Source organism: Pseudochaenichthys georgianus, chromosome 19 (assembly GCF_902827115.2).
Source record: "Pseudochaenichthys georgianus chromosome 19, fPseGeo1.2, whole genome shotgun sequence".
Lineage (NCBI taxonomy): Eukaryota > Metazoa > Chordata > Actinopteri > Perciformes > Channichthyidae > Pseudochaenichthys > Pseudochaenichthys georgianus.
In genome coordinates this window covers 26,175,932-26,248,020 of record NC_047521.1, presented here as the reverse complement: position 1 = coordinate 26,248,020, position 72,089 = coordinate 26,175,932, and the positions used below count along the sequence as shown (strand labels likewise).

The 72,089-nt window shown below is 43.1% G+C and overlaps 2 protein-coding genes and 1 long non-coding RNA gene across 12 annotated transcripts in view; 1 reads left to right on the top strand and 2 right to left on the bottom strand.

Annotated features, from left to right (window-relative positions):
- Positions 1 to 8,696, bottom strand: part of l3mbtl2 (L3MBTL histone methyl-lysine binding protein 2) — a 33,264-nt gene extending 24,568 nt beyond the window's left edge. The window contains 4 exon segments of the mRNA XM_034106670.2: positions 5,287 to 5,420; positions 5,567 to 5,681; positions 6,968 to 7,316; positions 8,623 to 8,696. Coding sequence (XP_033962561.1) covers positions 5,287 to 5,420; positions 5,567 to 5,681; positions 6,968 to 7,316; positions 8,623 to 8,624 — 600 coding nt within the window. The 5' untranslated portion in view covers positions 8,625 to 8,696.
- On the bottom strand, positions 353 to 1,464 carry LOC117464301 (uncharacterized). The gene is made up of 2 exons (XR_004554068.2): positions 1,176 to 1,464; positions 353 to 930 (listed from the first exon to the last, which is right to left on the bottom strand). It is a non-coding gene; the product is annotated as an uncharacterized lncRNA (long non-coding RNA).
- A 3,785-nt stretch (positions 8,697 to 12,481) lies between the features above and the next one.
- On the top strand, positions 12,482 to 70,007 carry ep300a (E1A binding protein p300 a). 10 transcript variants are annotated; one of them, XM_034106823.1, is made up of 32 exons: positions 12,482 to 12,761; positions 15,860 to 16,506; positions 22,465 to 22,632; positions 24,156 to 24,483; positions 27,459 to 27,572; positions 28,456 to 28,695; positions 29,186 to 29,291; positions 30,773 to 30,898; positions 31,365 to 31,482; positions 32,288 to 32,420; positions 34,273 to 34,347; positions 34,694 to 34,773; positions 35,886 to 36,038; positions 36,504 to 36,935; positions 39,417 to 39,846; positions 43,455 to 43,573; positions 44,328 to 44,391; positions 44,576 to 44,751; positions 47,375 to 47,463; positions 48,174 to 48,224; positions 48,899 to 49,009; positions 52,700 to 52,756; positions 52,861 to 52,938; positions 55,161 to 55,228; positions 57,499 to 57,649; positions 59,163 to 59,309; positions 59,752 to 59,865; positions 60,246 to 60,411; positions 63,241 to 63,414; positions 63,507 to 63,668; positions 64,600 to 64,896; positions 65,090 to 70,007. In XM_034106823.1, the coding sequence occupies exons 1-32, from the start codon at positions 12,680 to 12,682 to the stop codon at positions 68,198 to 68,200; spliced, it is 8,367 nt and encodes a 2,788-aa protein (XP_033962714.1). In that variant the 5' UTR covers positions 12,482 to 12,679; the 3' UTR covers positions 68,201 to 70,007. The 10 variants fall into 10 exon arrangements, with proteins under 10 accessions (XP_033962714.1, XP_033962718.1, XP_033962717.1 ...); XM_034106827.1 differs by having other exon boundaries at positions 27,459 to 27,578; positions 48,929 to 49,009; XM_034106826.1 differs by having other exon boundaries at positions 27,459 to 27,578; positions 63,241 to 63,408; positions 64,600 to 64,881.
- The last annotated feature ends 2,082 nt before the right edge of the window (positions 70,008 to 72,089 follow it).

The window sequence follows — 72,089 nt, the reverse complement described above, 5'->3', positions numbered from 1 at the left end:
GGAAATGAAAAATAACCGAAGTGACACGCAGCCTATAATTAATAGACACTTGGCTCAGGTAACTGCATCACACTCTGCTAGGCTTGGAACTCACCACAGAAGTAGGTCTCCTCCAAAAAATGCAATTATTTCTCAACAATTATTTGTAGGGGTGCACCGAATGGGAAATTCTTGGCCGAAACCGATACCGAAAATAGGAAACAGTTGGCCGAAAACCGAATGCCGAAAGGCCGAAAATGATTAATAGAAATATATATATATAATGTATACATTTTTTACCAATGTTGTTCAGCTACCTGATTATGGAAATAGACATGATTATGGCAAAACATAACTTAAATAATAATCACTATTATGGGTCCATAAAACATTTATTCAGCACTTTTGAACATTTGTACATTTATTTTCTCTGTAGGATAATAACTACAACAAAGTGCATTCAGAACAAAGCCAAGGGGCTTTAAAACAGCATAAACATCTAGGCCAGTAGGCCTACAACAAAATAGTGTCAACAACAACAACAACAACAACAACAAATGCACCTATAAGTGCATGCATACAAATGTGCAAACTGGATAAATCCACATGAATGTAACTATAGTATTTACAAATGAAAGCTTATGATAAGCCTATGATAAGCCAGCCTTGTCTACTTATTAAGGAAACGTGGGAGGTTATTTTTAATGAACAGTAGCTTCTCTGCTTTATCAGCCATGAGTCTGTTCCTCTTCTCATCAAGCACATGAGAGGCAGCGCTGAACAGTCTCTCGCTGTCAGTGCTTGTGCATGGAGCACTCAAATACTTGCGTGCCACCTTGGCCAGGTCAGGAAAGCGGTCTTGTTTGTTTCTCCAGTATCCAAGAGGGTTCTCGCTTCTGGGGATGGGTACTTCTGAGAGATAATCATCTAACTGTTGAGCTTGTCACCAGCCTGGCATTTGAGAGGTTTGAGAGAATAAGATTGTATTTAAAATAGGGACAGTGCATAATGAACATTTAGTCAAATGTATATTTACGCATGCCAGATCACTTGGCAGACAAATAAAATCATCTGACATGTCAAAAGAAATTACAACATTAAGAGCATATTACATAGCAGCACATAGAGTACTAATAAATATCACATTCAGTAGCACATAGTACAGTAAGTAACCAAGTCAGAACAGAGTAGCCTACCTATTTGGGGTAGTATTCTCTTCCATGATCTCGTTGAATATATCAGACAACGAGGGTGGTTGCCCCCTCTCCTCCTCCTCCTCCTCCTCTGCTGTAGACAGACGAGCCCTTTTTCTGTGGTCTGCGTCACGTCTCCTGTGCTGTGCGCAGCAGCCTCCCGAAGTGCTGAAAGTCTTTGAAGTTACACCCCCTCGAGAAATGTCAGCTGAACACGTTTTGTAAATCGCAATCTCTTTATCTGATATTGTGAAGTATCTCCAAGCGGCAGACATGTTGACTGTGAGCCAGCCGTGAGCATGGTCCCTGCCTCGCCGCGTCGCCGCGTCTTTATTACGTCATCACAACAACACGTTAGGTTGCCTGTTCTGACATTCGGTGATATTTTTTCGGTGATATTTTTTCGGTGCTAAAACCCTTTCGGCCGAAAGCCGAAAGGGTCTTTTTAACCATTTTCGGCCGATAATTTTCGGTGGCCGAATTTTCGGTGCATCCCTAATTATTTGTACATTTAGGTGTACATGTGAAAAATGTACAATCATGGAAACAATTGAAGAGTGCCAATGCTGCCAAGAAAAGGATGTCATGGTGGCCAAAATGGAGGAATGCAATGAATATGAGGGAGATAGTGCAAACATAACCTGCCTAATAGATTCCAATCAAATTGTCTGGATGTTGCAGACAGCCTACCATTTTATTCAAAGAGGGACAGACAACAAGCGGGTGATCAGCCACGTAATGAGTAAGTTACTTGTGTTCTCAAATTTGTAGAGCTCAGAAACGTTGGGGAAGCTTAATGGCCACTCCGGCAAAGTTACAGAATAAATAAGCAAATAAGGTTGAAGTGATTACCATTGACATTTATGATCTTGTATTTTACAGAATGTATCGCTCTGTGACATACCGCCAGCTAGTGAGATTTTGCTGGGGAATACTTGGTAAGAACCACAGAATCCCACTGCCATCATGCGCCATTAAAAAGATCCAGGCGAAGTTTCCATCCGACAACTATACGTCGTTCAAGTATCCAGCACTTGATTAGAGTCAATAACAAAACGGATTGTCCGTTCAGTGATTACATCTGCTTCTAAACAGCCTCTCTCTTCTCTGGTTTTTCCCACCGACTGCTGAGTGGATCTGTGACGCAGGGCCGGCCCTTGGCACAGGCGAACTAGGCGGTCACCTAGGGCTGCAAAGGGTGTTTACTTTATTCAATTATTAATGTAAATGACTCATCAAGGGCAGAAAATTAGGCAGAATTAAAAAAAATAATACTAAAAATTCCCCCAGCGCAGCGCCCCTCCAGATCTGGAGGGGCGCAATGCAAATGCAACATGCAAATGCAACATTTTGCATTTGCGCTGTACGATGGGCGCTGTAAGTGATGAAAGTGGGGGATGTTGACTTATCAGGCGGCCCGCAACTCACAGCCAAAGTGCGAATGAGCCTCTGGGCGAGCGAGAGAGAGAGAGGTCGCGCATCGGTACCGCGGATTGTTGTTGGATTGAGGCTGATAACTACAGCTCAGTGAGGTAAAGGACTCTTGAGTGTTTAGATAGTTCACTTTAGTCTAAGTTATCTCAGTGGGTCTCAAACGGTTTGGTCACAATTTATGTAAACAAATATTTCCAAGGCACTCCTTTATAATTATTAGGATAAATAACAACAGGTTTGAAATCATTCCAATGTATACTATAGGACAGAAAACCAAAAATATCATTTAAAACTGGAGATATAAAAAAAAGAATGCATGAATAAATAAATGTTAACTAGGTAAAATAAGATATGAATGAACAACAAAAATAAAATACGTTACATTTATTTGTTATTGGCCATGGGTTGTTGGTTATGTTCACATACTTATTTGATTATTAAAATGTAAACTGATCTTTTTCATATGGGTGTTTTAGAGTTGTACCCCCTAGATCTAGTCTCTAGTAATTCTGCTCAAAGTGCACCAGATTGAAGCATTTTACTTTAAAATGTTAAAAAAAATCTTTCCTAAAGCAGTGTTTCTCAAACTTTTTCATACCAAGGACCACTTAACGAATAAAAAAACACTCGCGGACCACCTAACTCCACAAATATCGAAAGACACATCGTCTTTCTAGAACAGATTACAAATCGCCTGAAAATGGTACAAACAAGTGGCAACATGTGTGATGAAGGTGTTGCGCTGGGCTGAAACTTAAGCTCGCTCCATTGCGGAGATATTCCCGCGAGAGTGCGGAAAACTTAAATGTATTTATTTATTTCAAATGGGACATTTTACCAATATACTCACGGACCACTAGGGGGCGCTCACGGACCACACTTTGAGAAGCTCTGCCCTAGAGGATGTGATGTCCACTCCCCAATTAAAAAATGTCAAACAATAATGAATACATTTGAAACCTTCTTCATGTATATAACCAACATGTCAATACGTTTCAGCTTTTGTAGTGTATTGGTCTTTTGTAAAGATTTTTAATTTAAATTCTTCATATATTCTATTGTGTATTGCTTGGAGGGGGGGGGGGGTGCACCAAATCATAATCTCGCCTAGGGCACCAAAATGTCTAGAACCGGCCCTGCTGGGACGTATACTTTTACTATAAATGCTGTTCATGGGCAAAGTGCATGCAATAATATGGCATCATGACTTCATCAACTAATAAATGTGTGAGATTGTACATGTCATTTTGATTCAGGCTTTATGCTTGTTGTAAACATTGAGCAACAAGTAGCGCGGCTTACCTTCTCTCTCTCTCTTTTGGCGAATGCATTCCGACATGTAGTCGGCGTGGTGGCTTGTGCTGGCAATGGGGGTCTTGGCAGTATTGTTGGAACAGCATCTTTGTTCAGTTTGAAATTCTTTTTTAATCCAATTTCCTTAGCGAGCATTGTGGATTGATCGAAACACGATCTCTCGAAGTGCTGCCCACAAATTGTCGGATTCATCGACCCCGCATTACCTGGTCCAGCAAAGTCCGCCCTCGTACAACTCACTTGTTTTGTCCATATACGCGACATTTGATCATTCTTTGGCCACAAAAACATCCCATAGCCAGCTTTGGAGACGGCCCCACATCCCCATACAACACATCGCTTGCCGATTATTCTTGACGTCTTATTGCTGTGCATCCTTTGTTTGAATATTTGCCCCTTCAATGCATTCAATGGCGACTCAGCTGTGTTCTACTCATGACGTCCCCGCCGGAAATGACCGAAGTTGGTCCGTTAACGATTGTTAACGGACAACTTTTGAATGCTGTTATAAATCGTGATTTATTCAAAATACATCAATAATAATAAAAAAAAATGGCACATTTCACAATAAAAATGCAACCTCTATACCAAGCCCACTAACAGGTGCAACTATATATAAAACTATAGAGAGGCGGGGGACCTCCATGGGACCTTATTTCGGAAAAAGTATGTATTGAAGTCAATGGTGAGAGAAAGATTATCTTTCGATCCCGTTTGAATTGTGCCAAGAATTACACATATGATGTTTGTCAATTTAAAAGACAATTTTGCAAGTCAAAGAAATAAAAATGTGTCGTAAAACTGTGAAGTAACACTTTTTTTTGTGTGAAACCGCTCAATGAACTACATCTCCCGTCTCGCACCACACACCAAGACGGCCGTCACGTGGGAACATTTCACTTCTTTCTCTCAGAATGAAGCGGAACGTATTAAACGAGGTGAAAATCACTACAAGTCTGGGCATGTTGAGAGCTGTACATACGCACAAGGGGAGTTAGTCGGTTCCATAAGAGCCAGCATGCGGGACCGGCTTTACAAGGTTTCTGTGAGTAACACAAGTGTAATGTGTAACGTTAATGACATCACTTACGCGACTCTGGGATTTGTAGTCTTTCTAGTTGCGTATTTTTCATAGTCTTATATTTCAACAGTTTTACGACACTGTGACTTTTTTGACATGGAAATTATTTTTGTAAGATTGACAAACATCATATGTGTAATTCGTGGCACAATTCAAACGGGATCGAAAGATAATCTTTCTCTCTCCATTGACTTCAATACATAATTTTCAGAAATAAGGTCCCATGGGTCGGAAGTAGATGGGCGGGACTTCGCCTCTCCGTAAGCTCTTTAAAGATGTTCTGACCTGCAGTCGAGCCAGTATGGAGGTCTTCTTGGAGTTTGATGAATACGAACGTGAACAAGACAAACTGCAGAATCGCTTCGTCTTGGAGAAGAAGGTGTTTAAGTCGCCGGTGGTGCCGCACATCTCACACACCACTGGGAAGATAAATAAAAACATTGGGCATTAAACACCCTCAACTCTTTTCTTCAGTCCCTTTGTATTATAAGGATGTTTTGTAGAGAATTTAAATCCTTCATTTAGACTGAATATTTCCATTTTTAGTTCCTCATTTACTCCTCACCTGTCTGTTCTTCACTTTTCTCTCCGGGCATCATCCCTCGTCTTGTCGGCTGCTCTTCGTCACTTTCTCCCGTGCTTTCATCCGACTGAACGGGTGCAATTTCAATATGTTCTCCCTGATTACAGATACAAAAAACTAAGTGGTAAATCGGAGGTGTAAATGTAAAATGGAGCCAAACCACCAATAAGCGCTACAACCCCAGTCCTGAATGAGTGTACTTTGGTCGTCTCTTTGTCAATTTGCAGTTATCTTTGTGAAGATGTTTGGTTCTTTTGTTGTTAATAATGGCTGCAGATATTGTGTTTTTATCTGGTTGTTTACCACAAGTCGTTGTGAGTCTCCATGCAGTATTTTTTGGTCTCTTCGTAATCATTTTGAGTTGTTTTGTGTGTCTCTGGTTGTAACCACATTCAAAGTAGTTTAGAGTCTTCTTGCAACTGTTTGATGTCTCTTTGTAGGCGTCTTGTTTATTTTGGTAGTCATTTTGTGTCTCTTTCTGGTTGTTTTCCCCTTTTCAAGTCACAAGTCATTGTGAGTCTCCTGCACCTCTTTTGGTCACTTTGGGTGTTTTTGTCTTTATTTTTGGTAATTGAATTTAAATAAATGCTGGAAGGAGTTCCCCAGGAGAGCAGGAAGTCTACAGATATTCAATTGCAAACTGAAAACCAATTTAATGTAGCTTTTGGCCATTAAATCAAAAATACATTTTAAAAGGGGGGACACTTAAAGGTGGGGTAGGTAATTCACTTCAGAAACACTTTGTTATATTCCATGGAATGCTCTTAACATCCGGATAGCAATGAATACATGAAATGCTTTGACAATAAATACATAAAAAATATCATCTGTGGAAGTCGTGGCGCTGTAAAAAGCACGACCAATCATCTGAGCCGGCTAAAGTAACTGGATGGCCTACCTGCCTGTCAGCCTTCCATCGGGGCACAAACTGACCTCGTGCCCTCATTGGTCATGTGCGCGTTCGTGTGTGTTGGAGGGGGGGCTCTGTACGGAAGTCTGAAGGAAGGGGCAGATTTTTCTTCGGCTGCGTACTTTCAAATTCTAGCGCACTGGAGCTGGTTTCTCCATTCGTACCTACCCCACCTTTAAGACGAACTAATGCCTCAGCACATACAATGGTCTGTCTTACTTGAAGCAAATATATCTGCACTTTTTGAGTTGCTTCTTTATGATTTATTGCACTTATTGTAAGTGACTTTGGATAAAAGCATCAGCTAATGTAATGTGATTTAACATAATGTACATTTTGAGTCTCTGTCTCTTTCAGTAATCCCTCCATGACTTCACATCATCAATGTAAACAACCAAGAGGCTCGTTTGAAGCACTTAAAGAAACGTTCTCTCCGCAGTGACCTTTCCTTCTCCAGGATAATAACTACTCACACTTGTGCGCTCTCTCGGTTCTGCAGTAATGCCCCGGCGTTGGATGGCAGGCAGGCAGTGAATGCATCCCACGCCGCTACAGGAGGAACATCTTGGACGGATGAATATTGTCGGAGCGGCTCCAGGTTTCAGTTTCAGAGCTCCAGAGGGGAGTTTGGGCTCAAAGTAGTCCCTCCCAAAGTGCTCGCTGCACAGGTGGGAGTTGGGCGTGGCGACCCATTGGCTTCGGGTGCGCTGGACCTGCTTCTCCCATTTGCAAAACTCGTCTTGGTCCTTGGGGAATTTAAACAGCGTCACATCATCTTCTGCAGTTTTGCCGCATCCATAGGCCACACAGTGGTAAGGCATCCTGTGACGACATCAAATATGAAACAGAACACAGTCAGAGCCATGGTCAGCCGGAAGTCATTGTCGGTCTATATTATTCAGGAAACTTCCGAAGTACATTTAAAAAGTTTGCTCAAACATCTTCTCTGTATAGGGGGGTAGTCTGAGCTCATTTGCACCCTTTAATTTGTATTATATATACTATTTTGTATGTTCTTTCCCACTATGACTATGTATGTCATTAAGTATGGTATTCCTTCTTTATTATTTCTTGTTGGCTGTTCTGTTGGTCTTCCATGTTGAAAAAGGGAAGCATGATTTCCACCCAATGAAGTCTGCAATATTGCTTACACTTGTATGCTTCTTCGCAATACAAATATTTGAAACGAAAAATCCTCTCTGTATCATAAAGCATAAACTAACTGTGTGTGGGTATGTACCATTATTCTCCTTTGGCTTAAGATGGTGAAAATAGGACGATAGGTGTTGTTTTCACTTCATATTGAATTGTGAATTGAGAAAAAGTGATAAACAGATGTTTTAAGTCTACAACAAAAATACATTATCTAACATTCAATTTTGAAGCAAATTTATAGACAAAAGGCTGAAATAAATCATAGTTTGTATTAGGACTGAAACTTTTGTCACTATGGTTGAATCTCCCAATTATCTTCTTGATTAACTGTTTGGTTAATAACATGTTAGAGCAGGGGGGTGAAACTCAAATACACAGTGGGCCAAAACTAAAAAATGGGTGCTCGTCGAGGGCCGGACTGGTTCAATGTTTATTGCAAAACGTATTGAAATGAACTTATTGCACAAATTAAACCTGGAACTAACAAAGCTTAAATTATTTTATCATTTCTGTTGGTTCTTGGTGAAGTATATTTTCTTAGTCTTAAATTATGCATTCCACTTAAATTATACAGTAATTTCTTAACGAAATGATGTATGATGAATAATGCCACTTGGGTAACATATTCACATTAGAAATAACTAAAAGCACAGAGTCTAAAATATGTGAACTAAGCCACTATAAACCAGAAATTCAAAACATTTGATATACAAGAAGTGCACACAGAGTAAAAACATTACCAGCAATACCCTGAAAAACAGCCGAAATAAGGATATTTCTGAATGAAATGTTGCTGCCAAACTCTCTGTTTTAACCAACAAGTCACAGCCTACATTTATAATCAAACATAAACAAAGTGTGTGTAGCTCACGTGCTACTGTACATGCAAGCTAACTGCTAAAATTGCTAACAGCAAGTTTGTCTTTTTATGAAACACTAATTATCTTCTTGTTACTTTAAAGTCTCTACTTACATAAAGGTTTAGGCCCTCAGTGAAATGTTTCGTACAGCAGTAAGACTATTCTGCACCCTAAACCCAATGTGTTGTGGTCGCTTACTTTTGACGTCATCGCATTTACTTGTTGCGCCAGCGCAAAGCATTCTGGGAGTTTGAGTTTTAGAGCATTGGGACGAAATCGTGTCAGCTCCTAATCTCAAACAGTCAGAAGTTGAACGTATTTTAGTATATTTAGCTAATTACAGTACAGAAGAACAATTTTGAGGTACTTATTCTTCCTCGTATGTTACTTGCTACCTCTCAGAGGGATATGGCTTACAATTCCACTTCACTGACAGCTTTGGTTACCTTTCAAAATATGATTTTATCGCACAAAACATATGAAAATGTACCCATGAAACAATACATTGATTAACCAAAGAAATGACTGACAATTATTTAGATAATTTCACTCTTTTTCATTGTAAAATGTTGCTTATAAGGCTACTTAATTTACTTACATCTCCATCTCTGTTTTGGAATAAATTACCAATACCTCTGAAATGTAGTGGAGAAGAGGCATAATGATGCATAAAGTGGAAATACTACTACTATTAGTAAGATTTGAGGACATTTAATTAGCTATTTTCCACTACATCTAATATTAATCCAATAATCTAATGTACCTTTTAATTGTAGCCTAAATGCTTTTAAACATCAATAAAAAAATTCAAGATTGAAGCAGAACTTTTAAATCAAGCAGTGTATTGAAGATTAATCAACTATGTTGCAAATGTATTATCTTTTCAATTTACACACGGCATCTATTGCACGTCTGTCCGTCCTGGGAGAGGGATCCCTCCTCTGTTGCTCTCCCTGAGGTTTCTCCCATGTTCCCTTTAAGCTGTGGGTTTTCTCTGGAAGTGTTTCCTTGTACGATGTGAGGGTCTAAGGACAGAGGGTCTAAGGACAGAGGGTGTAAGGACAGAGGGTCTAAGGACAGAGGGTGTCGTATTGCCATACTGATATTCTGTACAAACTGTGAAGACCACTGAGACAAATGTAACATTTGTGATATTGGGCTATATAAATAAACATTGATTGATTGATTAATCTTGATTGAGATATTGCAATAATGTATGAGTTAATAACTGACCAGGCCTTTTCTAAAGTTAAAGAAATAGCCTGACAGTTTGACCAGTTATAGCAGAAAAGCACAGGTGTTACTGATGCCTCTGTTCAATTAAGGCACACATGTCAAACTCAAGGCCCGGGGGCCAAATCAGGCCCTTGGTGGATTTAATTTCGGCCCGCAAGATAATTTTTAATTACTGTTAGATCTGACCCGCCGGTATATTGCACGCACACCTTCACTCAACCCTGAGGGTCTCCTCAGCTCAGAGCCTGAGCCCAAACATTGATGACCTTGCCCCCGAGATGAGATGCCAAGTATCTGAGCTAGCATCACAGAGCAGCACACTGAGTTCAATGGATGTGTCCTTCTGCACTTTCTCTCACGACAACAGGGCATGTTTGGGTTTCTCTCTGAGGGGAATAGTTTTCTTGAAGCTGTTGTTGGCCTGTGGGGAAATGTAATCATAAGAAATGACTCTGGAGAAGCTGCAGATAGAGCCATGAGAAATGAATGCAACTGATTATTTAATGTTTAATGTTGTTTTTATAGGCAATAATTTAAGCTAGTTAGTTCCAGGTTTAATATGTGCAATAAGTTCATTTCAATACGTTCTGCAATAAACATTGAACCAGTCCGGACCTCGACTAGCACCGATTTTTTTTTTTTCTGAATTAAGGTGTCCCAAAATGAAGTTACAGTGAGCCAGCAAACACAATACAATGACCCTGAAACTGAAGCAGCTGATTTGTATTTGGGCATTATGAATTAGATTATTTACACGTCATGTTTTGCCTGTTAAAGTGTCTTCAGTGAAAAAGTCTATTTGTAAAAGAGAAATGATAATTGTAAACCATGGAAATTACAATAACTTGGGTGAAAATGTTTAAGCAAGGAATTTTCTCAACAATAAATGAGTACATAGCATTAAGTCTGTAGTAGTAATGCCTTAATCAAAGACACTATACAATACTCATCTAGAGAAATTATCGATTAATCCGAAAAATATATTAATTTATTTTTACGTTATCATTAATATGCCTCTAAAACTTTTCACAGAGTTTTATATGACTCATTTAAGGCCATTATTTACATTAATATCCATGTGTAACAGGAAACAACACATACACACACGCACACACACACACACACACACACACACACACACACACACACACACACACACACACCACACACACACACACACACACACACACACACTTCATAATCAAATGTAATGCGGTTACTTGAAACAGTTTCTACTTTGTGGGTGACTATTTATCCAGCATATATCAAGTCAGATCATATTACTTATTACTTACTTATTTATGATTCATGTATAAGTATAATCCTTGTTTCTTTCCACACAGACACACACACATTAGAGAGAATGCAAACACATTTACATCCCCAGATTGATAAGTTAATAATAAGAAAAATACATAAAGATCTTGGGCAATGCCTGATTAAGGTCCTTCTTTTTTCCAACCCTGCACAAACAGCTTCTGACAACTTTTTGTTAATATATCGATTGTTTTGCATAAACATAAGTAAGTAAGAAGGTAAGTGTGTGTCCTTGAGATATCTACATTCAGTTGTTGTAATGGTGTAGTTGTTAAAATGACATCTTTGGTTTGATTCACCACATTCTGTGTCATGAATAAGGCAATGAATGAATGGCTGTGGAACACTTACATCTATTCTGCAGATACTGTCCCAGCTCTTATACTGATGCAGGTTTAGAAGGAAATGTTCATTGTTTTTGGAAAGCTGGACGTTTTGGGATGATTATGAACACTTTTCCTGGAGTAATTGGATGTTTTGGTACAAGAAAAAGTCAGGAAGAATATATTTTTCCAGCCATGGAGCCAACATGCAGAGTCAAACCCAGGACAGGCTGCATAGTCAACATGTTACCTATGAGAAGACAAGCAAATCCAAAAAGGCTTGATTTGGTTTTAGTGAATGTTAGTTATTGAGGAATCAAGTTCGTCAAATCGTCCTCTCATGCAAAGAGCTTTCAGTGTGTGTGACGCCAACATCTGTCTGCTGCACAACATCCTTATTTTATTCTTGTTAAAAGGCTGAACATCTGATCAGCAATTAGATTACAAACTTGCATTTAAAATAACTGTTGAACATAATCCAACTTTAATCTTTGCAACTGTACCTTATAAAAAAGTTCAGGTTGATGGATGAATGAATGTCATTACAAATAACTTGTTTATTACATGCCAATCCCAGCTAAAAAGCATTGTTATTTTTCCTTATTGCATCATTTAAGATACATTTTGAAGAAAAATCCAACTTTTTGCAGCTGAACCTCACCAAAAAGCAGATGCAAATTCAGGCTGCTGCATGGATGAATTCCATTACAAATACATGCAGATTCCAGCTCATAAGTATTACCAATTTCCTTATTGCAGCTGCACATTATCCAGTAGTATTGTTTTTCATATTGCATCCCCTCATCCTTTACCCGCTGCCACCAGCAGCTCCACCACCGCCACCACCATCACTTCGCAGGCAAACAAGCCTCTACTGCCCGACATTATCTCCATCCAGACTCCGCTGAAAAAGGAGGTTCAAATGACGGATGAAAGCATGGCCGAGAGACCAGGGGACAGTGTATTTACATCCGAAGAGGCTGTGCAAGTTTAGAGGGGAAGCCTCTGCGTGTGTCTCCCCCCCTCCTCCTCCTCCGCTGGCAGAAATTTATAAAGAACAAAAAATCCGACGAGGGAGGGAGGGAGGGGGGTTGATATTCGCCGAGGCTGAAATCGAGAGGCGAACCCAGGGAAAGAGGAGTGTGATTTCTACACGGGACTTTCCCCCTCTTAGTCCCCCGCAAAAGGAGGGGGAAAAGTCGCAATATTTTGGAAAAACCAGGAAGGAATGAGCTTCTAAGGGGGCGTTTTGCAAGTGTGGATACTTTATATATATTTTTATTTCGGGAAAAATATGGCCGAGAACGTTCTGGACTCTGGCCCGCCTTCAGCCAAGAGGCCTAAACTCTCCCCGCTGTCCGCCTCCGATGGGAACGGTACGTGTTTTTTAATGGTATAATGTGGTGGTATTTGTTTAGTTAGCTCAGGTTTGACTTTAGAGAGGGGGACATACGAGTGGTGGGATTCAGTTTTTACCGTAGCTTGCTAACTGTTAGCTGTGAGGAGTGTGTGTCGGACGTGAAGAGCAGGTTCCCCGCTGCTAGCTCAGATGCTAACAGCCATTTTAGCCGGAGGTAGCTACGTTAGCATTGAGGCTAACGCTAGGATAACTATCAGAATCAAGCCCAACAGCAGGAAGAGCGCCGGACGTTGAAGCACATTTTGCGTAGTGGCCAAATGGTGGTACTACAACGTATGTGTAATTGGGCCCAAACATACTTTTTCCCATTGACTTGCATTCATAGATGTCAGAATCATAAACAGGTTTTTTGCCAAGTAGTTTTACACATACGAGGAATTTTCCTTGGTGTATATGGTGCACACATAAACATAGAAAACGACCAAGAAATATATACTTTATTTATCCCAAGTTAGGAAATTGTACAAGAATGACAAACTGTCTTAAAAATAGAATAGATAGAAATATAAAATACATATTATTCAGAAGAGTATCTTAGAATAAACATTATAAAATATGCAGATGGCGGAATTTAAGGCAAGCAATAACAAAGAGTAAGCTAATTTATTAAATATAGAGGGAAAAGCACACATTATTAGTAATAGAACAAATAAAAATAAAGACAAATAAATACACAGCCATGGCTTTAAAACCCCTCAACATTAGCTTGATAAACTTGCATCACCTTTGCAGCCCTTATTTGAATCATTAGGGTCTAAAGAGTTGTAAAAATACACTAAAAGCTGAATCCAGAGTTATTTCTCCATTGATTTGACAGCTCAGTGGGAGAAAGCTCTACTGCGCATGCTCAATGGGCCCACATACGGGTACTTTGCTCAGGCCTTTTTTGCTCTATACGCCAGTTTGCATCTCTCATAGGAATGAACGGTATCCAGTTTTCTCTCTAAATCCATGGTAGCTCTGTTAGCATCTCGGCTAACCGAATGCGGGTCCTCCACAGACTGTCTAATGGCTACTTTAGCCGAGGGGATGATAAACTCCATGCCATGCCGACTTATCATGAAGTAATTTAGTGTATTTACACTTGTGACCAATTGACAGTCAGCTACAGTAAACCCCCATTGTGTTATTTTAGTTTTAAGGCGTCTAAAGCAGTGTGTTGTGTTGCCCCATCATAACTCAGACCCTTTCCCAACTAGCGTTAAATTCAATATATTCAAAGGATTTATTAACATGTAGCTACCGTGTAGTAATGGCAATGAACATATTATGTCCAAAGCTCCTCCAACAATGCAACATAAATATATATGAGACATAAAACAATTAAAATAGTGCAAGAAGAAACAGAGTAGTATAAGATTATGTTCCAAGACCAACGTGTACCAAGTAATGGAGACGAAGAAATAGACTATATACATGTCAAATAAAATACGATAAGCTAAACTGTGTGTGCAGGCAAGTAAATGCAAGAGTCTATATACATGTAAAGTAGAATAAGATAATGTAAAATGAAAACTGAACAGTGGAATAAGTACTGCTTACTGTAGTAATCAGTATTTATTCCACTATACAGTATTCATTTGACATTGTGTTCTTGTTTATCTTAGCTTCTTAGCTACTGTAGGTAGTGTTGCAGAGATGGTGGCGAGGCTAGCCTTGTGTGAGAGATAAATGTAGGCCCACATGTCCGACTGATTGTAAAGCTTCACATTGCCATTGTTGGTGTGTGGGGTTTTTTGTGGATGGCGTGTGACAGCAGCTGGAATACTGGCTAGCGCCATGCCACTACGATATTAGTGGAGTTAGCAAGTAAATACTGCTCCTATGAAGAAATATCATCACTTAATCCTTAATTTTGACCATAAACAGCTGCATTTTGAGCTGTCCACTCAGGCTGTCAGTGTCTGTGGAAAGGGACCTAAATCATCCACATATTAATGTTAACTTGCATGATGTATTTGAAGGATCAGTGCAGTGCTGTCAACATAAATATCTATATAAGAGATGCAATGTATTGCACTCAAATTACATTATCTTCTTATGTATTTGTGGCACCGTCCTGCAGAGTGTGTATATAGTGTAGAAATAAATGCATATGACACATAAAGAAGCTATGGGACATTTAAAAATTCTTTTGCATGATATTACTCTGTACTGGTTTCAAAAAGCAACAAGGAAACGCTGTCAGTGCCGCAACTGCAGAATAATATCATTGTAGATCAATCATTTAAATAGTCATAATTCATTAAAATGCACCAACAACATTCAGAAATGTCCAACACAAGAGACTAAATTAGATTCTGTTCTTTAAAACATTTGGGGGGAGGGCTAGGCGTTTTGATGTCTATCATGCGTCTTATTTGATTGCCTAAGATGTGTGCTGTTGAACTCAGTGGATACACAGCGAACGTCTCCATTTTGTGGCATTACTTTCTATGAAACGGTCCATTCGTCACCTGGTTGGCACAAACCTGTGTTTGCAACATGTTGAATCACTTTGCTGGACAGGGATTCTGTGTGTGAGCAGGCCATGTGGGCGTGTGTGTTTGCATATATTGTAGGTTTGTGCGTGCACGCAACTTTCTTCTGGATTTCATCTGAAGTTAAGTGCTCAGTTGTGTTTTGTTTGATGGCATGTTATTAATTCCTGATGGGAGAAAATTGTCCGTATGCCTTTTTAAAACAGCTTTTATCAGTTCCATCGTGTTCTCAGACAGGCTTCACCTTTCCTGTTGTCCCCGAGTCAAATGTTATATTGGAATAAGGGATTATTTCGTAAAATAAAACAAACATGGAAATTAGTTCTGTTGACCATAAATAAAAATAAAAAGGAAACTTGTGGTTATAAGTCAGAATTAAGTTGGCTTTAAATGTGAAACGCAGATTTAAGTTGTGATGTATACTATATGCTTCATCAACAGTCAAACTATGATTGACAAAGTTGACAGGCAGAAGACACAACGGTCAAAAATGAAGGAATAAACCAGCACATTTTTGTTGTCTTCATCTTCCTTTGACTCCTCCGCCTAAACTTTGCATTTCTTCTCTTTTTAGATTTCGGCTCACTGTTTGACTTGGAGCACGATCTCCCAGACGAGCTCATCAGCTCCAATGACTCGGGTCTGGTTAATGGAGGAGACCTCAGCCAGCTGCACACCTCTCTGGGCGGAGGAGGACCTGCAGGTCTGGGTCCTGGAGGAGGAGGCGGCGCTGGAGGAATGGGGCTCGGACTCGGACTCGGAGGTCAGGATGCGGTGGCAAAGCACAAACAGCTGTCAGAGCTTTTGCGATCGGGGGCGCCCAACGCCACGCAGCAAGGGCACCAAGGAGCCATGGGCAGCCCAGGAGGGTCCAGCGCTTTGGGGCAACACTTAGCGAACATGAAAGCATCTCCTGGTCCTCCTCAGATGATGGGCCAGCAGCACCTGTCCCCTCAGCAGCAGGCCAGCCTGATGCAGCAACAGAACGCTGGCATGATGGGTGGCATGAACAGGGCCATGATGGCAGCGCAGCAGAAAGGCAATAACGGACAGCAGCAGCCAGGCATGATGGGGAGCCAGGTGATGAACGGCTCCCCCAGGATGGGCTTTGGGAGTCAGGGGATGGGGGGCAGCAGCAACCTGTTGGCGGAGACCCTCCAGCAGCAGGGGGCCGGGGGCCAGGCCGGGATGAGAGGCCAGCAGCCCGGAGCAATGAACAAGGTAAGGGTCCTTTTTTTTAACACTTTTTTTATTTTATTTTTAAAGTTTTCATTATAATCATACAGAATGTCATTGAGCAGTCAAATACATATCGAATCAAATATACCCCCCACCCCAGCATGAAAGAAAACAAAAAACATACAAAGCAAACGACAAACAAAAAGACACAATATATTCAACACCTACAATATTGCTTTAGAAATTGTAGTTGCCCAGATTTCAGCAACACTCAAATCTATACACAATCCTCTTCAGAGAGTTAAATCCAGTTTGCACTTTCTCCTTTTAATGATACAAATGCTGTTTTTTTCACCATGTGGTGTAACATTGAAGTTATATGGAATATTATGGTTGTATATATTCATATTGGGTGAAAATAAACTGCTGCAGTTCAAGTCCCCGCTCTAAAGTCATTTGTAGAACCTGCATTATCTTCTAGTAATGCTCTAAAAACCGTAACTACCGCCCAGGGGTGAAACGATACTATGGTCTGGATCGCTATGGACGCAAACTGAAAAGGTCGTTAGATATCCTCCTCTTGAAGACGCGCCTTCATTTTGAAAATCCGATCTGCATCATCATATCCGTCCAAGCGCACCTCATTTCTACAAGTCCAGTACGGAAAATATATTTGAGCTGCTTTTTGTGAATATTGATTAGGGCTTTCCGATTATGGCAAAAATCATAATCACGATTATTTTGGTCAATAATTGATATCACGTTTAGGGATGCACGATAATTATCGGTCCGATATTAGGAATTATGACGTCATCCCGATAAACCCGATACCAGTATTAATAGCCCCGATAATATACAATATATTTTTTGGGTAAAAAATAAATAAAAAATCCTGCGGTGTGGGTGGATTGGGATGAGGGGCGCTTGTTTTTCACTCGGCTCCTCCCGTTTTGCCAGTACTGTGGTATTAGTGGTTTAGGAAGAGGGGAGTTCTTCACAAATCCAGCGCTCCCTAATACTTCGAACCTGATCAGTCACCTGAAACATCGCCATCGCTACGATGGTGTGTTAAAAGCGTACGAAGACAATAATACAATACAAAGTGTGTGTGTGTGTCTGCGCGCGCGTTGGAGCTATGTGCAACTCAAGGCATATGCTCGAACCGGAGCTGCCTGGACGCTGCAATCATGTTGCTGAGTGTGCTGACTTTTCGTACAATGTCCCGCTGTCTGCTTCCTGCATCAAGTCAAGTGCTCGGCGCAGTTGTGGCGAAATGTCGCTCCTCTGTTTTAATTTAAACAGCTCCTTATATCCGTTAGCGCAGCTAGCTAGCACCAGATGCTAACAACAACAATGCAAGTAAGGTCTCTCGCTCGCTCGGACCACACATACACACACCCTCCCGGTCCTCCAGATGGCCAGTCGGTGCCTGCCGGTGAGCGTGGAAGTGTGGTCTGCTGCAAGCGGGCGGCAGGAGCGGGGCTGTCAGCATCAGCTTGCAGATGGTATTTTAAACTCGATGCGCTTTGAAACTACGGGGCGGCCAAGGTAAAAAAATACACATGCGTTAATCGCGTTAAAATAATTAGTGGCGTACATTTTTTTTTATTATCGGTTATCGGTATCGGTCTTGAGAAGCAGGAAGTTATCGGTTTCAAAAAATCAATATCGTGCATCCCTAATCACGGTTATTAAAAACGATTATCCATTTACTTTGAAAACATCCATTTATTGAAACAAAAATGTTGAACAGTATGTTTTTAACAGTTGATTATCCTGAACTTTAAGTATAATTCAACTGAAAATCCAATAAAAAAAATTACATATATTTTTTTTAAACAAAAATAATAATCGTTTTATTTCGATTACGTTGTTTTCGTAACCGTTGCAAGCCAAAATCGTAATCGAGATTAATATACGATTAATTGCACAGCCCTAATATTGATGGAAATCATTGGGTCTTATGGACATACTATGGTTTCATATCAATCAAGTCACTTAATTACATCTTATAAAAAACATTTTGGCAGACTTTCCGATATCGGCAAATCTAATCTGTCCAAAGAATCAAAAAAGTATTGCAACGTGATGAAACTAGTGACAGTGTTTCCCTAGGATACATAGCAGCGGTGCTAAGGCACGTGGGCCCAGCATAATGTGATCACGTGGAATCTTTTAGTGTGTGCGAAGTGCGCCCCGCCAATTTGTTTCTATGTGTCTGCCAGCACAAGAAAGGCTCTCGAGGCCTAGTGCCAGCGCCGGTTCTAGACAATTTGCTGCCCGAGATTTGATATGTAAAGAATAAATGAAATATCTCTACAAAAGACAAATACACTTATTGACATAGGTAATAGACGTAAAAACGGCTTCAAATGTATTCATTATTGTATGAACATATTTTAATTGGGGGGTGGACGTCACATCCTCTATGGGGGGTCCGAGGGTATGCCCCCCCGGGAAGATTTTTGTTGAACATTTTAAAGTAAAATGCTTCAATCTGGTGCACTTTAAGCACATATTACTAGAAACTAGATCTAGGGGGTACAACTCTAAAACACCCATATGAAAAAGATCGCTTTACATTTTAATAATCAAATAAGTATGTGAACATAACCAACAACCTACCATGGCCAATAACAAATAAATGTAGCTTATTTTATTTTTGTTGTTCATTCATATCTTATTTTACCGTAACATTTATTTATTTATGCATATTTTTGTATCTCTCCAACTTTAAACGATATTTTTGTATCACTGTCCTATAGTATACATTGGAATGATTTCTTATTATTAATTATTTATCCTAATAATTATAAAGGAGTGCCTTGGAAATATGTGTTTACATAATTTGTGGTCAAAACGTTTGAGACCCACTGAGATAACTTAGACTAAAATTAACTTATCTAAACACTCAGTCCTTTACCTCACTGAGCCTCTCAGTCTGACCGGAGAGCTCTCCTCCACCCTGGTTGTAGAAACATCTACTTCTTATATCCGTTAGCGCAGCTAGCACCAGATGCTAATAACTGGTGCACCCTCTCTCTCTCTCCCTCGCTCGCTCCTATGCTCGCTCACACTTTGGCTGTGAGCTGCGGATGCCTGATAAGCCAACACCCTCCACTTTCATCACTTACAGCGCCCATCGTACAGGGCAAATGGAAAGTGCATCTGGCGTAAAAAGGGTGTTAAATGTACTTAATTGTGAATGTTGTTACATCAAGGCCGAAAATTTGGATGAGCGCCAACGGTCAAAATGCTACCAGTGCAGCACCTCCACAGATCTGGCGCCCTAGGCGAAATCGGCCCTGCCTAGTACATACAGTGGCAATGTCTCAACATTTAGCTAAAATACACCTTTTATTGAACATACATTAACACAAATACTACAAATCCACATAACAAACAATTATCTTTCAATCACTTATTATTATTTTAATAAAAAATAAAAAAAAATTGTTATATATATAGAGGAAACACTGAATGATCTACACCCCTAAAACCGCCCATTATCTTACTTTTGAACACGGAGTTCATTTGACAAGCTTTTGCTATTAACGCATTACTTTTAGCGTTTTCTTTAAAGTGTACTGCTTTTTGGAAGGCTTTAGTTTGATTTCTGTCCAGAAAGAGATGCTCTGGGTCCTTGAACGTACCTCCGTATGTTAACATCCACGAGGAAACGCTACAAGCTCTTGATTGGAGTTGAAGTGGCAGAGGGCTGCTCCGTCTGTGTGATTGAAAGTCTCACTGGAATGACAATAACTGTGTTTCAGCCGCTGGTGATGCTGCTGAATGAATGTGATGGAGACACTGATTTCTGATTCAGCCGTTGAAAAAAGCACCGAGATGGTTTCCAGGTTTCCTATAAGGGGGCAGAAAGAAAGATGTAGTGGTCTTTCTGAAGGCGATGCAAGTAGTAATAAGAAGGAAAGGAACGAGCAGCAAATCATAGAAAGAAGTTCAAATAACTCACGGAAAACAATGCTTGTCGGATTTCACATCCTGCTGGCTGCTGTTGATGTTGAAACCTGCTTAACTCATTTAAAAGTACATTTTCAGCACGTCTTCGATGCTCTTGAGCAGTTGCGCAAGTAGTAAAAAAAAAAAACACTTTCTTTTGGGGGATAAATACTTTGGAACGAAACAATGGTGTGAGGAAACATCCGCAGCCTTAAGCAGCGCAGATTTGACAGCTTTTTGGAGACATTTGAGCTTTTTTGTCAAGAAAATTGGGCTTGACCTTTTATGAACCTGCATCGTTTATCAAACCCGAACTACTGCAGCATTTTTGGACCAGAGCCTCGCTAGAAAACATTATTTTCTCTGTGTTCCCACTGTAAAAATAAATACTAAAGTGTACACCCCAAGCTTGAGTCCACATGACGCCGCGAGGACGACATTCAGGGGAGTTTTACCCGTCGGCAAAGGAACCCCGTAATTCTAGTGTTTAGTCAGTTTAAACCTAATTCAATTAGTTTAATTGGTTGATTAGGTATCTCATACATTATGCATGTCATTACACAGACTATAAAAGCTACATTTAAAAATAGAAAATCAATAAAAACACACCTGCTTTGCACAAGCCCGGCGTTTAAAATGTAATAGAAAGTGTCAAAGAAACGCAGATCTACGAGACAGCAGAAGATTATTTTGCAAAATGTTAAAACACACAATACCTTTGCGTGCACAGTTAGAGAGCAATCGCTTATAACTAGGGATGCACGACATTGGTTTTTTGAAACCGATACCGATAACTTCCTGCTTCTCAAGACCGATACCCGATAATAATATATATATATATATATTAAATGTACCTGTAGTTTTTGCACACCTGGTGGTAAAAAAAGACTAGTAGTGAGCAAAGGACATGAGCATTACTACTGTGAACAAAACAAAGCCAAGAACAGTTTTGACTCTTCAAAGTGACCATATTTATTTTCCCAAATAAAGTTCCTACCTTTTTCAAAAGCCTCGTCGATAGCTAAAAGCCCTGGTGCCTTTGCAGCCGGCTTTGGATTCGCCGCTAGTTTAGCAGCGCAGGCGTCTTCGTACGCCATCGTAGCCATGGCGATGTTTCCAGTGACTGATCAGGTTGGAAGTATTATAGCTCGTTGCCTTTTTCCCTCCTCGTGGAACTTCTGTATACTGTTATCGGGTTTATCGGGATGACGTCATAATTCCTAATATCGGACCGGTAATTATCGTGCACCACTACTCATAACATCAGTGAAATGGGGTTGATACTATAGTTTATTGTCTTCTCTAACTCACCAACAAAATGTTGACGATATCTGGTTTGCTTACTGCACATATTTTCAAATTTTATTTATTCTATTTCAATGTAAATTACTGCTTTATTTTATTTTCTATTTTACTAATATTTTTTCGTATTTTTTGTAATGTTATTATAGTTTTATCAAAATAAGCACCACGACACCAAGTCAAATCCTTCCTCGTACGTAACCAGTGTTTCCACCAGACCAGGGCTGAGAGGGCGTCCACCCCGAGAGCGCGGGGGTGTGACGTCACGTCGAATTTTGAATTGAGCCGTCCCTTTATAGATATCATCGCCTTACGTATTAGTGATGGGAATTCCGGCTCTTCTTAGTGAGTCGGATCATTTGGCTCGACTCACTAAGAAGAGCCAGCTCCCAAAAGGCTCTTCAGTTTACCACGGAGCCTGAGTTTCGCCGCTGCGAGGCTCCGGCGCTCGCAGTTCACGTGCGTGCTCCACTAGCACCCCACTAGCACCCCCCGTCAAGGCTCGCCGGCAGTACGCCTTCCGTCACAGGAACGCGCTCTGCTCGCGGCGAAAAAAGAATCCCACCAGACTCCTTGGCCCCTCCAACAGAGGGGTGTCCTTGTTCTTTTTCCTTTTCGTCATTTCAAGCGATAAAAACTCGATCTTCTCTCGAATTATTTGTATACAAGACGCCCCCCTGGCGGAGACGCTGGTGTCCACCTGTCTCTGATTCTGATTCTCTCTTTTCTTCCTCCCAGATGGGGATGATGGGGAACCCAGGCGGCCCGTTCGGAGGTCCGTATGCGGGGAATCAAGGTCTGGGCGGCGCAGGGCTGGGCCCTCAGCTCCAGAACAAAGGTCCCAACAGCCTGGCCCAGTTCAGTGTGGACAAGAAGAACCAACCCATGCAAGGAATGGCCGCCATGGTAAGGAACAAATACAGATTTTTCGATAGATTTAAAGATCACCTATTATGCAAAATCCACTTCTCCATGTCTCTTCTACATCAACATGTGTCCCCTCTTCTTCATGTCTCTTCTACATCAACATGTGTCCCCTCTTCTCCATGTCTCTTCTACATCAACATGTGTCCCCTCTTCTTCATGTCTCTTCTACATCAACATGTGTCCCCTCTTCGTCATGTCTCTTCTACATCAACAAGTGTCCCCTCTTCTTCATGTCTCTTCTACATCAACATGTGTCCCCTCTTCTCCATGTCTCTTCTACATCAACATGTGTCTCCTCTTCTTCATGTCTCTTCTTCATCAACATGTGTCCCCTCTTCTCCATGTCTCTTCTACATCAACATGTGTCCCCTCTTCTTCATGTCTCTTCTTCATCAACATGTGTCCCCTCTTCTCCATGTCTCTTCTACATCAACATGCGTCCCCTCTTCTTCATGTCTCTTCTACATCAACATGTGTCCCCTCTTCTTCATGTCTCCTCTCCATCAACATGTGTCCCCTCTTCTTCATGTCTCTTCCACATCAACATGTGTCCCCTCTTCTTCATGTCTCTTCTACATCAACATGTGTCCCCTCTTCTCCATGTCTCCTCTCCATCAACATGTGTCCCCTCTTCTTCATGTCTCTTCTACATCAACATGTGTCCCCTCTTCTTCATGTCTCTTCTACATCAACATGTGTCCCCTCTTCTCCATGTCTCTTCTACATCAACATGTGTCCCCTCTTCTCCATGTCTCTTCTACATCAACATGTGTCCCCTCTTCTCCATGTCTCTTCTACATCAACATGTGTCCCCTCTTCTTCATGTCTCTTCTACATCAACATGTGTCCCCTCTTCTCCATGTCTCTTCTACATCAACATGTGTCCCCTCTTCTCCATGTCTCTTCTACATCAACATGTGTCCCCTCTTCTCCATGTCTCTTCTACATCAACATGTGTCCCCTCTTCTCCATGTCTCTTCTACATCAACATGTGTCCCCTCTTCTTCATGTCTCTTCTACATCAACATGTGTCCCCTCTGTGGAAAGAGACTCTGAAAGTTTCAGGAACAAAGATTTTCTCTCTTTTTGATCGATTTCTATAAAAACCTGTCTGAAAATGAGCTGATCAGATTTTGGCCACTTGATGATGTCATAACGATGTGTTGTCTTGTGTAACCATTAGCCAATCAGCAACAAGGTAACCCCCCCCCCCCCCCCCCCCTTATCACCTGAACCTCCTCTAGAGCTCCATTGAGTTCTTTGTAACCAAATGTCTCTCAGAGGGGCGTGGGGAGGGGCTCCTTATCTTCATCTAAAGTAACAGACAGAGAATCAGCACTTTGGAAACAGGGCTGAAACAGAGGGGATTATGGGTAATGCTGCAATGATCTGTTTGGTGTTTCAGCCAATCAAGAGACAGGCTCTGTATATATCTGAGACCTGTAATATATTGATGAGAAACAGTATAATAGGGACCTTTAACGTATTCCCTCCTCTCCCAGGGCTCCCAGCAGTCGCAGCCCGGTGTTGTCGGCCCCTCTGGAGCTCCAGTAGGTGGAGGGTCTCCAGGGATGGGACCCAACGCTCAGGCCTCTCTCGTGGCTTCGCAGGTTTCTGCAGCTTCCTCCGCTGCCGGAGCGCCGCCTACAGCCGACCCCGAGAAACGAAAGCTGATCCAGCAGCAACTGGTCCTTCTTCTGCACGCACACAAGTGTCAGCGGCGGGAACAAGCTAACGGGGAAGTGAGGCAGTGCAACCTGCCGCACTGCCGCACCATGAAGAACGTCCTCAACCACATGACGCACTGCCAGGCCGGCAAGTCCTGTCAGGGTGAGTCGAAAAGACGCTGCTGCTGCAGGCGTGTGATGAGTCCCCGTGTTTGACAGGAAGGGAGGTTAGAGAGACGGCTTTACAAGGATAATATAAACACAGTCGTTTTGTATTACAATCAAGAGGCCGTGTGAGATCACAGTCATGCTGTATTCATCCAGTTATAATCATGTCTGCGGCGGCAACTCAGCTTGGACAAGTCCATTGCCATTAGGAAGGGATATATGGGGAAACATCTATTTATTCCTGATTAAATACCCCGATATTGCTATGATATTCAGATTATAAATATTTGAAGTAGGAACATTTAATGGCTAAGTGGATGAATAATAATTGAGCTAGAAAAGTCGGATCAATTCACAAAATGATAATTTCAGTGACGTGACAGGTGACGTGCAACAACATTAACTTTCTGTTGGGCGCTTGTTAGCAGACCCTTCACGCGATGGCAGAGCGAACAGGTACAGGCAGGGCCCATAATGATAGCCCTCTAGTTTAAATCTACTACCCACACATGAACATATGGAAATGGATTACTATTTAAAAAATAAATGTATTTATAAATGTATTTAGGAACCTATCCATGTGATTTTTAGTGGGGGTCAACCTCAAATCCTCTAGGGGGGTCCAGGGGCATGCCCCCCCGGTAAGATTTTATCTTTTATTTTGGAGTTAAATGCATCAATCTGGTGCATTTTGAGGGGAAAATAAAGAGACTAGATCTATGGAAACACCTATATTAAACAGAACTGTATACATTTCAATAATCATAAAATCATGGCCATACCCAATATCATCCCATTTCCAATATGAAAAAAACACTGAAACTTGTTTATTAATTTATAGTTGTGAGTGTGTCTGTGCTCCTGAATCAGCCTCTCCTGTCTCCCTCCTCTCCCCCTGCTCCTCTTTGAGGCAGCAGCAAAGACTAGTTTTCTCTCAACAAGTTTTAAAAGTGTATCTTACCTTTTTTCACCAAGTTAACTTTTTATTTATTTATTCATGCATATTTTACTAATCACATTACATTTCATTTAGCTGACGCTTAAAAAACAAAACAAAACAAAAAACAACCTAAATGGGTCGCGAAATATACCTGGGCGGCCGTTAATATACCTGGGCGGCCCGCCCAAGTATAGTCTATGTGTGGAAACCCTGCTATATATATATATTAGCTTGTGGTTACAAAGTAAAAACTGTGCGTTAGAGATATAATAACCTCAGCTTTAGGTCGACTTCCTAACAGTGTGTCAGCAATTTTAGGAAGGATTTAAGGCAACTGGCATCTCCTAGGTTACTTTTAATATTTTTCTCCATTACCTCACCTCACTTTGTTTCATCCTTTTGTAACTTATTTTACTTAAAGGGGACCTATCATGCAAAATGCACTTTTTGATGTCTTGTATACATCAATATGTGTCCCCGGTGTGTCGGGGAACTCACGCAGCGTCAGAAAATAAAACCCTCTCTCTTTTCCTCCGTACCCAAATCTCTAAAAACGGGGAACAACGGAGCTGATCCAGATTTGCGTCCGATATGACGTAACATCTGAAATGTGGACCCACGGCCCAATCAGAAACGCTGCTATCAGAAACAATGCCCGACTGTTTTGGACGTAATATGGTCTGTGTTTACATTAGCATCGCTAACACTCAGAGCTAACCTGTACTGGAGAGCATGTGTGTGAAGAAGCAGGAAGTAGAAAGGAACTCACCTTGTGGTGTAACCGGCAAGAGAGAAAGCCTTTGAGCTCCAGACTGTTTCAGAGCCTTGATAATCCATGATATGGCGTTTCATCACGGCAGCATTTAGTTTAGACGGTAGCTGCCGGGTCCCGCATGAGCTCAGACCAGAGTCCTGCATCGGGTCGGGTACCCGCGGGTACCCGACGGGTGACCCGCAAAAAAGGTGATTAGCGAGTGGTATTTTTTCAAACGCTTTTTTCCGGGTTCGGTTCTGGGTAAAACAAAGATGATGCGGGTCGGGTCGCGGGTATTGCATAATAAATATATTAAAATAATAATAATTTAGTTTAATGTTTAAATCCTCAGACTTCTCCCCCGCGGGACCGTGCATAATCATAACCTCTGCAGCGCATCGATCTGCTGCTGTGCGCGCCACATTTGAAATGGCGGAGGTGAAGCTCTCTAGTGGAGAATATACAGCATTTTCAATAACACTTCCTCAAGAGCGAAATCCAACGTCTGGGAGGCTTTTGGTGTCATCCTATAGATGGAGAAAATAACCAACATCCCACGCTTTTTGAGACAAATATGCCACTGCACGTTTTCACTGCTCATATAGGCTATGCGGGTTCGGGTCGGGTTGCGGATCTTGTGCCGACGGGTAGGGTCGGGTTGCGGAACTAATTGGCAATATGTGCGGGTAGCGGGGCGGGTTCGGTATTGCACGTCGCGGGTGCGGGGCGGGAGCGGGTCTTGAAAATCAGACCCGTGCAGGACTCTGGCTCAGACCTCTTTAAAGCTTTATACCCAAATCAGCACTTTTGAAACAGGAAGTGAAATAGAGGGATATGAGGCGTGGCTAGAATGGGTGATCTGTTTTTTGAGCAAAACACTTCATAGGCATGTTTTTTATATATCTGAGACCTGTGCTATTGCCTAAAAATAGCATGATAGGTGACTTTAAGGCAGTAAAAACATTTGTTTGTTTGCTTCTTGACAGAAGTTAAAGGTAAAATGTTTCACAGGAAATGCTTTTATTTTGAAGTGCAAGTATGTGTCCTGGTCTTACTCCTTCCTGTTATGATTTAATACGATTTATGTTGAGTGCATTTTCCCGTTTTCTACCGTTCTTGTTGAAAACTGTTACATTAATCAAAAGTAAACACGTTCCGTTTGGACAAGATTCGCTTGGTTCTTCATTCGAAGCTTCTATTACACAACACATCCCTGCTCTCCTGCCTGTTTTCCTCTCCCTCATATACCTCCGTTTATGTTTCTTTCTCCCCTCAGTGGCGCACTGTGCATCCTCGCGGCAGATCATCTCTCACTGGAAGAACTGCACGAGGCACGACTGCCCGGTCTGCCTGCCGCTGAAGAACGCCGGAGACAAGAGGAACCCCCAGTGTGAGTGTCGGTATCTGGCCAAACAACGCTATACATTCATTTCCTGCACACCGCGCTGTTCAGGAAATTATAGTCGTGTTATATCTTCATCAATGTTACTTATTTCAGGCCTATCTGCGAATGCATCGATTTCTGTAAGGGCTGTGTCGAAGACTTCAGATCTTTATTCATAACTTTAATGTCAGAAATCTAAATCAGCAAATGCTCCACAGCTTTCTAAAACATTTTTACTGCATCTGTAATTAACCTGGTGTTTTTGTCACCATCTCTTAAACACACACACACACACACACACACACACACACACACACACACACACACACACACACACACACACACACACACACACACACACACACACACACACACACACACACACACACACACACACACACACACCGGTTCAGTCAGTAGGGGCTTGGACTGGGAGCTGTAGGGTCGCCGGTTCAAGTCCCCGAACAGACCTAAAATATGGAGTGTGGACTGCTACTTGGAGAGGTCCTGCCCTGCCGTGGTACCCTTGAGCAAGGCACACAAGCCACGGCGCTCGCACCTCAGTCTGCACTGACATGTATTTACAAACATGACAAGTAATACATTATAAAAAGTTAATTACATTAAAAAAATTCAGGATGTTGTAAGAGGACTCACGTTCAAATATGAACTCAATCGAAGCTCCGGATAAATAAATAAAAACGACATTTGGTGCAGCCCTAAATAGTATTAATAGCGTGTTGAAGCTATTGCCTAGTAGTGAGCTAAACGCCTGTTATGTTCTTATCAATGCAGCCTGATGTTTGCAAGCTTTTTGAGTCACGCGTTTGTATTATTTGATGTTCTGTTAAGCAGATGTAATATCAACAGTCCTCTCTGCTCCTCTCAGCTCTTCTTGGTGCAGCAGCTGCAGGTTTAGGCAGTTCTCTCGGGTCGCTGCCGGGCGGACCACCAAGCGCCTCGAACCTAAACCCCCCGAGCCAGATCGACCCCAGCTCCATCGAGAGAGCCTACGCAGCGCTGGGCCTCACGTACCAGGGGAACCAGATCCAGGTCCAGAGCGGACAGCCCAACATGTCCAACACATCGCTGCAGGGCCCGGCCGGCATGAGGACTCTCAACACAATGGGTGAGTTACGCTGCATTCAAGGTTCAAGGCTTTTATTGTCATTTGTACATAGCTACTGTTAAAGGTGAGGGGCGCGGACCGGTCCTAGAGCCCATAGCGTTAAAGGTGGTTAATTTGACCTGTAAAATCCATAGATTTAGGAGGTTCCCTAGTGGCCGTTAGCTGCACAACAAAAATGGGGGAAAAAGTCGCAGCTTATAGTCCAAAAAGTACGGTACTTCAGATTAGCTCCACGTCAGAAATGAGCATGCTTGATGTCTCTCTCCATAGAGGCTGAATCATCATGTTCATCACATAGCTATCATATGCCTCAAACAGTCCTAATGCTCTTCTAGGTCATCACACATCCTGTCATGTACTCAGCTACAGTTGGGATACCTTTGTTAGCATGCTGCTCTGATGTTGGAAGAGGACATTCAGTATTTTTCCAACAGTAGGGAAACACTAAGAATCCAAACCCCCTAATAACCTGTACCTGTTCTATCTATAGGTGTGAATCCTTTGGGAGTGAATGGAGGCGTGGGAGCTTCAACTCAGAGCCAACAGTCCAGCCTGCTGCAGGACACCATGATGCACCTCAACGTCAACACACAAGGGTAAGACAGGACACACACATTCATTACATTACATTACATAAAGTGCATCAGGTTTCATAGAGCTAAACATTTCAAGTGCTACTCAACTGGCTTTAGATAAGCCAGCCCTTTATTAGTATATAAGTGCTTTGTTAATAGTTCTATCGCTCGAGGTGGAGTCGAAAGAGATGAGTTTTCAGTCTGCGCCGGAAGGTGTGTAAGCTTTCTGCCGTCCTGATGTCAATGGGAGCTCATTCCACCATCTTGGAGCCAGGATAGCAAACCCACGTGTTTCTGCTGATGGGAACTTGGGTCCCCCTCGCAGCGAGGGTGCAGCGAGAACATTCAGCACATATTGAGAGAGAGAGAGAGAGAGAGGGAGAGAGAGAGAGGGAGAGAGAGGGAGAGAGAGAGGGAGGGAGAGAGAGAGAGAGGGAGGAGAGGGAGAGAGGGAGAGAGAGGGAGGAGAGGAGAGAGAGAGGGAGAGAGAGAGAGAGAGGGAGAGAGATATGCACGCACATGCCACAACCTGAGGGACAGTGAATGAGACACACACACGTTGAAATGCGCATTCACACTGCGGTACTTTTCCCACAAAGGTTCATGCGAACTTAGCTCATGCGAACTCTGAGAGAGAGAGAGAGAGAGAGGAGAGAGAGAGAGAGAGAGAGAGAGAGAGAGAGAGAGAGAGAGAGAGAGAGAGAGAGAGAGAGAGAGAGAGAGAGAGAGAGAGGAGAGAGAGAGAGAGAGAGAGAGAGAGAGAGCCAACCTTTCGAAAATAAATAGTAAATAAACAGAGACATACAATGGTCTACGCCGTGAAGTGGTTTGCCTAATCTTCCCTCAGGGACTTATTCCGGTGTGAACGCGATCAGCTCTTAGTTCCATGGGGGAACTAAGAGCTGGGAACTAAGTGCGGCAAAGTACTTGGTCTGAAAGCGGCTATAAAGAAGACAAAAGAAAGCAACTCAATAAATAAACACTATGGAATAACAGATTCTTAAGAACCATGCATAAAAGAGAAACAGACATTGCAAATACAGTAGGTGCTCAAACAAGTTAAGACTTCTGGGTAGGAGGCTAAAAAAAAGTACTGTTTTTAGTCTCGATTTAAAAGAACTCGGCGTTGGTGAAGACCTCAGGTTTTCTGGAGGTTTGTTCCATTTTAGGGATGCATAAAAACTAAAAGTTGACCTAAGTTGAAGTGTCTTTTCATACAGTAGCTTCCAGGCTCGAGAATACAAGTGTGTTAACAATTCTTACTGTATTGGTAGATGCATTACAGGGGCCCGTCGCTTGATAAATGTTTCTGTAGGCGTAATAAACATGTTATTTGCTCCACGTGGAGGATATCCCACACTCTCTGAATCCAGCCGTTATCGGTGGGAGGTTCTGGTTTCAACCGTTTAATGGTGATGCACTTCAGGGCCGCTGTCGATACAATTCCACATCAATGTCTTTAAGAAGTAAATCATCAAATAATTCCCTCCTTCCTCTCCCAGTCTGATGAACGATTCCAGTGGGGTCGGCTCGATGCCGACAGCAGGTCCTCCCTCGTCGTCGGGAATGAGGAAAAGCTGGCACGAAGACATCACACAAGACCTGAGAAACCACTTGGTACACAAACTGTAAGTATCCAAGAAGAACTGCACCAGAGAAACTAAAATGGCTCTTTAATGTATTCTGTTAATACAAGTGGTTACTTCAGCAGTAGACCATTGTATGTCTCTGATTGGATCCAAGGTGGCTGATAGTAGCCTCAGTTAGTGCCTCTCACATATAAATGCTACTAACATTAGCGAGACTTCATAAGCGTTGGCTGAGAGACGATGTAGTACATGAATGTGAGGTTAACTCCTCGAAACACGTCTCATGGTGGCGATAACTCAACTATTTTAAGAGCTAGATTAGATATGAATTGCTAAAGGAACCATATTATTAACACCAGGGCTATGACTATTCACTGGCGCTGTCCCAAAGTCGCCACACAGAAAGACTCCTACCAAGACTAAACATGACATGTGTTGTTTAAGAAGTATTCTGACTGCATCAAGTGATTATATATTTCCTCCTCTCCTTGTTCTCCTCCCACAGCGTTCAGGCCATCTTCCCGACTCCAGATCCCGCCGCTCTGAAGGACCGACGAATGGAGAACCTGGTGGCCTACGCCCGAAAAGTGGAGGGAGACATGTACGAGTCGGCCAACAGTAGAGTAAGTTACTCTGGCCTTTTAGCTCAGTGTTTTACTCGGGAAGGAAAACACGTTTGCCTTTTTTACCGTACTTTTCGGACTATAAGCCGCGACTTTTCCCCCCATTTTCTTTGTCCATCTCACGGCCACTAGGGAACCTCCTAAATCTATGGATTTTACAGGTAAAATTAACCACCTTTAACGCTATGGGCTCTATGACCAGTCCGCGCCCGCCACCTTTAAGGGCGGGCTCCAGCAGGAAAAGCTGGAGGCCGGAAAAGAGCGAGACAGGTAGCGCGCCAAAGTAAAAGTGGAACCGAGAGACAGAACGAGAGCAAGACAGACGGACAATTTAGCTGCTGCGGCTTATATACCGGTGCGCTTTATAGTCCGAGAAGTACGGTAGTTGTCAAATCAACTTCCCAAATCACTTTGTTGGACGTAGGAGGAAATCCAGAGCTTATGATCTTCACTTTTATTACTTTTTGCTGCAGATAAATCCTCTCGGTGTGTTTTTAAATTGTTGCTAACTTCTCTGTTTTCCACAAAAAACACACTTTAGATATTCAAAGTTATATCAATAATGTGACGTAAGACTAGATCGAGCCTCATATGTGTTATCATAACATATGTGTTTTATAAGCGGCATAACGAGTGATGCACATTTCTGAGTTTACCACATTGTGACTTTACCTTCTTAGCGATTATATACAAATCAATACTGAATCTTTATCCAAACCGACAGTCAACTTCTACTTCTCTTACATGTTTGGGAATTCCCCCTCCTGGCCACATTTTCCTTATTTTCCTACCCTCTTTCCGACAGGCGGAGTACTATCACCTGCTGGCGGAGAAGATCTATAAGATCCAGAAGGAGCTGGAGGAGAAGCGGCGGACGCGGCTCCAGAAGCAGGGCATCGGCATCGGCCTGGGTCCGCCCTCCGTTGGCCTGCCTCCAAGTGAGTCCACACCGAGCCCCCAGGACGTGCGCCGGACTCTGAGGAAAATATTCGTTGTAGCCAAACGGCGGTACTACACTTCCGTATCAGTCGCTGGGCCCGGAAAGACTTTTTCCCATAGAGAGGCGAAGTCCCGCCCATCTACTTCCGACCCATGGGACCTTGTTTAGGAAACATTATGTATTGGAGTCAATGGAGAGAGAAAGATTATCTCTCGATCCCGTTTGAATTGTGCCTCGAATTACACATGATGTTTGTCAATCTTACAAAAATTATTTCCATGTCAAAAAAGACACAGTTTGTCGTAAAACTGTTGCAATATAAGACGATGAAAAATACGCAACTAGAAAGACTACAAATCCCAGAATCCCAGTCCCGCATGCTGGCTCTCACGGAACAGACTAACTCCCCTTGTGTGTGCACAGCTCTCAACGTGCCAGACTTGGAGTGATTTCCACCTCGTTTAATACTTTCCGCCTCGTTCTGAAAGAAAGAAGTGAAATGTTTCAACGGGACGGCCGTCTGGGTGTGTGGTGTGAGACGGGAGATGTAGTTCATTGAGCGGTTTCACACAAAGAAAAGTGTTACTTCACAGTTTTACGACACGTTTTTATTTTTTTGACTTGCAAAATTATCTTTTAGATTGACAAACATCATATGTGTAATTCGTGGCACAATTCAAACGGGAAGATAATCTTTCTCTCTCCATTGACTTCAATACATACTTTTTCCGAAATAAGGTCCCATGGAGGAAGGGGAGGGACTTCGCCTCTCTATTGACTAACATCGGGAAAGAGACGTCTGTAAATCGTTGGATAATTTTTTTTAACTAAATAAACTACCCAGTATGAACACTTGTATAGCCCTTATTAAAAACATTCGTTCCTCAAGTTGTAAAATATGCTGATAACGTTATTCTGAGAGTTATTTTCCTCGGCATTATGAACGCGCATCTAACCCACGGGACCGCGCCGCCCGGCACGTTCATGTGACGTGTCCAGCACTACATGAGTTTTACCTTTACCCATGGATGCACGATAAAAACTGATTCTCTGAATACTTTCGTGACGTTTCGCTCTCTCAAAATTTCGGCCATTTTGTCTTCATGCACCAATGAGCAACTCTCATAGGAATGAACGAGGCCCCGCCTCCCGCGCTGTATCCAGTTCTTATTATACATCCATGCGCAGCTTTAGATTCAGATTCCTTTCTTCCTTCACGACACAGAGTACAGCGAAATTCCAAGCATTCCCGATAGTGCAATCACACATAACAGACAGTATAAGTATCATTTTGACAAGACAAGCTAAAACTTTTAATATATAATATACAAAGTGACTATATTGGACCTATGAGACAGGCATGCTCACGATATGCCGGGCAGCACGCATTCACGCGAATGATGATTTAATCCAGGGGAATGTGACGTTGGGACATTTAAGCATTGTTTTGTAACTCTTATCTTATCTTACCTCGTGCTTTGAGATTTTAAGCGAGCCACGATATGGGACTGTGGAGTTTTAAGACTCATTGAAGTCAATTTTCACAACATAGGTTAAGATCCTGACACCTGATCTTCAGAATCAACGGTTTCCTCCGTTATTTTGACATGCATTACACTTTTTTAAACGTTGTCTCGCTGTCCTGACGGTCCCCTGAATACAGAAGCTTGTGCAGACGTGTTCACATCACATTTTACACACATTTTTAATTAACTGTCCCACACGGCAGGCAGCATTCCAGAGTTGGAACAAACCTCTCCACACATACTTGGTCGGGACATCTCCGCCCCTCCTTCTCTCCAGGTGACAACTTGATATTTCATTTTAAATCTCTTGTCTCTGTTTTTCAGACGGTCCGCTCCCTGACCCATCAATGGTTCGATCCCCTGGACCAAATCAGATGGTCAACAGAATGCAAGTCCCAGGTAAACAAACACAAGACATCATGACATATTAGTTAAACTCATCAGTTAATGGTCCGACTTAATATCTGATAAAAGTCTCCGTTGGTTCGGCCGAAAAGACAGAAACATTTTTTCACAGGAAATGTTTCCAAGGATATTATTGCCATGGTTTTTACACTGCATTGTGTTTAACACTTAACACCACGTAGCGTACATACTGTACAGCTCCATTTTAATACTAAAAATGTTGCAATACAAACCACATTTCTGCACTTAGAGCCAGTTAGAAACAAAATACAATACAAGTGTGGTTTTCACATGAAATTGTTATTTTGTGTTGTTTCAATAACAATGTGTGTTTTCTCAGGAATGAACCAGTTCAGTCAGATGGGGATGCAGCCGATGGGCCAGAGGTCTCCTCTCCCCATGGGAGCGTCCGGCAACCAGGTCAGTCCTGAACACACACCTTTATCACATAGTTTTTAATGTGTCGATTAACACAATAAGGATGTCACTTAAGGTAAGGTACGTTTATTTATATAGCACATGTTCAGACACGGAGGCAATTCAAAGTGCTTTACATCAACATTAACACTTAATAGGCGCTTTCACACCGGAGTACTTTTCCCGTTTAGTTCCGATAGTTCCTGGGATTTTGCGTTCACTCCAAAAAGAGAACTTAGTTCATGAGACTTTTCCCCCCTTTTTAGTGCCTGCTAGAGGGGTGGGACTTTAGCCCCGCGCACCAACGCAGAGAGACCTAACTTATGGCAACACAAAAGAAAACATGTGAGCGGTGGAGATGAGGAGGTGTCGGCGTTCTGGCGATTTACTCGGAAGGCTTCAGTCGAAGCTGCTGGGAGTCCCAGCAGCTTCTACTGAAGCCTTCCCCAACTCCGGGGACTTCCGGCCGGGGACTCCGGGCGGCAGTATACGCCGTGAAGTGGTTTGCGGCCTGCCAGTAAACCCAAATCAGAAGAAGAAGAAGTGACGTCAGCGGCTTAATTTGCCTAATCTTCCCTCAGGGACTTATTCCGGTGTGAACGCGATCAGCTCTTAGTTCCATGGGGGAACTAAGAGCTGGGAACTAAGTGCGGCAAAGTACTTGGTCTGAAAGCGGCTATAAAGAAGACAAAAGAAAGCAACTCAATAAATAAACACTATGGAATAACAGATTCTTAAGAACCATGCATAAAAGAGAAACAGACATTGTAAATACAGTAGGTGCTCAAACAAGTTAAGACTTCTGGGTAGGAGGCTAAAAAAAAGTACTGTTTTTAGTCTCGATTTAAAAGAACTCGGCGTTGGTGAAGACCTCAGGTTTTCTGGAGGTTTGTTCCATTTTAGGGATGCATAAAAACTAAAAGTTGACCTAAGTTGAAGTGTCTTTTCATACAGTAGCTTCCAGGGTGTAATGTTCAAACATTTGTTGTATGTTAATCAAAATAAATGTTTGTCGTTACAAAGTAGGTTAGGAAAATGCCACTTTAACTCGTAACTATTGCATGCTAGAACAAAGTTGCATAGGCATTTTTAACCCCTGCCCTTTGATGTTCCAGATGGGAATGGTGGGACCACGGATGGGGCAGCCGAATGTGAATCAGCTGCAGAACCAGTATCTGACCCAGGGTCAGTTTCCTGGATCAGGACCAGGAGTCGGAGCAGCTCAGAGCGGGATGGCTCAACCTGGAGCTCAGGCAGGGCTGGGACAGGTGAGACGGCCTGAAGTCATTCACCTGTTAGTCAGAGAGTTCTGATCAGGGGGGGGGGGGGCGGGGCAAGGCGCACTCAGGATTAAGTCTTTTGGATAGGAAAGATTCTTAGGATACAGATGAACTAACAATCTCCATTTTTGTACATATATTACATCATTTTGTTACAATTTTGCAAGTTTAAAATATGATGTTGAATAGAAACAAATAAATGAAATGAGAAATGATTTTAATGAATATATTTGATTTTTGCATACAAATACTTCTAAAGTCACAGGATTGTAAATGCTTGTGTCAAATGTAAGTTTTTTTACCAATAAGGAACATGCAGTACAACAAACAACACAAATGGTTACTATTCCGTCAGAAACCCCCAGAAACGGGACTCGCTTGGAGCTTTGATGTTCTTAAACTATAACTTTTTTTGATTGACCGTCTTTCTTTGCACCCTCCTCCTCTCCCCAGACGCAGATGGGCACCCCGGTCTCGAGTCCTCTCGCTCAGCCCGGTTCAGTCGGGGGTCCCGGCAGCGTCTCCTCTGTGGGGCCTCTGGGTCCTCAGAGCGTCGGAGCGTCCTCCATGACTCCATCGAACTCAAACCAGCAGCCCAACTCCCTCCCTCACCTGGCAGCCATGCGCAGCTCGCCCTCCCCGGCCCACAGCCGCTCCCCCACTCCTCACCAGACCCCCCCCAGACACCCCGGGTCCCAGACGCCGCAGCCGCACACTCCCAACGCCCTGGGGCCCCCTTCAGCCCCCCCACAGAGCCAGGGCCCCGCCTCCAACAAGCCCCTCCAGCAGCAGCAGCACATGGGCTCCTCGGGCTCCACCACTCCCTCTCATCCGGGGTTAGGATCCAGCTCAACGCCTCACGGGTCTCAGCTGCCACGCACTCCGGTCAGTGGGGTTTACACTTCCACTTACTTATATTTCTTCTTCAGATTCAAGATTCTTTTATTGTCATGTATGCATAGCTACAGTGTAGATATGACAGTGAACATCTTAGGTCACAGGCTCCTCCAGCAGTGCAACATAATAAAACAGATAACAGTGCAAGTAAATAAAATGAAATAGAATATAGTAGAAATAGTGCAGAATAGTCTATATGCAAGTAATTGGAATATAAGATGCAAACGGATGAATGTTATGGATGTTCTTTCAAAAGTTCAGGAGTTTAACGGTCTTATGGCCTGTGGGATGAAACTGTCCTTTAGTCTTGCTTGTAAAGCACTTTGAGCACCAGGAAATAATAATAACAAATGGGTTTCATTTATAAAGCACTTCATATTTGACTTCAAGTCCCAAAGTGCTACAAGCAGTGAGCATGGACAGTATAAAAACATTACACAACACGGTAGAATTAATAAAAAGCAAAACAAACAATTAAAAAAAAAATAAAAGCGTGGAAATAAATAAAAGGTCTAGGGAAAGGCTCTTTTGAAAAGATGGGTTTTGAGGCCTTTTTTAAAAGCCTCCACGGTCTGAGGTGCTCTCATGTGGTCGGGGAGAGCGTTCCACAGACTGGGAGCAGCCGAGCAGAAGGCCCGGTCTCCCAGAGTACGGAGCTTAGTCCTGGGGGGTTTGAGGAAGTTGGAGTTGCTGGAGCGGGTGGTCCGCTATATAAAACACATGATTTATTATTATTATTATTCATACATTAAGACCAGTTTATTTTATCGCATAGATTCCAATAATACTGTGGTAGACACTTTTAATCTGCACCTGGTTACCATGGTGATGTGACTAATCAACACAAGAAGTTAAATTGACTGACAGTGTTGCGGCCGTAAAACATTATGCAATATTAGTCTTTCGGGGAAATGTTGCCCCATTTAATGTATATCGACTAAAAGTGCCTTGTTTCTTGCCATCAAAAGTGTCTCACGACATTATTGAAAGGACCCTATAGAAAAAGGAAACGGTAGGGTCGTTTCATTTTGCTTGCATCTTTGTAATTGTGGCTAACCCAAGCCTCGCCCTGAGGAGTCTCATTCTGTAATCTCCTGTTGCATCCACAATCTTGACAGTGAAAATCTTTTAAAGGTCCCACGTCACGGCCATTTCCACTGATCATAATTCCATTGTTGAGGTCGACGAGAATACATTTATATCGTGCAATTTTCCAAACTCACATTGGTTTCTCACAGCATCTCTGTAAAGTACGTGTACTCACTGCATTTCACTCTCTGCCTTTAACGGCTCGTTGTAGCTCCAATAGCTCCAGCCCCCCCCCCCTCCCTGTGAGCACAGTGTGCTCTGATTGGTCGGGACGCTGTGAATCTCGCTGAGCTCCGTGGAGGTGTGGTTTCCTTGTTTAGCGATAGCCAAACTCACCCTGAGCACACACAAAGTCACAGCCGAAGTAAACACAATAAGTGTGGCTTGATATTGAGTAAGAAACAGGTTGATAGACGCTGTGAGAATGGGACTGCAGAGAGGATTTCGCCGAGATCCCAACTGTCTGTTATCAGCCTGCAGCCAGGGAGGAGAGATCAGCAGAGCTGCCTGCACTGAGTGTGTGAGGAAGTCTGTGGATTGGTCAATTTGGACCAATCAGCAGGGGCTTAACGTAACGGCTCCACGGATTGGTCCATTTGGTTCCGGATCACGCATGACCGTATCGCGTCATAGCTCTGGGCGCGGCTACTGGCCATTCCTACTTCAAAGTACCCAGGAAGTAAACAATGGACAATGGACGTATCTTCACCGAGGCGTTCTGGGGCAGCACAGACAGGTCTTCTCTGTGTTAGAGCTTTACTCGCTACAGGGTGTACTTTGAGGGTTGTGACTCTGCAGACGGTTTACATGCATAACAACCTTCATAACACGAGGGGACGGTGATAACCAGAAAGCATGACATGGGACCTTTAAATAACGCTAACAAAGTTTTATTTCTCTGAAGACTCCTTTGAACAATCTTGTAAAACGCTTATAATTCCAATCTGAGCCAATCAATAGCAAAACAAAGTCACATTTTTCGGACATACATTAAAGGTGTGCAGTTGCGCCAAAGGATTACATTGCAGCCCAAATTGAGGATGTCCTCTGCAGGGTTCTCCTTCAATACTGGACTCGTTATGACCCAGCTCGACACAACAATACGATGATGACATGAAGATAAGATCACGTCAGGTCAAGGTTTCAAACCCTATTGATAAAAGCGTTATTTTAATCTGCCTTTTCCTCATATAGCACTTATCGTGGGACTTAACATTTGACTGTGTCCTCAGTTACGATCCAGCTTTATAATTTGTGTTAAAGTTTGTCCAATGCTTCACTTAACGTTAATCTACTTGTATCTTGTGAAAGCATCCTTTAATATCTCTGATTCCCTGTTTCCATGCATCTGAGTTTTGATCCTATGTCTCCTCTCTCCAGTTGTCCCAGAAGGGTTCATTCCACGCAGACAATCAGGCGCTGACCCCGGCCTCCGTCAGCAGCTTGGACGCTTCCTCCCAGCAGCCGCAGTCCAACGCTTCCACCGCCAACCACGACTCCAAGATGGAGATCAAGCAGCAGCAGCAGGACGAGGAGGAGGAGGAGAGCGACAGTGGCAGCTGCTCCAAGGGAGGGAAGCTCAGCAACATGAAAACTGAGGAGAAGCCCGTGAAGCTGGAGGTGAAAAAGGAGGAGTGCTCCGGAGAGGGAGGCAAAGGGCTTCCCATGGAATCATCATCGACGCCTAAAACGATGACGACGATGGTGAGCGTGAAGACGGAAGATAGGAAACCGGAAATAAAGACGGAGGTGAAGGATGAAGAGGAGACGTCGGATTCAGCTTCAGCTCAGACTGCAGCCAAAAAGAAGAGTGAGTTTCCCTTCTGAGCTAAAATGCCATTTTTAAACATCTCCGAGCCCAGGGCTATGCCATTGGCGGCCCGCGGGCCACATCCGGCCCGGGGTGATATTTACTGGCCCTTTGAGTATAATCTTAAAATTAATCTACTAGCTACTGTAGAGACAACCCACCTACTAGCTACTGTAGTGACAACCCACCTACTAGCTACTGTAGTGACAACCCACCTACTAGCTACTGTAGAGACAACCCACCTACTAGCTACTGTAGTGACAACCCACCTACTAGCTACTGTAGTGACAACCCACCTACTAGCTACTGTAGAGACAACCCACCCACTAGCTACTGTAGAGACAACCCACCCACTAGCTACTGTAGAGACAACCCACCCACTAGCTACTGTAGAGACAACCCACCTACTAGCTACTGTAGAGACAACCCACCCACTAGCTACTGTAGAGACAACCCACCCACTAGCTACTGTAGTGACAACCCACCTACTAGCTACTGTAGAGACAACTCACCTACTAGCTACTGTAGAGACAACCCACCTACTAGCTACTGTAGAGACAACCCACCTACTAGCTACTGTAGAGACAACCCACCTACTAGCTACTGTAGAGACAACCCACCTACTAGCTACTGTAGAGACAACCCACCTACTAGCTACTGTAGAGACAACCCACCTACTAGCTACTGTAGAGACAACCCACCTACTAGCTACTGTAGAGACAACCCACCTACTAGCTACTGTAGAGACAACCCACCTACTAGCTACTGTAGAGACAACCCACCCACTAGCTACTGTAGAGACAACCCACCTACTAGCTACTGTAGAGACAACCCACCTACTAGCTACTGTAGAGACAACCCACCTACTAGCTACTGTAGAGACAACCCACCTACTAGCTACTGTAGTGACAACCCACCTACTAGCTACTGTAGAGACAACCCACCAGCTAGCTACTGTAGAGACAACCCACCTACTAGCTACTGTAGAGACAACCCACCCACTAGCTACTGTAGAGACAACCCACCTACTAGCTACTGTAGAGACAACCCACCTACTAGCTACTGTAGAGACAACCCACCTACTAGCTACTGTAGAGACAACCCACCAACTAGCTACTGTAGTGACAACCCACCTACTAGCTACTGTAGAGACAACCCACCTTCTAGCTACTGTAGAGACAACCCACCTACTAGCTACTGTAGAGACAACCCACCTACTAGCTACTGTAGAGACAACCCACCTACTAGCTACTGTAGAGACAACTCACCTACTAGCTACTGTAGAGACAACCCACCTACTAGCTACTGTAGAGACAACCCACCTACTAGCTACTGTAGAGACAACCCACCCACTAGCTACTGTAGAGACAACCCACCTACTAGCTACTGTAGAGACAACCCACCTACTAGCTACTGTAGAGACAACCCACCTACTAGCTACTGTAGAGACAACTCACCTACTAGCTACTGTAGAGACAACCCACCTACTAGCTACTGTAGAGACAACTCACCTACTAGCTACTGTAGAGACAACCCACCTACTAGCTACTGTAGAGACAACTCACCCACTAGCTACTGTAGAGACAACTCACCTACTAGCTACTGTAGAGACAACCCACCTGCTAGCTACTGTAGAGACAACCCACCAACTAGCTACTGTAGAGACAACTCACCTACTAGCTACTGTAGAGACAACCCACCTACTAGCTACTGTAGAGACAACTCACCTACTAGCTACTGTAGAGACAACCCACCTACTAGCTACTGTAGAGACAACTCACCTACTAGCTACTGTAGAGACAACCCACCCACTAGCTACTGTAGAGACAACCCACCTACTAGCTACTGTAGAGACAACCCACCTACTAGCTACTGTAGAGACAACCCACCTACTAGCTACTGTAGAGACAACCCACCTACTAGCTACTGTAGTGACAACCCACCCACTAGCTACTGTAGAGACAACCCACCTACTAGCTACTGTAGAGACAACCCACCTACTAGCTACTGTAGAGACAACCCACCTACTAGCTACTGTAGAGACAACCCACCTACTAGCTACTGTAGAGACAACCCACCTACTAGCTACTGTAGAGACAACCCACCCACTAGCTACTGTAGAGACAACCCACCTACTAGCTACTGTAGAGACAACCCACCTACTAGCTACTGTAGAGACAACCCACCTACTAGCTACTGTAGAGACAACCCACCTACTAGCTACTGTAGAGACAACCCACCCACTAGCTACTGTAGAGACAACCCACCTACTAGCTACTGTAGAGACAACCCACCTACTAGCTACTGTAGAGACAACCCACCTGCTAGCTACTGTAGTGACAACCCACCTACTAGCTACTGTAGAGACAACCCACCTACTAGCTACTGTAGAGACAACCCACCTACTAGCTACTGTAGAGACAACCCACCTACTAGCTACTGTAGAGACAACTCACCCACTAGCTACTGTAGAGACAACCCACCTACTAGCTACTGTAGAGACAACTCACCCACTAGCTACTGTAGAGACAACCCACCTACTAGCTACTGTAGAGACAACCCACCTACTAGCTACTGTAGAGACAACCCACCCACTAGCTACTGTAGAGACAACCCACCTACTAGCTACTGTAGAGACAACCCACCTGCTAGCTACTGTAGAGACAACCCACCTACTAGCTACTGTAGAGACAACCCACCTACTAGCTACTGTAGAGACAACCCACCTGCTAGCTACTGTAGAGACAACCCACCTACTAGCTACTGTAGAGACAACTCACCTACTAGCTACTGTAGAGACAACCCACCTACTAGCTACTGTAGAGACAACCCACCTACTAGCTACTGTAGAGACAACCCACCTACTAGCTACTGTAGAGAAAACCCACCTGCTAGCTACTGTAGAGACAACCCACCTACTAGCTACTGTAGAGACAACCCACCTGCTAGCTACTGTAGAGACAACCCACCTACTAGCTACTGTAGAGACAACCCACCTGCTAGCTACTGTAGAGACAACCCACCTACTAGCTACTGTAGAGACAACCCACCTGCTAGCTACTGTAGAGACAACCCACCTGCTAGCTACTGTAGAGACAACCCACCTGCTAGCTACTGTAGAGACAACCCACCTACTAGCTACTGTAGAGACAACCCACCTGCTAGCTACTGTAGAGACAACCCACCTACTAGCTACTGTAGAGACAACATCTTTTTCCCGGCGCCTTGCTTTGGATCATTTTCATCAAACCGGCCCCATTCCAAACTAATTGAATAGCGCTGTTGTACAGGCTTCGATATGTGTTGCCCTGAGCTACAGTGTAAACATGGTAGTGAGAATCTTCTGACCTGAGCTTCTCCCACAATGCAACATATATAATAAAATACAAAAATATAAAATAGTGCAAAAAGATACATGTAAATAGAATCTGATATGTACAAGAACAGAATATTAAATAATGTACATTAAGATAAAATCAAATACGGTTTATTACAGTAATAACTATTTATATATAAATAAGTAGGTTTTAAGGGGGGGAAGCGAAGCAGGGAAACGTTTTCTGATTTCTCTTTAATCTAATTATTCTCTTAATCTCTCTTTCCTCCAGTCTTTAAGCCAGAGGAGCTCCGCCAGGCTCTGATGCCGACGCTGGAGTCTCTGTACCGACAGGATCCAGAGTCTCTGCCCTTCAGGATGCCTGTGGACCCCCTGCTGCTCTGCATACCTGTACGTATCCCTGCTGGACCTCAGATTAATTGTATTCCTTGTGTATAAACTGCTCTGTCCCTGTGCATGTGTGGTCTGCTGTTCACGTGCTTAATTGTTTTACAGGGGGTCCGCGGGGTCTTAAAAAGTATTAAAAGTTGATAAATCAATTTAGCGAAAATTAAGGCTATTAAAAAGTATTAAACGGAAAGGCGATGAGGTCTTAAGATGTATGGAGAGGGTCTATGGAGAGGGTCTTAAAAAAGGTCTTGAAATGTTTTACATTCAACTTCAGGATTCCTGCAGATACACAGGGACTGTAATTGACAAACATCTTTATAACTTGTCTTTCACCGCATGTTGAAATTCAATTGTACATTGACTGATTACATAATTATAAAGAACTGCGCCAAGTTACAGGACCTCACTCTCACAAATCTCAAAAAGTGTGTGTGTGTGTGTGTGTGTGTGTGTGTGTGTGTGTGTGTGTGTGTGTGTGTGTGTGTGTGTGTGTGTGTGTGTGTGTGTGTGTGTGTGTGTGTGTGTGTGTGTGTGTGTGTGTGTGTGTGTGTGTGTGTGTGTGTGTGTGTGTGTGTGTGTGTGTGTGTGTGTGTGTGTGTGTGTGTGTGTGTGTGTGTGTGTGTGTGTGTGTGTGTGTGTGTGTGTGTGTGTGTGTGTGTGTGTGTGTGTGTGTGTGTGTGTGTGTGTGTGTGTGTGAGAGATTTACTCACATAATGTTCACTTTAATCACATGGCACTTTGTTGTGTCTTGCAGGACTACTTTGATATTGTGAAGAATCCCATGGACTTATCTACTATCAAGCGGAAACTGGATACAGGTTAGTACTTACTGGAAACAAAATAGACATCAAATATGAAAAGATAAATCTAATTGTGGATACATTTGAAGTGATATGGAGTTAAAATATATAAAAACAAATCCATTGCACTGCACTATTTTTTTAATGCTGTATTAAAAAATAAGTGTTTTCTCTGACATGATCTTTTGTTTTTGTGTCGCAGGTCAGTACCAGGAGCCGTGGCAGTACGTAGACGACATCTGGGTGATGTTCAACAACGCCTGGCTCTACAACCGCAAAACATCTCGAGTCTACAAGTACTGCTCCAAGCTGGCCGAGGTGTTCGAGCAGGAGATCGACCCGGTGATGCAGAGCCTCGGATACTGCTGCGGGAGGAAGGTGAGACGGGAGAGAAGGAGGGCGGACTGGAGGGAAGTGTGTGTTAGGGAGGCGCAGTAATTATACAAATCGAGGAGAAAGTATGGAAATTGGAGTTAACCTGTTAAGGGCGACTGTGGCTGCGAGGGAGTGCGGTCGTCTTTCCACCAGAAGGTTGTGGGTTCGATCCCAGCCCATGCAGTCAACATGTCGATGTATCCTTGGGCAAGATACTTAACCCTGAGTTGCTCCCGATGGCCAACGGTGTGTGAATGTGTATGCGTGTTAGTTCCTAGAGTAATATACACTGCTCTGTGTGAATGGGTGAACGACATGTAGTATGTAAAGTGCTTTGAGGGGTCTTAAAGACTGGATAAAGCGCTATATAAGTACAGTCCATTTACCATTTAAGCCCCGAGCCTGTTTTTCAGGCCTCAGGCTTGAAAATGACATTCCCAGAACAAATGACTATAACTTCACTTCTAAAAGGGGTAAATTAATCATCTTTTTTCTCAAAGCAAGGATAAACGTGTGAGTTGGATGTAGAACAGTCAGAATCAATATAGATGTTTTTTTATTTTAAAGTAAATTCAGATTGAACATGGTAAAAAAATGTAAATTATAGTGTCCTTCCAAAAAAAACACATTACTTATAGTGAAAACCCCCCTTGAATGATGGGATAGTAGACTAAAATCTTTAGGAATCCAAACTATAACATATAATAAGAACCCTGTATCAAGATTGATGCAAAACAAGTGAAATTTGACCTTTTTTAGAGAGGTTTAGAAAAAAACCCACTTCTGGGGTCATTTGGGTGGATTTCCCATATATCTGGCCGTATCTCTTTTTAACCGTTAGAGCCAATAGGATCGAGGGTTTTTTGCTAAAACTCATTACAGTTCCTCTCACCTCAGGGGCTACTTTGCTTCGTCTCATTGTCAGGAGTAACCGGTCAGCTATCCTCTCATTATTAAAGGCCAATCACTTTTGTTATTTGTCTGCTAAAACCAAGAATAGCCGAGTCTAATAAGAGCTGAAATGTGATATGGCGTTGGAATGCCAAAAGCCAAATTTAGCATCGAATACACTTTGCTGCTTCCACTTTCAGACGTGAACGATTGGGAGTCCATTTCTGACACACACACACACACACACATACACACACACACACACACACACACACACACATTCTCAGCGTAAATAACTCACAGGAAGCTCTGTTCACCTCGAGGGAAGATTACATGCCGAGCATCAGGATAAACCACCAAGACTTAGCTTCAAAATGGATTAATCTGCCGAACATTTTAATCAATGAATTTGTCTATAAAATGTAAAAAAATTGTGAAAAGAGTTCATCTCAGTTCACAAAGACCAACATTATGGCTTTAAATGTCTTGTTTTGTCCATACGGACTTCAGTTAAGTATGATCTCCACATTTATCTCCATAAAACTGTCATTTTTGCACGAATATGTTAAGCTTCATAGTTTATCAGAAAAGTCGATTGCAGATTATTTTTCTGTTGATCAACTAATGAATTAGCCGACTAACCGTTGCAGCTCAATCTAAATAAAACCGTCTTTCAACGTACTCAAACTTTATCTGAAGTTCAAAATAGTGAGAAGTGTTCATCCCAGTTCACTACGAACAAGGTGATCGCTTTAAAGGTCTTGTTCTGTCTGTCAGTGAAAAGCCTTAAAATGTGTCACTTAAATATGATGTAAAATAAAGATAAGCAGAAAATCTCCACATTTATCTCCATTTTTGCACAAATATGTTTAACTTTCCAACTGATAGATTATCAAAAGAGTTGCGGATTCTTTTTTCTGTTGCTCCTCTAAAGCAGGGGGTCAAACTCAAACACACAGTGGGCCAAAATAAAAAAAAGTGGGTGCTAGTCGAGGGCCGGACTGGTTCAATGTTTATTGCAGAACTTATTGAAATGAACTTATTGCCCATATGAAACCTGGAACTAACAACGCTTAAATTATTGCCAATAAAAACAACATTAAACATTAAATAATCAGCTGCATTCATTTCTCATGGCTCTATCTGCAGCTTTTCAGAGTCATTCCTTATGAGTACATTTCTCCACAGGCCAACAACAGCTTCAACAAAACTATTTCCCTTAGAACAAACCAAACATGGCCTGCTGTGTGATGCTAGCTCAGATACTTGGCCTCTCATCTCGGGTGCAAGGTCATCAATGTTTGGGGTCCGGCTCTGAGCGGAGGAGACCCTCAGGATGGAGGGAAGGCGTGCAATATACCGGCGGGCCAGATCTAATAGGAATTAGAAATTATCCTGAGGGCTGAAATTAAATCCACCACGGGCCTGATTTGGCCCCCGGGCCTTGAGTTTGACACATGTGTTTTTAATAAAGCAATTATTATTATAGAATACTATATTGTCCAACTGTCCCTTTTTGGTTGAAAAAGTGCTTAAATTTGACGTAAAACCTTGTCTTTTTCATATTGTGTGTGTTGCCAATTGAGCCGAGGTGGCTGTAAGTTAAAAGTGGCTGTAAGTTAAAAGTGTTAATGTTCAAGAGTGAAACAATTTCCCCACGGGGATTAATAAAAGTCCATCTTAATCTTAGATTAACAATTTATTTATCTTGTTTTTTTTTGTTTCTGTCCCTCAGCTGGAGTTCTCCCCTCAGACACTTTGCTGCTACGGAAAGCAGCTGTGCACTATTCCCAGAGACGCTGCTTACTTCAGCTACCAGAACAGGTATGAAAGGCAACGTAATGAAGGGTGGAAACGGCTAATATGGAAGCATGTCTGAATAAAAGAGGAAATGATAATGATATGAGAGATGCATTGGGTGTTCATCGGATTAACTCTGTGTCCCCGAACGCTTCCCTTCACTTCATGTTTGCCTGTTTTTAGATCTCCATGTGGTGCCTAATGGCATTTTAACAATGGGTCCTCTCTTCTCACATTCCTTAAGTTGTTCTTGGTGTCTTAAAGCTAATCTATAAACAACACCTCAGCACAGAATGTTTGAAAAAGTTGAATTTGAACTTGTATCGTAGGAATAAGGCAAAAGTCTTAAAGGGACAGCACCTAAAATAAAAATAAAAAACACACCTTTTCTTTTTGGTCTTACTTGTAGTTCGTTTGATCAATTTAGATATTTTTGGTGTGAGTTGCTGAGTCTCGTCTCTTAAAGATAAATGAACTAGAAGGCACTTTGCACGTGGTTCTTTATTATAATTAAAATAAAGCTTAGTACTCGCAACAATTGAATTACACAGACATTGCTCGTATGGATCTAAACGGTAATGAGACGGCAGAAAAGCCAAAAAGAGTCACCTTCCCTTCAGGCCTTACCTAAGCCCACCTGTAGCCGGTTATACAACGTTATAACAGGCCATCATGTTCATTTACCTCTGGGAGGCCGAAAAACCTTATCTCAAATCAATATTTTATTATTGCAGCAGTCGGCGAATCACACCAAAACTATCTCGATTGATAAACATCACTACCGGGTAAGAGGAAAACTATTTTAAATCCGTCCCTTGAGTTATTTTTAACACTCTTTCAACGTTATTTTTATCATCCCGTCAAGTTTTGTACACGTTTATGAGTTGAATGTGAAAGGACCAACGTTAAAATGCTTGAATGAGTGAACAGCAGCTGTCTTTATTCACCTGTTCACACCTGTCTAGTGTCTGCATACCTGCCTCCCTGCTGTGTTAGCTAATGCTGCTACAATTACCTCGTTCTGTGTTTAGCTAATGCTGCTAACGTTTAGCCCCTTCTGTGTTTAGCTAATGCTGCTAACGTTTAGTTCCTGTTTAGCTGCTTTTTGTTGCTGTTCATCCGTCTCATGTCCAAATTGCTAATCTTTGCTCCTCGGCTTTCTGCTGTGTGCTTCATTCCTCCTGTGTGTGTGTGTGTGTGTGTGTGTGTGTGTGTGTGTGTGTGTGCGTGTGTGTGTGTGTGTGTCCTACCTCTCCATGGCTGTGGTGTCAACATTGGCTTGCTTTTGCCTTGAACAACCATACACTCCCTCCTCACCCTCTCAAAAATCTGGCTGTTTTTGATGACGACTTCCTGCTGTCCTGCGCTCCCACTTCCTGTTGTGGCATCCTTCCCTTTGCCATGCCCTCCCTCCCTCCCACCGTCTGTGATTGACTGATTGCTGCGGGACACGGTGTAGATCAAAAACATTTGGGCTTATTGCTAACAGGTACCACTTCTGTGAGAAATGCTTCAACGAGATCCAGGGGGACACGGTTTCCCTCGGCGACGATCCCACCCAGCCTCAGACGTGAGTATTAGAGTTTATAACAGAACGCTTTGTCCCATGATACCGAGCGGCACCTTCTTCCTCCTTACAGATACTACTTCTTTGCATTAGTGCTACAATAGGCGCGTTCACACCGGAGTACTTTCCCCCGTACTTTTCCCGTTTAGTTCCGTTAGTACCCCTTATGTCGCGTTCAAACCAAAAAGAGTACTTAGTGCCGGGAACTTTTACCCCCATTTGTAGTGCCTGCTGAGAGGTGGTACTCTCTTGGGAGAAAAAAAGTGCTTAGTTAGTATACGAGTGCTTTGTTAGTATACGAGTGCTTTGTTAGTATTAGTGTTAATTTCGTTGACTAAAACTATGACGAAATATGTTCGTCAACGACCTTTTTTTCCATGACGAAAACAAGACGATAACGAGACGGCACCGACGGCAGTAAACAATAACTGCAACGAAATCATCATGCAATATCGTTGACGAAAAGTGACGAGACGAAAATGTAGTTTACTAAATAAAAACTATGCCAAAATCTCTCTTTACTTTCGTTGACGAAAAGTGACGAGACCAAATATTATCAAAGATAACGTTACATTTCTGATCAGTCAGTTTTTCTCCCAGCAGCAGTTCCATTTCCGGTGCTGCGGCAGGGCAGCAGCTGTGTGTACATTTGAATTACACCGGGCAGCGGCACACTGTGAACTGTCAGGAAGACTCGGGTCTAACTCATGGTCTAACTCATGGTCTAACTAACCCCCCCCCGTCAGCGCGAGTGAGTGATAAATTGTGCACTCGACGGGTAATAATGGATTATGACGGAAATGTTACGATCCTGTCCGTCAAAATGACTGACAACGAAAAAGTCTAAAGCCACCACTGCTTGGGAGAAAGAAACGATGTGATATTTGGGCCCATTTTCGCGACAATGAGGCGGAGAAAAAAAGCGAATGCATTGTTTCATCAGAAGGGAAGCAATGTGGCCAAAACACAGGTAAAACCACCACAAACCTGACCAGATACTCTCTGCAAAGCTGCTTTCTTGATCATTCAACCTGTGTTTTTCATCAAATAAGGACAAGATATAATCTTATTTAATTTATATATGCTAAAATGACAAATTATTTGTTTTGGCTAGACTAGTTTGACTGAAATGTTCTATATAATCTGATGACTAAAAAAGACTCAACAGTTTTAATTGACAAAAAGTAGACTAAAATAATTAGTTTTCTTTGACTAAAATAAGACTAAAATGCTCAGACTTTTAGTCGACTAAAACTTGACTAAATAAAAACAGGATGAAGGTGACTAAATATGACTAAAACTAAAAAGGAAATTTAACAAAGGACTAAAACTAAATTAAAAAATAGCTGACGAAATTAACATTAGTTAGTATGAGTGCTTTGTTAGTATATGAGTGCTTTGTTAGTATATGAGTGCTTTGTTAGTGTATGAGTGCTTTGTTAGTATGTAAGTGCTTAGTTAGTATATAAGTGTAAGGGAAACTTCTGTAGCAATGGAGAGTCAGGACTCGGAGAGATACGAGGAGAGTTGGAGCTTTGATGTCAAACACGGATCTTTAATACAAGCATCGGCCGGAGAAATTCACATCACAAGTCACACAGTCAAAGGTTCTGACTGCACGGGTGGGTTTCCATGTCAAATCTGATCAGCCTCGCATCTTGGTAGACCCTTTAACTAGTTTACAGAGAGTCAACCCACATATTGGGGGAAGGTACGTGAACACCTGGGAACAAAGGAGATGTCTCTGACATCCGTGGTGCTTAGAAGCCCGCGTTTTCACAGCCGTAAACCCCCCCCTGTGCCCGCCAGGTCAGGCCATAAAACCTGGTAGTATCAACATACGACTCCATTATCACATTCCTTACGGGAGATTAGAAGCAGGGATGGTCGTAAATGTCAACACACAGAATAGGTTAAATATTTAGAAGTTAAGACAGAATTATTCCCCAACAGTTAGTATATAAGTGCTTTGTTAGTATATGAGTGCTTTGTTAGTATATAAGTGCTTTGTTAGTATATAAGTGCTTAGTTAGTATATAAGTGCTTTGTTAGTATATAAGTGCTTAGTTAGTATATAAGTGCTTTGTTAGTATATAAGTGCTTAGTTAGTATATAAGTGCTTAGTTAGTATATAAGTGCTTTGTTAGTATATAAGTGCTTAGTTAGTATATAAGTGCTTTGTTAGTATATAAGTGCTTAGTTAGTATATAAGTGCTTTGTTAGTATATAAGTGCTTAGTTAGTATATAAGTGCTTAGTTAGTATATAAGTGCTTAGTTAGTATATAAGTGCTTTGTTAGTATGTAAGTGCTTAGTTAGTATGTAAGTGCTTAGTTAGTATATAAGTGCTTAGTTAGTATATAAGTGCTTTGTTAGTATACACGTGCTTTGTTAGTATATACGTGCTTTGTTAGTATATACGTGCTTTGTTAGTAATTGTATTGCTCGAAGTGGAGTCGAAAGAGATGAGTTTGTGGAAGCTGTCTGCTGTCCTGATTTCAATGAGGAGCTCATTCCACCATTTTGGTACCAGGATAGCAAACCCACGTGTTTCTGCTGATGGGAATATTTTTATATAAGACAAATGCCAACCAATAGGAATTGAAGAAAGCCTGGGAACAAAGGAGATGTCTCTGACATCCGTGGTGCTTAGAAGCCTGCGTTTTCACAGTCGTAAACCCCCCCCTGTGCCCGCCAGGTCAGGCCATAAAACCTGGTAGTATCAACATACGACTCCATTATCACATTCCTTACGGGAGATTAGAAGCAGGGATGGTCGTAAATGTCAACACACAGAATAGGTTAAATATTTAGAAGTAAAGACAGAATTATTCCCTAACAGTTAGTATATAAGTGCTTAGTTAGTATATAAGTGCTTTGTTAGTATATAAGTGCTTAGTTAGTATATAAGTGCTTTGTTAGTATATAAGTGCGTTGTTAGTATATAAGTGCTTTGTTAGTATATAAGTGCTTTGTTAGTATATAAGTGCGTTGTTAGTATATAAGTGCTTTGTTAGTATATAAGTGCGTTGTTAGTATATAAGTGCTTTGTTAGTATATAAGTGCTTTGTTAGTATATAAGTGCTTAGTTAGTATATAAGTGCTTTGTTAGTATATAAGGGCTTTGTTAGTATATGAGTGCTTTGTTAGTATCGCTCGAAGTGGAGTCGAAAGAGATGAGTTTGTGGAAGCTATCTGCTGTCCTGATTTCAATGAGGAGCTCATTCCACCATTTTGGTACCAGGATAGCAAACCCACGTGTTTCTGCTGATGGGAATATATTTTTATATAAGACAAAGGCCAACCAATAGGAATTGAAGAAAGCCTATACATCTATTTCTAATAATAAAACAAATAATGTCCTTATACAAATTAAAATTTCAAACTACTTCTTTAAAACGTTTTATATATTGCATTTATTTTGTCAATACTTTTGTATTTCACGGCTATCTAGAGTTATTGGAAATGGTCAAATACTTATTATTTTACCTTATCTTAATCCGTGCAGAAATACCGTCTTTAAGCAGAATGAATGAATGAATAGATATACTATGAATTTGAATGTTGAAAATGTAGAATTCAAATGTTATGAATTAAGCTTTACACTACTTGTGCAGCCTGAGTTGTTCTTGTTGTATATCGTCAATTTCCCCTCATTATCCTACATCTCATCCTCCCTCTTAATTGATTTCAGGTCGATTAACAAGGAGCAGTTTGAGAAGAAGAAAAACGACACACTGGACCCTGAACTGTAAGTCAACGTCTCGCCAAACCTCAAATATTAGCATCTGGGAAAGAAGATCAAACCAGAGATTAAAGTTGAATTTATTTATATTTTTGTGTCTCTGTTTTCAGGCTGGTTGAATGTTTGGACTGCGGCCGCCGGATGCATCAGATCTGTGTCCTGCACCATGAAACCATCTGGCCCTCGGGGTGAGAAACAACTTCATTATTCCAGTCGTTCTCAACGTTTATTGGGAAGTAGGGATGCTATCGGCTAGGGGTGCAACAACTAATCGACTTAATCGATTACAATCGATGACCAAATTAGTTGCCAACTAATTCAGTCGTCGATTAGTTGGTGACGTCATCACGTGTGTTATAAGCTCCAACGTTATCGGTCTTTTTATCGGTACTGGAGACATTTAAAAAATATATGTCATGTTTTATTGCTAAAAACATTATATCGCAGTCTTAGTGTCGCCAACTCGTTTCTAACATGCAAAAAGACAAAAAAATGCGTTTATGGTGTATTTTCGATCTTTCCAATCGAGACGAAATCTCTCTCCCAGTCTGTGTGCGAGGGGGCGGGGCAGTTACACACACGCAGCTGCTCCATGCAGCCACACACGGAGGAGATGGCGGAGAGAAGCGCTCGAAGGTGGTTAAACTTTACCCGTCTCGATGTGGACAATGCTCTTTGCCAATAGTGCAATAAGAGTTTAGCATGTAAGGGCGGTAACACGAGCAATTTGTCTAAACATTTAGCAAAAGTGCTCCACATCCAGACGGAGGAATGCACCGAGTTCGACTGTCTTTCTAGCAGCTCTGTAGCCCCGTCCACGAGCAACGTTTCCACGTCAGGTGTTCTGTATGCTAGCAGCAACACACGGAGTTAACTACATTATACAAACATGGGTTAATGATTAGAGGAAACTGAGTTATTTATTTTGTTAAAGTTTCAGCTATTCTGTTCACAGTTCTGTCTTCAGATTATTTAATACGATTTGTTAAAACATTGTTGTTTCTTTTGATGTGAAATATTATTTATTTAATTTAAATAAAAAGCAATGTTAATTCTGTTCACAATTTGTTTAGTTAATTCAATAATATATGTATTTTTAATTAAGATAAGATAAGATAAGACTTTATTCATCCCGAAGGAAATTGTTGTGCCATCTTTGTTGTCTTCATTGTTAGTTTCCACATGCCTAAAACAACCTCAAGCTAAATCTAAAAGTTGATGGCTAAATAAGAGCGTTTGAGAAATTGTGCAAGGCATACAGTAATAATCCGAATAGTCGATTAATCGTTTCATTAATCGATAGATTAATTGATTATCAAATTAGTCGTTTGTTGCAGCCCTACTATCGGCCGATATTCACTCGATCGTTGCTCTCCATAAAGATACATAAACATGACGTCAAATACATGACACTTTTCTCCGTGCGCGGCAAAACAAACTCGCCAAAAATGGCTTCACCGGTCTGGCAGTGTTTTAAGATGTCCAAAAAATACAGTATGCAACGTGTGTGAAGCAGAAATCTTGCAGCTCTGCCGCTGTGATGGACCGGTGAGTGAAACACACACTAAGAGTTAGACCTAACACACTTCGCTATTTGTTCTACCTCTGGAACAAGCTAGACTAGTTATACATATATTTATTCTTCACTGTCGGGTCACTCGTTACTGGATCAGTGAGCTGCATGAGATACTGACCGGCTGTCAGGAGAGAGAGGCCGTTTCTCAATCGTGAGGATGCTTGCTTGGTAGCACATGTCTTCCGAGTCACTTGCTTCAGAAGCGAGGCAAGAATCCTTCCTGGCATTCGGAAAACGAATGGTGGAACAGGCTAGCAAGTGTGCGTCATATGAGATGCCCCGCCTTACATTTTACGCCACAGATTTGGGGAAATTGGTCCGTGCGCAAAGCATTGTGGAGATTTGAAGGATGCGAAGTCTACCCATGTGCAGCCTCGAAATTACCCCCAAACCAAGGACGCGGCCTCTGTGGAATTCCTAGTATGCTGGAGATTGGAACAGTCCTTGAGCGGCACTCGATGACGTAGCATCCTTGAAATATTGGCTTGGAAGCCAGAATCCTCGAGATTGAGAAACGGCCAGGGGGAGAGAGGAAAAGAGAGCGCTTCCGCTCGTTTCTCCCGTGTTATTCTCCAAAGTTAATGTAAACTTGAATAATGTACTTCATTTGAATGTAATAATTATGTTGGTTGTTGTTTGTGGAAGCGCCAGTGAATGAGAGTTTTAAACATCACTTTTAAATGGAAGATCCCCATAGGCCCCGCCGACTCGATCGGATCGGCATCGGCCGATACTGATTCCGGCGATCGGACCCAAAATTGGCGATCGGAGCATCCCTATTGGGAAGCTAGCTCAATATGTAATTCACCGACTCAACTCTGCTTTTCCTCACAGTTTTGTATGTGATGGCTGCTTAAAGAAGACTAACAAGACGAGGAAGGAGAACAAGTATTCGGCCAAAAGTAAGTGTGGCTCTGGTCTATAAAACGGCCATCTTTTAGACATTTGATTTAATCAGTTTCTTGTTATTATTTTTTATTATTATTTTCTCATGGTAATGGTATTTTTGTATGAGGCTGCTAGAAATATGCTTTTATCGGGAAAACAGCTTTTTATATTCCGTGATAATGACAGTTAATTTGCTGGTGAGCTTTAACACTAGAACCGCCAACGGGTCAATTTTACCCGCAGCTGTTTTTTGATTGTATGTCACTTTTTTTCAACAAAATATTGAATTCTCCCAGTCGGTGACTTTTCCTGAAAGTGTGTTATGTAGCACCCTCTGTTATTAATAATGGTCAATATGAAGTCAGATTGAAAAAATCGCCAACAAAAAAATCCATTTATACCTATATCCGCCAGCGGGTAATATTTACCTCATAGAAAATGCAGCGTAAACATGACGTGTTGCTATAGCAACGCCTTTTGTCTACTGCGGTTCCTTATCGATAGAGAGATAGACAGACAGACGGATTTGTACCCAAACAAAACACAAGTCTAACACCAAGCGTTTACATCAGCACTGGTAGCGATATGTTATACTTCATGCTATCTGCACAAACTATATCACATGCAAAGCTGAGAGTCCACAGATTCTACTGGTATAAGTTTCATCCCTGTGCGATCAAAACTCACTGTTCTGTATGATAAATAAAAGAACATTGTATCTTGAAAATCAATAGCGGGTACATTTGACCCGTTGGCGGTTTTAGGTATACAGCGACCTCTGGCGGTTCTAGTGTTAAGAGAATTTGTTTCATAAAAAAAAGGAGTAAATATAGAACTTTTTTAACAAGAAAGCCGTTTAACGCTTTTATACTAAACCATTTTAGCATGATTTCAATTGTAATGCTTGGAGGTATCACATTGAACCAGAGATGGAGTACTCGAGTCCTGGACTCGGACTCGAGTCGGACTTGAGTGCCGATTTTCGGGACTCGTGACTTGACTCGGACTCGCGCACTGATTGACGCGACTCGGACTTGGACTCGTGAATTCTCGCACAGGATGACTTGGACTCGGACTCGTGAATTCCACCCCCCCACGATGACTCGGACTCGACTCGTACATTGACGCTCCGACTTGGACTCGGACTCGAGCACATTTTCTCTGGAGTCTGATGTCCTCTATCCTGTATGGCGAGTTCACGTACTGGACCCCGCTGTTCCAGTCTAGAGATGTCTACAGACACACCCTCACACACTCGTGCTGTATGCTTTCACACATTCTGCTTCCACATTGGGAAAGAGCAAAATGCTCGTTATGTGGAAACAATATAGAAGAGAAGGATCCGTAACACATTACTCTAAGGATCGAGTTCAGACATATAGGCTGTCTTGAACACTATCATCAGAGTAACGTGATCTAATCAATAAATAAAGATTCAGCCGATAACGAAAGCACATACTTAACATGCAGAATGACGTCATTTTGCATGCTAAGTAGCCATGTGCTTTCTGGGGATAAATCTTTATCAGTAAACTTATTTTGAAGGAACTTTTACGGGTTAAATCAGAGTCCCGATCTTATTACTATCAAAATAAAAGTGCAAAACGAAAACTTTACCATAGGAAAATATTGGCATACAAATATAATCACTTCTCTAAAAGGTAACTCATTTTAAATATAGTTTATTTATATATAATAATATGAATATTAGAAATAAGCTTTATATTTGTATAGTACCTATTACAAGAATTGTAGCCAAACTCGCTTCACAGCAGTTCAATAGACAGGACAACAGCAATGTAGAGGAGCAGCTACATTTCAAAACATATATCCACGAAGATTAATACATGAAGACTTGTGACTCGGACTTGACTTGGACTCTTCTTAAGTGACTCGGAATTGGACTCGGACTCGAACACAGGTAATGATGACTCGGACTCGAACTCGACTTGGACACTCCTTGGGTGACTCGGACTTGGACTCGGACTCGACTACGACTCTCCCTTGGTGACTTGGACTCGGACTCGAAGAGTGGTGACTCGAGGGTGACTTGGACTCGTGAATTGGTGACTTGACTACAACACTGCATTGAACCAATTCAAATTACACCTCTGTCGCACATTATCCTGTCACTAATCACCAAATGAATGTCACAAGTACACACACACAAACACACACACACAAACATACTTTGATCTCTTCCAAATCAGGTTTTGTGTAGCTTTGTTTTCTCCCCGCATGTTTAAGCATCAGTGAAGTGATTTCTTTCCTCCTCTCGTCGCAGGGTTGCCTCAGACGAAGCTTGGCAGCCACCTGGAGAACAGAGTGAACGACTATCTGAAGAGGCACTGCTACACGGAGGCCGGAGAAGTTCATATTCGAGTCGTTCACGTCTCCGACAAAGTGGTGGAGGTCAAACCAGGCATGAAGTCCAGGTACAGAACCAGACTCATTTAAACCAAATCTAAAACGCCCAAAAAATTGGATGCCATGAGTACATTTGTGTTTTCACACAGTTTTGAAGATTTCCAAAAGTCTAATGTTCAGCTTTAGAGCTAATTATCTCATCACACAGTGCTCTAAGGCAGTGCTTCTCAAAGTGCGGTCCGCGGACCACTGGTGGCCCGTGATCGCCCCCTAGTGGTCCGTGAGTATATTGGTACAATTTCACATTTTAAATCAATTAATAAATTAAAGTTGTACGCACTCTCGCGGGAATATCTCCGCAATGGAGCGAGCTTAAGTTTCACTTTCGATGGTATGATATAGCCCAGCGCAACACCTTCATCACACATGTTACCACTCGTTTGTACCATTTTCAAGCGATTTGTAATCTGTTCTAGAAAAACGATGTGATTTTGGATATTTGTGGAGTTAGGTGGTCCGCGAGTGTTTTTTTATTGGTTAAGTGGTCCTTGAGAAACACTGATCTAAGGCGAGTGACTTGCATTTCTAGCAATACCAGAGACTGTCCTGAACATTTTGATATGTAACACATGGGGTGCCATGTTCTAACAAATACATGTAAAAGTTGATTTAAGGAGACATCTACAAATCGAGAAAATACCCGTAGACTCCAGAAGCTCTGATTTGCTTACAACCACATTAACGTATCAAATAGAAACACTGATTTTTAGTCTTTCCACAATTTAACTAGATGTTTAACCACATCAAAAACAGCCCTACATTCATATGATAGACACATATAATGATAATAATGAAGCTTTATTATTAATATAGCACTTTTCATATAACTCGTGCCGCTCAAAGTGCTTTACAAAATGACACATCACAAGTTAAACACAAACAAGAAACTCCCCTCAGATTATTTGTTAAGAACCTGTTTTTCTTTTCACGAAACTGTGTCTCAGGGCTTCATTAACATTTCTGAAACTATTAATGTTCCATACTCACTTAACGGGAAGAAAGTCAGCTACCTGACGATACGAACCATTTTTACCGAAACAAAACACAAGTCTCACAAGAAGCGTCTAAATGAGCCCTGAGTGAAAAAGATGCTATCGCACTTAGCACAGAACTCACAGCTTAAATCCCCTCATTACTTATCGTATCTGCACAAACAAGATCTCGATTAGCGAGATGAGATTCCACACGTTCCAGAAATATTAGTATCATCGGGTGGGCTCGGGGTTAACGGGTATAATATAAGATTTTATCAGGTTAATAGACACAAGGAGGTAAAAGGTAACATATAGGTACAACAGAAATACAAATATTATAGTAATACAATTGCCATAATTCTAATAAAGGTTAAACGATTCCTAAAGTAATTAAACCAGCTTTGAAAGACTTAAAATAAAGTCTGTAATGAGATGACTTGATTACTGCACATTATTATTATGCATATTATTGTCTCAAGCGGTTTCCAAACGGAGATGTATTTCTCTTTCTCTGTTTTCCAATCTATAACTTGTTTCTCGCCTACAGATTTGTGGACAGCGGAGAGATGTCGGAGTCGTTTCCTTACCGGACGAAAGCCCTCTTTGCGTTCGAGGACATCGACGGTATAGACGTTTGTTTCTTCGGGATGCACGTCCAGGAGTACGGATCCGACTGCCCTCAGCCCAACCAGAGGTGAAGACCTAAATAAAAGCACAACAGCCAGTATATACAGAATAACAGTCACTTCAATATATTTTGAGAATGTGCGTTAGTGCAGAGCTGCAGCGTTATTCATATTTTAATCCTTCGTAAAAATAATAATTTGAAAGCATTTTATGCTGTTCATGATCTGTGTTCCTCAACATCACAATATTAACGACGTGACTTTTTTTTATACTTCTCTCTCTCTCTCTCTCTCTCTCTGTGTCTCTGTCTGTCTCTCTCTGTCTGTTTCTCTCTGTCTCTGTCTCTCTCTGTCTCACTCTCTCTCTGTCTGTCTCTCTCGCTCTCCCTCTCTCTCACTCTCTCTGTCTCTGTCTGTCTCTCTCTCTGTCTGTCTCTCTCTCTCTCTCCCTCTCTCTCTCTCTCTCTCTCTCTCTCTCTCTCTCTCTCTCTCTCTCTCTCTCTCTCTCAGGCGAGTTTACATCTCCTACCTGGACAGCATTCACTTCTTCCAGCCTCGCGGCCTCAGAACAGCCGTTTACCACGAGGTCCTCATCGGATACCTGGAATACGTCCGGAAGTTGGGGTAAGAGCTGCTGCTCACACACTTAAGACAGGGAGCAGTAAACATTGAGACCCTCCCCTTCTCATTGTACCGTTTTCTGATGTGCATCTTATTAGGGATGGGTATCGTTAAGATTTATCAATACCGCTTATCGATCCGGTCCTTTAACGGTAATCTTATCGGTTCTTTTGAGAGAAAAAAAGGTAAATTAACTAAACAAAATCAATTAAATACATAATATTTCACATCAAAAGAAACAACACATTAAATAATGCGATGACAGAACTGTAAACAGAATAGCTGAAACTTTAACAAAATAAAGGGTTCATTCCACCTTTTCCCATCTCCTATAGCTTCCTTCAGTCTGTAAATTAACTTCGTCTCCTCTCTCTTTTCCTCAGCTACACCACTGGGCACATCTGGGCCTGCCCGCCCAGCGAAGGAGACGACTACATCTTCCACTGTCACCCCGCGGACCAGAAGATCCCCAAACCCAAACGCCTGCAGGAGTGGTACAAGAAGATGCTGGACAAATCCGTGGCGGAGAGGATAGTGCACGACTACAAGGTAATAATTGTCGTGGCTTCCTTCCTTGTTTATCTGTCCAGCCACTAGACGCCTTAAACAGCCATGTTTTAACTCGTGCAACAAAGAAAATAGGTCTTTGCAATAGAGTGCCACAGTGACGCGTCCTAAAACCCGGAAGTCTGTGTAGGCCGTTGCTGTGAGTGTGGACGGTCGGAGCATATACTGCGTTAGCTTAGCCGATCTCCATTCAGAAAACACGCATTTTAAAAGGTGTTTCTCTGCCGTCTGTCTGCAGACTTTCATTAATTCATGGTTCTTACTAACCGGTATCAGTACGTTGTTACTTCGGCATCATTTAGAAACGTGTGTTACAATTAAATCACGGTCAAATATGTTCGTTGTAGCCACTCACTAGTTTAGCATACTCAGCCCGGTTGTTGGCCCGGGAAGAGCCACGATTTTTGGAAGGCCAGAAAAAACCGTGCTACGCGCTGCAGTGGAAATGCGCCATAAGTGTCCTTGCAGGTTGATAAAGTGAGAGACGGTCACTTAAATATGTTGGGACAAATGTAAAGCCTTGTAAATCATTCAAAAGAGAGGCAGGATTTGTATTTATTCTAATGTTTGTTTAAGGCAGCGGTTTTCAAAGTGTGAGGCGCGCCTCCCTGGGGGGGCGCCAGAGAGCTTCAGGGGAGGCGCAGCGTGAGAAAGAAATAACGAGAAACAGTGAAATCTAGCTAGTTAACTCTTTGGGCGACAGCCGTTTGCCGACAGGCGGAAGGTGTGGACACGGCCGAAAAGACACGACGGTGCGGGACACACCATTCTGAGTAGGGCGACAGGACGCTCATCGGCGGCCAGACATCGGCTCGGTGTGTCAGGGCCTTAACATACAGGAACAAAATAACAGAAAGTATGACAAACATGGACAAACCTCGTACAGTCTGTTAAGTAAAATTCATGAAGTAATGCATCCATGCTCTGTATGTGGGTATGGACCCGGCGTCAGTAAAACGCAGCTGCACGTCTTCTGACTGGCCACAAAAAGCGTGACCACATCACCCCAATGCTGGCCTCACTGCACTGGTTCCAGTTCGCTTCCGAATAGATTTGAAACTCCTTTTATTTGTTTTCAAAGCCCTAAATGGGCTGGCTCCGGCCTATATAGCTGAACTCCTCCAGCGCTACACCCCAGCCACAGCCTTAAGGTCCGCTGAGCAGCTGCTGCTGGTAGTGCCCAAGACCAGGCTCAAACCCCGAGGGCACCGAGCCTTCGCAGCAGCCGGCCCCGGGCTCTGGAACACTCTGCCCCTCCACGTGAGGTCGGCCCAGACACTAGGGGTTTTTAAATCCTCACTAAGGACTCACTTCTTCTCCCTGGCCTTCTAGTCAGAGCGGAGCGCGACTCCTGACTTTTCCCTGTGTTTTATATTTTTATATTTCTGTTTTATTGTGATTGTAGCAATCTGTTTGTATTACATGTACAGCACTTTGGCTCCACCAGAAATCGCTTTTAAATGTGCTTTATAAATAAAACTTGATTTGATACAATCATTACAATTTGATAGACAGTATATTATATATATATTATAGTGTCTAATAGATCAGTTTGATCAATAACGAGCAGAGCAGCTGAAAGTGAGATGACGATGCTTAAACATGCCCAGTGATGCAGGCGGTGACGAGCAGCAGGTAGAAAGGTCAAACATGAACTCCGGTGAAACCAGAGTTCCCGTTAGAATATGTTTCCGCCGGTCAACATGTCCGTTAAAGTTTAAATCTTCCGGACACAATGAGAAAAGTGCCGGTCAAAGGTCTTCTTTGTTATTTATTGAGCTTTAAAACAAATTGATATGATTCTGGTGGTCCGTGAGCGCCCCCTAGTGGTCCGTGAGTATATTGGTAACATTTCACATTTGAAATAAATAAATACATTTAAGTTTTCCGCACTCTCGTGGGAATATCTCCGCAATGGAGCGAGGTTAAGTTTCACTTTTGATTGCATGATATAGCCCAGCGCAACACCTTCATCACACATGTTGCCACTTGTTTGTACCATTTTCAGGCGATTCGTAAAAAACGATGTGTTTTTGGATATTTGCAGAGTTAGGTGGTCCGCGAGTATTTTTTTATTGGTTAAGTCCTTGGCATGAAAAAGTTTGAGAAACACCGTAGTAGATTAACTACATTATTCAAAAGTGAACAGTAACTTAGAATAACACGGGAATAATGAACGGAGCGCCCTCTCCCTCTCCTGACAGCCGTCAGTCTCATGCAGCTCGCGGATCAGTGATGAGTGACCCGACAGTAAAACTAAACATATAACTAGTTACGGTAGTTTGAGAGGTGATTAAAATAGCTGCGTGTGATATTCTAACCTGAAGTGTGTGTTGCTCCGCTCACCGCATGTGATCATGCAGAGCTGCGTGTCGACTCGTCAGCAGCAGCTGATCTCTCTCTCCGTCAGACTAGACTCGCGTTTCTGTCCATATCGATCAGATCCGGCTAGTTCTAGCTAATGATAGGACGACCTGCTTATTAAAAGACACCTAAACAATAAGCGTCGCTATGCAACCGGGAGAGGCCACAAAGTATAGCGCAGCATTATGCATTTTGTTTACATGCCCACCGGAACCCCGAGGCATTACCAACAGATCACCGCACAATCAATCCATCCAGGACACTTTAGAGTTGACTATTCCTGTCTGTCACATACGTTGTGCAACTGATGCGGTATTGCGCCAAGGTGAAATTATATTGACCGGACACTTTGACCGGAGAGATTTAGATTTGCCGGTCTTCAGCATATTTTACCGGTCGTAGATTTCGATGCAAAACACTAACTTTATTTCCAATTCTCCCCTAAAGGACGTGTTCAAGCAGGCGACAGAGGATCGGTTGACGAGTGCCAATGAGCTGCCGTACTTTGAGGGCGACTTCTGGCCCAACGTCCTGGAGGAGAGCATCAAGGAGCTGGAGCAAGAGGAGGAGGAGAGGAAGAGGGAGGAGAACAGCACGTCCAACGAGAGTATCGATGTAAGAGTGTGTATTTTTTTTTACTCCGTGTTGAGAAATCATCATAATAAAACCGCCCGAGCTCGTTAATAAAGCCGTCTGTCCTCCTCTCTTTGCAGGACACGAAAGGTGACAGTAAAAACGCAAAGAAGAAGAACAACAAGAAGACGAGTAAGAACAAGAGCAGTCTGAGCCGAGCCAATAAGAAGAAGCCGGGGATGCCCAACGTGTCCAACGACCTCTCGCAGAAACTCTACGCCACCATGGAGAAACACAAGGAGGTGAGTCTGGAGGACATTCCAACGCCTTTAAAGGACACCGGTCAAGAAAAATCCACTTCTTCATGTCTCTTCTACATCAACATGTGTCCCCTCTTCTTCACGTCTCTTCTACTTCAACATGTGTCCCCTCTTCTTCATGTCTCTTCTAAATCAACATGTGTCCCCTCTTCTTCATGTCTCTTCTACTTCAACATGTGTCCCCTCTTCTTCATGTCTCTTCTACATCAACATGTGTCCCCTCTTCTCCATGTCTCCTCTACATCAACATGTGTCCCCTCTTCTTCACGTCTCTTCTACATCAACATGTGTCCCCTCTTCTTCATGTCTCTTCTACATCAACATGTGTCCCCTCTTCTTCACGTCTCTTCTACATCAACATGTGTCCCCTCTTCTTCATGTCTCTTCTAAATCAACATGTGTCCCCTCTTCTTCATGTCTCTTCTACTTCAACATGTGTCCCCTCTTCTTCATGTCTCTTCTACATCAACATGTGTCCCCTCTTCTCCATGTCTCCTCTACATCAACATGTGTCCCCTCTTCTGCATGTCTCTTCTACATCAACATGTGTCCCCTCTTCTGCATGTCTCTTCTACATCAACACGTGTCCCCTCTTCTTCACGTCTCTTCTACATCAACACGTGTCCCCTCTTCTTCATGTCTCTTCTACATCAACATGTGTCCCCTCTTCTTCACGTCTCTTCTACATCAACATGTGTCCCCTCTTCTTCATGTCTCTTCTACATCAGCATGTGTCCCCTCTTCTCCATGTCTATTCTACATCAACATGTGTCCTCTCTTCTTCATGTCTCTTCTACATCAACATGTGTCCCCTCTTCTTCATGTCTATTCTACATCAACATGTGTCCCCTCTTCTTCACGTCTCTTCTACATCAACAAGAAAGATATATAAACTTGCCCTCTTTTCCCCCAGGTGTTCTTCGTGATTCGGCTCATCGCAGCCCCCATGTCGAACTCCCTGCCCCCCATCACCGACCCCGACCCCCTGATGGCCTGCGACCTGATGGACGGCCGCGATGCTTTCCTCACGTTGGCCCGGGACAAACATCTGGAGTTCAGCTCGCTGCGTAGGTCCATGTGGAGCTCCATGTGCATGCTGGTGGAGCTGCACAACCAGAGCCAGGACCGCTTCGTATACACCTGCAACGAGTGCAAACACCACGTGGAGACGCGCTTCCACTGCACCGTCTGCGAGGTCAGTTTGGGAAAGGTAGCTTGGCTGGGTCTTAATTTCAGGGTTGAACATAAGGGGTAGAAGCATCATTCATAACTTTGCTAATATACTGGATATTTGTAATCTGGTAACAACTAATACCAAAAATAAATGTTGGATGTTTTCCAGATGTGTTATGTTAACATCCTTCAGATCGCTAACCTTCCCTGTCCCGTGTGTTCCCTCTCAGGACTACGACCTGTGCATCACCTGCTACAACACCAAGGGCCACGTGCACAAGATGGAGAAGCTGGGCCTGGGTCTGGACGACGAGAGCAGCAACTCGTCGGCCGCGGCGACTCAGAGCCCCGGAGACTCGCGGCGCCTCAGCATCCAGCGCTGCATCCAGTCGCTGGTCCACGCCTGCCAGTGCCGCAACGCCAACTGCTCGCTGCCGTCCTGCCAGAAGATGAAGCGCGTGGTGCAGCACACCAAGAGCTGCAAGAGGAAAACCAACGGCGGCTGTCCCATCTGCAAGCAGCTGATCGCGCTGTGCTGCTACCACGCCAAACACTGCCAGGAGAACAAGTGTCCGGTTCCCTTCTGTCTCAACATCAAGCACAAGCTCCGCCAGCAGCAGCTGCAGCACCGGCTCCAGCAGGCGCAGATGTTGAGGAGGAGGATGGCGAGCATGCAGAGGGTCGGACAGTCCGGAGGAGGCGGAGCTCCGGGAGGAAATGGATTACCTTCTCCCAGCGCAAACAACGGATCCACGGCGCCGGGAACACCGACTTCTGTGGGGGGGACGCAGCCGCCGACACCTCAGACCCCGACACATGGGAACATGCCCGCTCTCCCCCAGCAGCAGGGAGGCATGGGGGGGATGGGAGCCATGGGAGGCATGGGAGGCATGGGAGGGATGGGGCAGCAACAAGGTGGGCCTCAGCATCACCTCCATCAGTATCAGCCTGTGGGAGTCGGAGGCGGGATGATGAACTCCCCTCAGCAGCAAATGGTGCCTCAAATCCAGGCTCCAAACGTCCAGCAGCACCAGGGGGTTCTTCCTCCGTACAACCCCAGACCCGCAGGAGCGTCACCTTTACACCAGTCTCTAGGAAAACCAGGATCCACCCCTCCCCAGCAACAGCAACAACAACAGCAACAACAACAACAACAACAACAACAACAACAACAAACCATCATGCCGGGGCAGAACCAGCAGCAGGGGCCCCCTCTGGCTGCTGTGGAGACGGCGCTGAAGATCCAGCGGCTCGCAGAGACCCAGAGACAGATGGCTCAGGCTCAGGCTCAGATACGAGGCATGGGCCAGGGGGGGGGTCTGATGCCCCAACACCCGCACCACCAGACCCCTCAGGTTCAGATGGGCATGTCCCCCCACATTGGGGCACAGGGCATGCCCCCCCAGAATCAGGGAGTCGTCGGCAGGACTATGTTGGAGCAGCAGGGCATGTTAGCGGGGCTTCAGCAGCAGCAGCAGCAGGGCGGCCCCCCCCAGACTCAGCTGCTGCCTCCTCAGGTGCAACAGCAGGGAGGGGGGCCGCAGCAGTGGGGGGGGGGCGCACCTCCCAACATGAGCCCCCAGCAGAGGATGATGGGTCACATGCAGCAGCAGCAGCAGGCAGGAATCCCTCAGCAGGCCATGAGTCAGCAGCAAGGGGCTCGAGGGCTGATGCAGGTGATGGGGGGAGCTTCGGGGGTCTCGGGGGTCTCAGCAGGGGTCCAGAACTCGATTGTAGCGGCGGCTGCGTCGGGGAACCTCCCTCAGGCCGCGCTGCAGGATCTCCTGAGGACCCTGCGCTCCCCCAGCTCCCCTCTCCAACAGCAGCAGGTGCTCAACATCCTGCGCTCAAACCCCACCCTCATGGCCGCTTTCATCCGTCAGAGAGCAGCCAGGTACCAGGGGGGTCCTGGGGGGGGGCCCGGTGGGGGGGGGGCTCCACAGGGGGGTCCACCACAGCAGGGGGGTCCTGGGGGAGGGGCGAGGTTCCCTGGAGTCCTGCCTGGTGTGGGAGTGGACGGGCAGCAGCAGCAGGTTAGCGTGAACCAGGCGGGGGTTAACATGGCTCAGGGGGGGGCAGCGGCAGGGGGGAATATGCCCACCATGGCTCAGCTTCAGCAGCTACAGCAGCAGCAACAACAACAACAACAGCAACAACAACAGCAGCAGCAGCAGCAACGCCCCATGCTACCTGGGAAGCTACAGCAACAGCAAATGGCTGCATTACAGCAGCAGCAACAACAACAACAACAACAACAACAACAGGGAGCTGTGATGCAACCACAACAACCAGGGCAACCGGGAAACATCGGCAACATGAATCCACAGTTCAGAGAGCTGCTGATGAGGAGGCAACTTCTTCAACAACAACAACAACAGCAGCAACAACAGCAGCAACAACAACAGCTACAACAACAGCAACAGATGGGGAACCACGGGCAGTTCCAGCCTCAGCAGGGCCCGCAGGGCTTCATGCAGCCGGGCTCAGGTCTGCCCCCCCCCTCTGCTGCACCACAGCCTGGAGGTGGAGCCCCCGCCCCCCCCCAGCAGCCGGGTGGGGGGGCCACAGTGCCCAGCCCACAGCAGCAGAGCTACACTAACAACATGTCTCAGGTTGCTGCGGCGATCCAGCAGCGGCTCCAGCACCAGATGCAGCTTCAACAACAACAACAGCAACAACAACAACAACAACAACAACAACAACAACAACAACAACAGCAGCAGCAGCAGCAGCAGCAGAACTCAATGAGTCAGGATGGAGGTGGAGGTCAAAGTGGAGTTTCAGGTGGAGGACAGACCACCCAGAGCATGCTCCACCAGAACATCCACCAGAGGCTCCTCCTCCAGCAGCAGCAGCAGCAGCAGCATCTCAGCGGGGGGTCTCCGGGGCAACACAGCAGCCCAATGAGCCCACAACAACAACAGATGGTTCAGTCTCCGCGGCCCCACCTTCAGGCTCAGGGCGGTTTGGGTGCAGCGGTTCGATCTCCGCAACCGTCGCCGAGGCCTCAATCGCAACCGCCTCGATCCAGCCCGTCCCCCCGCATGCAGCCGGCATCTTCGCAACCCCCGCAACCGCAACCGTCGCCGCATCGCAACCCCCCGCAAACAGGCTCCTCCCCTCATCTCATCGCGCAGCATCATCAAAACATGGCGCCGCCGCAGAATCCCCCGCTTCCTCCGGATCAGTTCAGCTCGGAGCAAAACAATATCATGTCTCAACTGAGCGGGATGACGGGGATGCAGTCGGACATGTTAGGGGGAAACAACAACAACAATAATAATAATAACCCGGATCTGCAAACGACGAACATTAACCACAGCAGTTTGGATCTGATGTAGCCTCGTCGCTCTCCGTCTCTGATTTTTAAAGAAACTGCCGCGATATGGAGAGCGAGGCGGGACTTTCTTTTTTGTTGAAGTTTTTATTTTTTATTTAAATATTTTTGTGATGTATAATAAATAAGAACTGCCTTCCTATGGGAGATAAATCTTTAGAAGTCAATAAATGAATAAATTAAAAACAATGGTAAGTTATTGCTGTTAATATATATCTATATATATTTTTGCCAATTGTGTACAAAGGGGGGGGGGGGGGCGGCAGTGTTTTCAGGTTGAAGATATTTCTTCCTTATTAAGTCGATATTTTTGGGGATTTTTTGCCTTTTTATGAATATTTTTAAGATTTTAAATGTGGCGAAGAATTAACAGTGAGTGACACGATGTACCTTCCCCCCCCCCTTCCTCAAATACCCATAATTGTATTTTGCAGAGTATATTTTATTTCTGAATCTATTATGTTTCCTCCCTTCTCGATGACATATCTTCTGTTACAGAAATCCTTATTCTGTACAACACACATATAGACTTTATTTTATATGATAAAGGGAGGGGAGTTAGATGCGTTTTGTTTCAGGGTTTATAAATTAGAAACCTCAGCAGTGTTTTTTGGGGGGTGGTATTTTTCTGCAAACAAATCCTCCTCGCACCACTTCCTCCTCTGAATGTCCCTTTTAATCCTGAAAGGGAGGAGGAGCCCGTTTTAAAGCTGGACGACGTTTATGTACATATATATTTACAGCCTTGTTTATAAACTGTGACATGGAGAAGCCTGCCTGTACCCTCACAAACAGTTCCCCTTCTTTACATCCCCGCTAATTCAATGTTGTACAGAAAACGGTGGACTTAGATACTGTTTTTGTAATGAAAGTGAAATTGAAATGTAAAAAAAATACACGCCTGTACATACTTTTAAAAGCCGTATAAGCAGAGGGATTATTTTTCTGCTGCTTGTCCCCCCTTTCTTGTTTGGATATTTGCTGTATCTGTATAAAAACACAAAAACTCCTGAGCTACTGTACAGCATTGAGATGATTTTGTAAGCAGGTACAGTTGTTGAAGGGTGTTGAAGGTCACAAGCGCCTTTTTCTGTGTATTTTTGACAAGGTTTTTGGGAGGGAGGGGTTATTGCAAACACACCTGAACAATCTCACGCAGGTGGAGACCGGAAAAAAGAGTTTAAATTTAGCTTTTTATGGACTGAAGCTCACTATTTTTCTCACAAAAGGTTGGGCTTGCTGGTATATAAGAGGGGGGGGGGGGGGCATCCGAACCAGGTGGCAATATATCTTGAGACTTATTTTGTAAGAAAACAAGGAAAAACTGTCTTTTTTATATATAGATATATTATTTAATTTTATTTTTTTGGAAATAAAACTTGAAGCTACAGGAATTATTAGATAAAAACAATGTTTTTGTTTTGTATTGAAGATGTAATGGTGATGCAACACGACACTGCAGACCCCCCGCGGAGAATCTCCTGATATAGTTGTAAACATACTGAATCACTGTACAAACCCGATGGCAACTGAACAAATACCTTCTCTTTTCAATCACTTCTTCTTCTGCTCAACAGAGACTGGAAATAAGACTTATTTAAATATTTGTTTTTAGTATTACAAATGGAAAAACTTTGACCACTTTTTCTTTTTTTGTTAACAATTTTTTGGTGCTCGCTGAGAGAAAGCAAAAATAACTGTTGCTCCATTTTCATTAGTTTCCTTTTTTCTAAGTTATTTTGGTGGTCTGATTGTTTTTTTGCCAATAAATTAATTGTACAATAAAGTATGTTTGTACCATTGGAAAAATACACCGTTGTTGACTCCTCTTTCACATTTATATATTTGAGATATTTGAGAACTGAAGCTCAGCGCAAGTTCAACCAGGAAGACCTTCTTTACTCTTCATATATGCTATGTTACTACTCTCTCAATAAGTGACCGGGGAATCACTCTCCAGCTTAACCAATCACTTCGCTCTATTCCCAAGAGCCTATCATAGCGCTCCGCCTACCCTTTTAAATCTCCCCCCCCCCCTCTGACAGCTGTCATTTCAGGTGATTCGATGCAACCCCCCCCCCTTTCACCTCCTGTCCCTCTGAATCCAGGGTCAAGCTAAGCCCCTCCCCTTCAGACCGACCCCTGGGCTGCAGTCGGATAGTTTAAAAATCAGCTCCTAAATTCTAACCCTATCGTCTATTCCTTGACCTCTGAGTGAAACGTCACGGGGTTAAGGGATAGTGGATAGGAGAATTCAAAAGGACTTAGGAGAAGAGACTGCGGTACTTTAGAGAATCCGAATGCACTTTCACTATCCGACGTGTTTATGATGCGCCAGCGGACGTCATTGTGTGCGTCTGCTGCTGTGGGGAAACTACAGTTATACAAAATACAGCGGACTACAACATGGATGTTTAATAAGAACGAGGGACTGCTGTAAACTCATCTAGAGACTCTGCACCGTGCTCTGATGCTGCTGCTTTGCTTTATGAACGAGGACAACAGAGAAACATATTCTTCAGGACCAAAGTTGGAATTGAAATAAAAAAGGAAAGTGAAACTTATGCTCGTCACCCTCTCCCTCCGGTCCACATTAATACAAATGATCCCAATACGTATGATTGTATGAAATAAAGATCTTAAAATCAATACAGATGTATTTATTATAAACATTAGTCCTTAACATCTATCACTGTGTATATCACCATTCAAACATCTTTTAGAAGTTGAACAAACCCCACACAGCTCAGTGAAGACTGAAATGTTGACTTTATTTGATAACTTCAGTGAAAACTAACGTTCATATTTCTCTTTTTGATTATAATACTGATGAACGTTCAAAACAAAGCACTTTGGCAACTTACCACCTATGTTTTAAAATGCTTAATAAGCACCGTAACTTTCATGATATCATTTCTCGGTCATAATCGGTTGTTTCCGTGAACGGCCGACTGTTGAGTGACGGCAAACGCTGCGGCTGCAAGGCATTGTGGGGCAGCATTTTCGCTTCTCCTGTCGGTTAGAGAGGTCCAGTGGTTCCTAAGCTAAAGGAGGTTATAAAGGAAGTTTGAAACCTCCTTTCCTATCATTCTCATCATTCTAGAGAATTCGAACGGCACTTATCATGGCTGCCACTGAGGGACTTCCGGGTCATTTCAATCCTTTAGGAAGGTTCCTAAGCTAAATGGACTATTCGACTTCAGCCCAACTATCCATTCACCACCACCCCACGGGGGTTTCACCGGATATATATTCATCGGTTCTCCCCTCCCGAATGATACTCCTGCACAACGGGGCCTATTCGCCAAAACTCCATTACATTCATTTGTGTATTCCTGGCAATAAATATGTATTCTTACATCAAAACCGTCTCTCCTGATTGAAGTAGTTACAGGATTTCATGGTTTTTATAGACGTCTAAAATTGTGATATTTGTTCATATTAAATCAGTTTGATTATAGCAAAACAGAGGCCAAAATATATCATTATTGATGTATATATTGGCCGATAAATAACAAAAACATGCAAATTAGTTATGAATAGAAGTATAAATAGTGTCTCATACTTTATCTACAATAGGATTTAATGAGGCGCTATTTGGCTCGTTTCTGATTGGTCGATTCAGAACATGTGACACGTTAATCCAGTAGAACATACAGCTGTCAAGGACTGTGATGAAAAACAAATCTTAATAATGAAATGTTTCCACACAAATTATAATGTTTTGCAAATTATTTGGCGGCCCATTTGCAATGCCTTCGCGGACCACTAGGGGGCCGCGGCCCACAGGTTGGGAAACGCTGCTTTAGTGTGTCAATAAGCAACTGAACAAGGGACTCAAACCATAGTAAACATGGGTAATATTTATTTTAGTATAAATATCCCATACACGG

Excerpts from the sequence above, each read along its gene's own strand:
- ep300a (XM_034106821.1), top strand. The coding sequence starts at position 12,680 with ATGGCCGAGAACGTTCTGGACTCTGGCCCGCCTTCAGCCAAGAGGCCT. Across the intron at positions 30,899-31,364 it reads AACCACTTGGTACACAAACT|CGTTCAGGCCATCTTCCCGA; the intron begins GTAAGTATCCAA and ends CTCCTCCCACAG. Across the intron at positions 63,669-64,599 it reads CCATGGAGAAACACAAGGAG|GTGTTCTTCGTGATTCGGCT; the intron begins GTGAGTCTGGAG and ends CTTTTCCCCCAG.